Here is a 72,089-nt window from a genome sequence, read left to right as displayed (position 1 = left end):
ATTGAGTTTGTCCTGAAACTTGCTCCTTGGTTTTGCACAGAAACAAGGGTTTTCGTTCGCTGTTCGAGACGTAACAAAGCCAAAAAATCAGGAAGCTGTAGGCAAAATAGCGAATAATGCAAGGAAAGAAATTCACGCAAGTTCCGCTACTTACGCAGCTGGGAGCCGATGGTTTTCGTGATTATGTAGGAATGGATCAATAGTGTGTTTCGGACCTGCTGAAATCAAATCATTCTTAACGAAAACGGGTAGTCATGAAAGGCTGTTGCCTACATTGATTTCTGCCCCATAGCAGGCGTTACAGGATCTCAAATTCAGTGCTGTTGTATCCCCGCAATTATTACTTACAATGATTCGTGAAACAGGCAGCGTGACTTCGTTTGCTAGAGAAATAAATCATGGTAATGCAAAATTTGATTTATGTAACAAACTGACAAGTAAGTTCAAAAAACTCTAAATTCGAAGACAGTCTAAACGTGGCGGTTGCGCACACTGCGTAATAAATGCCACAGGTACATAAGAAATGAACCATTTAGCAACTGTTAGAACAGTAAACAATCACACTTCGCTTTTCTTATGTAAAATCTGAGAAGGTGCTATGGCATGGAAGGTAACTAGGAGCCGAATATGATCTTAGCGCTGAATTTATGAAGTTTCAATGACATAAGCTGCTGATAGTGAGTGCTTGGATTTTTCTTGCAACTAACAAATTTGTGGAAAATTGTCACCTTACGTGCCGTTATGTTAGATTACTTGAAATTCTAAGAAATTTAAACATTTCTATGATTGTAGTCTTACCAGTAAATCAGTCTGGACATGGCTTTCATGTACTGCTTGGGAGTTAGCTCATCAAAATAAAGATAACGTAAGTTGTTACTGATTCACTCTTAAATACTGTGATATTTAATTTCGGTGCGAATGTTTACCTCACACTGAAACAAATAGCTTAAATAGCGTTCATAGCTAGGTGCTGTGATTTTACGGTCTAAGATCTGTTGCTTAACCTGACTTGCGTGCCGGCAGCATTTCCACAATCACCGTTTCCAGGCTGTTACCATTAGAACTTGCTTTAAGCGCAAAGCCATAGATGTGCTTTTTATGAAAATGGTGGGAATCAACTTCACAGCTACGTATTTACCATTACAGTTCAGTTTGTCACTATCGCGACTTCGAAAAAGTTACTGTAGCGCAGGTGAGATGATTTGCCTTTATTCTCGCATTGTGTATATTAACGGAAGCGCCAATGAAATCTGTAGAATGTAGAAAATAAAACCTTAATTTGATGATACGTTAGCCCCTGAAGTTTGAGAAATTGTATTAAACTATCTTAGGAAGAATTATTCTAATCAACCTAAATGTTTCAGACAACAGCCAAAAAACTTCACGCGTGCTAGAGAATAGATTTTTCTCTGAAATCGAACGAGTAGGTGCTGTTGGTGCGTTGTATTTTATAGTAACCGAAAAAGTGCAGTGTTTTGCCAAAGGAGGAAATGCGTTACTATATGTCTAACGACTTCGACATTACTTACCTCCCATGTTCACTAACGTGCCGTACAGCGTGAGAGGAAATGCAGCCACCATTTCGTTTCTCTCGTAAACATACTCTTTTGGTGCGAAACATATTACCAAATTTAGGTGGGATGTGGGTCTGTATGGTATGCATGCACTTCATCTATAGAGGTTGTGAGAAACAGTCGTAATAGGTTGTAAGGGGTGTGCCACGGTAGGTTGTGTTGAAAAGACAAGAAAAATAACATACCTTGCACTGTTTCTGAGTTAATTAACATTAAAGTTAAGTCAGGCTGTTGAGTGCGCAAATTAAAGTGCCCTCCACATACGACTGTTATCATAGCGTAGATGATGGCGCACCAGGTTGCTCAGTGTTTGGCTCGGGTTCGATCCCTACTACCATCACTCTCCAAACCTTTTAATCTCCTGTTTGATTTTAGGAAAAACCGAAGGACACGTTTGGTGAGTCTCTTTCCGACAGTTGAATTTCCGCGCAGATCGAGCTGATAGGCTGACGTTAATGCTAATTAACTCGGAAACTCCGAAACTTATCGAATTGTTTCCTTACAGTGAATCGTCAGTACAACTTACCGTGCAACACCCTCAAACGCCTTTCACACTGTTTTTAACCACCCTGTACGTCAGTCTGACAAAGTAATGACATAGACGTGCTTTTTATGAAAATTTTCAACATAATCTTTGATTTCGCAATACGATATGTGACTTCCACTGAGGGCTGCTACTTACGCATCAATATGTCGTTCAACCGACCAATTTCGTGGCAGCCGAAACACGTCCCGACCTTACCTACAGTTCATTGTTTGTCCTAAGATACCGATTTGTTTCACACGCAAACACAGGGTTTGCATAAACTGACTTAGAGGTAATAAGGCCAAAAAGCTGAGAGCTATGTACTAGTGACTATTGCGAGCAAAGAAATTCACCCACGTTCTGTTAAGTAGCTGGGCCTGACAATTTTCATAATTACGTGGTAAGGGGCGAATTATTCGTTTCAGAGTTGCTGAAAATCAAACCATTCTTAGCGAAAAAGAATGACTGTCAAACTTCATGATTTGTAGCGACTGGCAGAAGTCAGGAATACCTCAAATTCAGTGCTGTTGTATCCCACGGTTATCGGTTAATATAATTCGTGAAACGCGCAACCTCATATATAGTTGCGAGGTAATAAATCACGATAAAGCAAAAAAGGTTTACATAAACATTATGTACGTAGCATAAAATGACTTCAAAATTTAAGAAACTTATTTTAAATCCGAACACGAAAGACACGTGCTGATGTACATCTTCGTAGCAGAACTTTGGATATAGGCTGGACTTTAAACGTTTATTGCCATGAAGCTATTCAAAAAGGAAACTTCAATCCAACTCCAGTGTTCCTGGAAAGAGAAAAATTCAGATTTCAATGTCTTAAAGGAGAGCACAATGTGTTACACGACAAATCCCAGAATTTCGTGCCACACACGAAGTGGCTGGTGTCTCATTATCTAACTCACAGCTTGAACAACGCACGCGATGTCTGACTCTTCAAAGAGTGTCAGGCATTGGGGGGTGGGGGTGGGGGGGGGGAGATTGATGCGGTCCTTTACGTGATCCCACAGTAAGTCGAGAGTCTGAAGACTTGGGAGGAGCTTTATCGCAGGTGGCCTTCCAGGTTTCAAGACGTCACATATTATGACTTACTTTTGGGTTATGTAAAATGCGGTGTTTTCATCCCTCCACCATGCCTCACACTCATCGTATTGTTCAACCTGTGAGTAAGACGACGACACACCAGCTACTTCGTGTCTGGCACGAAGTGAGCCACCGTCCTGGTATTTGTTGACACATAGGGCTCACGTTAAATGCATAAAAATTTGAACTGTTCTCTTCCCAGGAACGCTGGAATTGTTTTTGTAGGATGGAAGCAATAAATGTTGAAAATCTGTTCCATCTTGATGAGCGCTGTATATCTTACGAATTAACGGCCACTATACATCGATATTCCAGTTTTTATATTAAATTTCCCATAAGTATTGAAAACAAGATCTAAAAACAGAAATTCGACGGACTTTGAGCCACGCGAAACCCTTACGCATTACTAAAAGTAGTGCTTCATTTTGTGCATATATGTTGCTATATTCGCATGACGTGTCCCAAGAAGATTTGAAGTTTATTCAATTTCTCCAGTGTCCTTCAGGTATCGACAGCCTCGCACGCTGTGTGTATTGAATCCCGCGCACAGTGACAAGACCAACTCTCCTCGGAAGGTTAGCACGACAGCGCTACACACGGCATAGTTTGTTGGGTGATGTGCGGCCTGCTCGTCAGACATCCGAACAAGGAGTGTTTGTCGGTCGGTCGGTCAAAACGCCTACATACATAGTTTGTCGGTCCGTCAGCCGATAGCTCGGTTGGGTAGGGCCCGTAAAACGTGCAACTCACTGAAGCCAACTGCGGGCAGTGTGAAATTGTATACAAACTAAGAATACTTTTGTCAGACAATTGACAATATGTGAAAGGCCTTGAACTTCCGTCAGAGGAGTTTCGTTCGTATGGTAGCGAGTCAAATAGTATCATTGATGAAACAGGGTAAGCGCGCTGCTGGTTGCAGTTCGTCCCTGTGCTGCCTACCTTGGCTTCTTTCATTCGTTACCATGGCTGTAGAGATGTTTGGGGGTTGTAACCATCGGAGAACATCCTTCGCAACTTTCAGAACTGATTAGTTGTGAGAAACACTACGACGCAGCACGCTGATAATCAGAGCCCGTGTCAGTTATGGGCAGCAATAAGTACACCCAGGAAGCGGCCACTAAAACCGTGGCTGAAACTTATGTTTCATGAGCGGAAGTAATTTAGAATATGACGCGCTACTAAACCCATAAAGCTTTCGTAACATACTGGATGTGGAGCTCTGGGCGATTATAACTTGACTACCTTTACCAAAAAATCAATTTTGATACAAATACGGAAATGCTGCCACACAATTGCAGTGTTTAAATCAAGAAGTTCTAAATTTTTCTGCTGTCTCTGTACTGGTACTATACTTTCAGATTTATAAAAAATTTTTGTTCAGCCGGACAGTTACCATTTTCACTTTTTTCTCTTGTGGGAGTGGACATATAATTTTCCGATGATAATAGGTTACCTTGTTTCATGGCTTCTCATTACACAATAGGTTCAAACTCGGCTGCAATAGTTTAGCAGACACTGTACGAAGCTATGTGATTATTCAACGGAATTCTTCTGAAAACGACTCACCGATTCTACAGAAAGTGGTACGAAAATTCCGAGCTCGTTATTGTGGAACCACCAGGTAGGCCTTCCCTGCCGTGTGGCAGCACAGGTGGTGAGCTGTTCTCGCGTCCGTCGGCCGTCGTAATTATATATATATATATATATATATATATATATATATATTGTTTTTATTATTTGATTGTTGCCGACTTACGTGGTGGGCCTTAATAAAAATATTTCATTAATTTTGATTTTACGTTTAATTGCTTTCCTGAAGTTCTCCATTTTAGCAATATTAATCATAAATTATTTGTTACGTTAATGAATGTTAGACCCGCTGAATCTTAAAACATGAGCATATAAGTTGTACAATGTAATAAACATTTCATATTAATTTCCTCGGCTAGTCAGTTCACTTTAAAGCATAAGATCTTTAGTTATTAATTAAAATTGCGGCCCACACACGCGCGAGAGTATTTTTCTTACCTCCGTTAACCATTGTATTGTAGTCGGAGTCCTGGCTCTGGCTCTCGGCTATGGTACTGAAAATAAGAATCTTAAAGCTAAGTATTTTCTGCAACGTCGGGCGGCTGTGGAGAAAAATTAATATTATGTTAATAGCGGGCGAGTTTTCCGCTTCCGCTAATTTTTCATAAGTTAATATCGCCACGTAATGGCGTCGTTGGCTGCATCGGCCGCTGCGATTGTTGAACTGTAAATTACTTGAATGCAGGTTAATTCAAGGAAGGCGGACATGAAATCGGGATCACCTCTTACAAATTAAAAGTGCACAATAATATTAAATCAGTATATTATATGCTTAATTCATACAAATATGCTTACATTTGCGAGCACTCGCAAGATGTCCCTCTATACACATTCAAGACAAAAGAGGAAGTAGTGAAGTAGACTAAAAAAAATTAACAAAAGAACGTATCTTGTCGTCTCTTTAGATCATTTTGTCATAAATTATTTCTTTGCATTTGAAACTTGGACAGAGATTACTTTACGGCTACATGATAAAAATATATTATTCAATTTATAAATACTGTTTTTAAGTCTTTTCGTAATATAGCACTGGGGACACTATACTGTGCACACGTCACTACGGTTGGAATTGCGCTGACGTTCGCTTGGTGACGGAGAACGCGTGCGGAGTGAACCATGGTTGCATCTGAAGCCGAGTCAAAAAGGGAACTGTTTCCAGCGATAGTTTGGTTGAGTAGTGAGATACTTGGCGAACCACAGCCACCGGCTATCAGTTACATTATCAGATTACGTAGCAGGCAATCTGTGCAACACTTCTCTAGGTCACAGATCGGCGCTGACAGTTTCGGGTGGACCCACTTACGGTTATATGTAACCAAAACGTAACAGAGTATGAAAAACTCAACGTGATTAGATACTTGAACCACTAAAAATGTTGGCAATCCTTTGAAGACCATAGCTGAAACTTGGAAACTAAGAGCGTGATGCCTCGAACTAGAAGTAATACATGTGTATAGCTTCTCATATTTCCTGCTACTGTAAATACTTAACCTTTATTGTACTGGAACAAAGATAAATGAGCGCACTGCATGTGTAGACAAACAGACCCTTGACTCTGTGTTTAATCTGTGGTTGACTTTAGTTTTTCAGCTCTGAGACATTGAGGCATAGTGGGGTGCAGCCCTTTCCTTAAAGAATGAGATCTATTTTCCGTGTATTTGGGAGATGTGTAGAATACATTATGGAGACAAAAACTGAGGGATAATACTTTCCTATTCTTATGTTGATTTTCAGGAATTTCGAAGGTATGTTTCCAATGAGACAATTTTGATTGTTAGCCTTCTGTTCTGCTGTCCTTTTGTCAGTTTGATTTATCAGTAACGACTGTCTGTAAAGTAAAACCCACATCCTATTTTAGTAAAGCTCTGAATTTTGTAGTATGTCCAATGCACCTTATGCTGCACGAAGCAACAGATTTTCTGACAATAAGAATTTAGAGTAAATCATTTGTTGTTAGCTTCTGCATCTCTTGATTTGTATTTGATTTGGAGAACGTGAGTACTGCAGACACAAAAAACAGCTTGCTGAGAGGTAAGTCAATTTTATTTCAAGGTGCACCTTGCATTGCGTCCTTGCGCAAGCAGTGTGTAGTCAGGATTGTGAGGTGTCTTGCTTGTCGTGTCAGCAAGCGAACTTTCAGTAAACACTGTTCATAATTTCTAATATTTTCTTCAGAGTAGAGCAGTAATTCGGTTTTGTGGACCTTCTTAGTCTAACACGCATCGTTCATATTTTGCTTTGGTACTGAATGTGTTTCCATTGAGTACACATTTCATTTGGCTTTTAATGGGTTCAATTTTCTCTCTAATTTTGCGTTTGAAATCTAAAAGTTTATTTCAGAACACGGTTCACATGCTCAACATAGGGCCAACAACCAGTCAGTTCGGCTCAGCAGTTGAATGTTACCTAATGTAAATGTTACATGATAGCAATGTTTTCGAAATCAGTGTCAAGTTTTCTGTTTCATAGAAAGCTTACCCACTGCTAAACCGTGTGTGCTAGTTGAGCGTCTGTGGTTGCCTCTGGTTACCACAGGAAATTCACAATTTATTCGTACTTGCTACTGCTGTTTCATTCTAGTACTGGTTATAATCACATTTTTGGTAGAAGTATAATATGATGCTAGTACGTAACATTGTTGCACATTTGTCATTAAAGAAACCTCAAAATACGTAACATTTATAACAGATGACTTCTACCTGAATCGGAATTTGACAAACCAGTTGCGGAATAGAATGATCAGTCGTTGGTGGGCAATGTTTATACACACGTACTCCTCAGCAACCGTGTAGCACCAATCTTACAGAAGGACTAACTGGTGTTTAGATGCGTGTGGTGCACACACAAAGCGGATTTCGTTAACACCTTTATTCAAATAACGTGTCAAATAAGCAAAATCCATTATCAAAAGTAGAAAATCTTTAAGACAGTTAAGTGCTCATCTTCCGTTGGCAATATATTCCTAGTTGGATTCGCATAGCAGGAAAGCTTCAACGTGCATGTGAAAGTAGTTAGTATGGCAGCATTAACTTCAAAATCTCAGTTGTACGAGCAGATGACCATTTCGTTCGACATTGGCTTCCAGTGTTCCAAGTCTTGTTCACCTGTTCAGTCGTTTAAACCGCTGAGGCAGTTCTGATGCATTGAAAGCTGGAGCTGGTTGACAGGTGAGGCAGTGGAGACGAGACGAACCAATCCCTTTACTTCAGGGGGTCAGATTACCACCTCCCACTCAATGAAATAGTAGAGATTTTTCACGACTCACCATTCACTTAATAAAGTAAATGAAAGGCGTCGCCTTCAGCTTGTAATTCGAGCTAATTGTAACTGTTAGTTGACGTATTTTAACATCTACTAAAAATCAAAATTAGGGCTTCCCGCAATGGAATTAGCAATTTTACAACCTGTCCATTTCCTCTGTCTGAAAACTGAAATACTAAAATGAATATTTTTTTATAATTGTTAAAAATTGAAACAGAAATCATCTACTTCCAGAAATTGCCAACGGTTGCCCTTAAAATCAACGTGACAGTGTCCTGATAGGCAATTGCTGCAGGACCTGCCTGGATCATGGTTGATATCATCCAGCACCTTCAAAACTGACCAATTCTCGCCCATTATGGAGGTAACTTCTCGATTAGTCCTTTTTTAAAATGCCTTGTCTTAGAGTGTACACCGTTTCTGAAACCACCACCTCACTTTTCAGCTGATTCTTGTACTTCACACTGCGTAAAGAATTTTAAAGAATAAAAGATTTGACACGCGCAAGGCACACAAGCATAGCAGACTTTAATTTTTCTACATTGCTCTTCATTATGGCAGTGATACTAAATTTCGTATTGTATTTGGTGTTAGCAACACTTGCTCAGTTAGAAGTATTACCTGCAATGTGCTTCAGATGGGAATCAATCTAGAACGTACTTCTCTGAATCGTGAGCAAAACCGAAATTTAAGGTTACACCTATGTTTCGACCCATGGCATGAAGACGGCCGACACGCATATTTCCAGCATATGCAATACGGTTATCGCAACTCCACGAAACGGGCCCAAGAACAAAAATAAACACCAAATACTCCACTAGTTATAAAATGAAAGCGGATGGGGAAAGTACAGGATGTATTGGCTTCAGAGTGGAGACAAGCTGAAACGTAACACCAATAACACCATACCAGAACTAAAATAACCAGTCACACAAAATGGCAAAACATTCAACAACACTACAAAAGATAGCCATAGGAATCGAAATCTTAATTTGACCTATGGCCCAAACGAGGCCCTGGATAACAATGAATTCCACGTACCACTCGAAAACCCGAAACCTCAATTTTCACTTAAAAACACACGAAGAACTAAAATGCTAAAGCCAAACCATACTTAATGGATTAAAAACAAACCAAGAAGGAATATACCAACCAGTCACCGACAAACATAACTAATTTGGCGCACGCGCACAGTGAAAAGTCACCTGCAGTCAACCTAACCAACTGCAGGGACATGATAGGAAGAAAATTTCCTAAAAAATTTCCGCTGTTAGCGTGTTAATTTTTGGTTTATTGCACACAATTGATTTAGGCTATGTAGCCATTCTAAAGTGCATTTTGAAATGGCAAAATGTCTGACCTGTCCATGAAAGAAAGATCATGATTGTAAGCACCAATTCACCCATTGCATCGGCGCATGAGCTTCTCACAGACTTAAAATCAATTACAAAGAAAAAGGAAGACTTTCAAACCACAAGAAACACATGCCTCGAATAATACGACGCAAGAACAAATTCATAACCAACAATTTGCAAAATGAAAGTAACTCCCAGCGAACCTCGCCCACTCAGATAGCGTCGTCAAATGACTCGCAACCCCCCAGGGATCCACAACTCTTTTGTGGACACGTGTGTAGCGAGCACGGGACCCCGAGCTAATGTGGCCTTCCTTCCTTTCCGGGCTGCATACCTTCCCTTTCCGTATCCTTCCCCATCCCCCATCTTCGCCCCCCCCTCACCTCTGGCTCTTTCCTTCCCTTTCTCCCCCTCTGGGAGTATGGTTTGTGCCTACGTCCGGAGACGGACGCTTGTAAATGTACCGCACTCTTCGCCTTCCTTGCTTGTATGTCTTCCTCTTTCTTCGTCCTTCTCTTTTCCTTACCTCTTCTCTTTACCTCTTCTCTTTACCCTTTTCTCCGCTGCGGCGTTTGAGACCTCTCTTCTTTCCTTTCCCTGTCTTTCCTCCACCCTGTGCGTGTCTGAAGGCCGACCCACGCACTTCCATGCGTAGCTGGTGAAGGGGTATGCGTAATTCCACGCCCCGGGTAGACAGGTAGGACACGTACGTACCCCCTGGTAACGGCCAGGCCCAGGGAGGGGTGATTACCCGAGCTGATACCTTCCGAAAGTGCCGATTGGTCCCTCCGTCCGTTTGTCGGGAGGTGTGACCTGAGGTGTGAACAATCACCTAAGGCGGGTGTGCCCTTGGTGAGGGCCCCCACAAGGGAGGAGCGCGCCATCGGAGACGCCGGTAATCATGGGGGATTCTTCCGCAATGGTTTTCTCACCTTCCACTATGTCTGCTCACAAACGTAAGTTCACTGAGTCTCAGCCACAGACGGTTCTTCCATCGTTGCCACAGTTCCGTGTTGTTTCTCGGTCTGACGAAGGTCACGACTTTTCCACGGTCAACCCTTTCATTATTCAGAAAGGTGCCGACGCAGTTGCGGGTCCTGTAAAGTCTTGTTCCAGATTACGGAATGGCACCCTGTTGTTAGAAACACAGTGCCCTCCAGGCTCAAAAATTGCTGCGTACTCCTCTGCTCCACACCTTCACTGTCCGGGTGGAACCGCACCGTACCTTAAATTCCTCGTGTGGAGTCGTTTATACACGCTCTCTCGATGGATTGTCTGACGAAGAAATTCAGCACTACCTGTCTGACCAGGGCGTCACGGCTGTTCATCGGGTTATGAAAAGGGTTGACTCGAACATCATTCCAACCCGCACTGTCTTCTTGACATTTGACAAAGTTCAACTCCCATCAAAAATCAAAGCAGGCTATGAGATAATTTCCGTTCGCCCTTATGTCCCAAACCCTACGCGTTGCTATCGATGTCAGCGGTTCAATCACACCAGTCAGTCCTGTTCCAATCCGGCCAAATGTGTTACGTGTGGCAAGGATGCCCATAAGGGTGCTTGTCCACCTCCATCCCCTCACTGCATCAACTGTATGGGTGACCACGCTGCTTCCTCTAGAGATTGCCCTGTTTTTAAGGACGAAAAACTCATCTAGGAAATAAGAGTGAAGGAAAAGGTGTCGACCTTTGCTGCTCGAAAGTTACTCGCCAGTCGACAGCCCACTGTGCCTCAGAAAGGAAAATACAGCACTGTCCTTGCTTCTCCTCGGCCAACAAAGGAGGCGGCCACGCAGACTTGCGACCTCACCTTTAGTACCACGGTCGTCAGATGGGCCAGCGCAAAGATCGCCCGTTCAACCTCACCACTTTCGCCTGCCCACTCTATGGCTCACCCGTCGTCGGGTTCTGCTAAATCTCGAGCCCAAAAGTCAGACGCCAAGTCTTCGAAAAAAGAGCATTCTCGTGAAGAGTTTTTACGTACCGCAACTTCACAACCATCGGTTCCTCCATCTAAACATCATACTTCCAAGAAGGCTACGAAGAAACACAGTTCCTCTCCTTCTCCGCCAAGGCGTGTCCCATCTACAGCACCACCTGGCGGAAATCGCCCTCGGCCGTCTTCTGTGCCGCCGAGGCGCACTGCTGGTGGCCGGTCAACTGGCCGATCGTTGGTGGCTGGAGCTGCTCCTGACCAATCTATGGATCAGGATCTTCTGCCTTCGACTGAATGCCATTCCATGCTGTCGGTCGCAAGCTCTGAGCAGTCGTTGACACCACCCTTGGTCACGTTCCTCCATTTTCTGTTCACCCTATGTCCATTATGCACTGGAATATCCGCGGCATTCGAGCCAATCGGGATGAATTGTCGATCCTCTTACGATCCTACTCGCCGGTCATCTTCTGTCTTCAGGAAACAAAGCTGCGTCCCCATGACCGCTTTGTTCTCCCTCATTTTCAGTCCGTCCGATATGACCTCCCCTCTGTTGAAGGCACTCCAGCCCATGGAGGACTCATGATTCTTCTCCATGATACTCTCCATTATCACCCAATCCCCTTACACAGTTCCTTCCAAGCTGTCGCCGTCCGTCTTTCCCTTTCTGGATACACGTTCTCTCTTTGTACGGTATACATTCCATCGTCCACACCAATGGCACGAGCTGATCTCCTTCATCTTCTTGATCAGCTTCCACCCCCCTATTTGCTGGTTGGGGACTTCAATGCCCACCACCCGCTTTGGGGATCTCCACATCCTTGTCCACGTGGCTCACTATTGCTAGACGTCTTCCACCAAGCGGATCTAGTCTGCCTCAACACTGGGGTCCCCGCATTTTTGTATGCCTCCACGACAAATTTCTCATTTGGACCTTGCGGTCGGTACTGTTCCGCTAGCTCGGCGCTTCGAATGGTTCGCCCTTGATGATACACACTCGAGTGACCACTTTCCATGTGTTCTTAGACTGCAGCCTCAACTGCCATATATGCGCTCGCGACGCTGGAAGTTTGCCCAAGCCGATTGGACACTTTTTTCGTCTCTAGCGACATTCGATGACCGTCGCTTTTCCAGCGTCGACGATGAGGTCACACATGTTACCGACGTTATTCTCACAGCTGCGGAACGTTCAATACCACGCACCTCCGAATTGCCCCGGCGCCCCCCAGTTCCTTGGTGGAACGAGGCATGCCGTGACGCAATACGTGAGCGGCGACGTGCTCTTCGCATTTTCCGTCACCATCCAACTTTGGCCAACTGTATCCGATATAAGCAGCTCTGTGCGCGATGCCGTCGCGTCATCCGCGATAGCAAGAAGGCAAGCTGGAAATTCTTTATTAGCTCATTTAACACCTTCACTCCCTCCTCGGAAGTTTGGAGTCGGCTTCGACGGTTCTCCGGCGCGCCTAGTTTCTCCCCGGTCTCTGGGCTCACTGTCGCGCATGATACCTTAGTGGACCCCGTCGCAATTTCTAACTCATTGGGTCAGCACTTTGCTGAGATTTCGAGCGCTTCAAATTACCCGCCAGCATTTCTCCCGAAGAAACGTGCAGCGGAAGTGCGACGTCTTGCTTTCTCCTCTCAAAATCACGAAAGCTACAATATTGTTTTCTCCATGCGGGAACTCAAACATGCACTCTCTTCTTCTCGCTCCTCCGCCCCAGGACCGGATGGTATCCATGTCCAAATGTTGCTGCATTTATCAACCCGTAGCCTGTGTTACCTCCTTCGCCTTTATAATCGAATTTGGACCGACAGTACCTTTCCCAGGCGATGGCGGGAAGCTATTGTCGTTCCCGTTCCGAAACCTGGAAAGGACAAACATCTCCCCTCTAGCTATCGCCCCATTTCTCTCACGAGTAGTATCTGTAAGGTTTTGGAGCGTATGGTGAATTACCGTTTAGCTTGGTGGCTGGAATCCCGCAGTCTTTCAACACCAGCCCAATGCGGATTCCGAAAGCATCGTTCTGCAGTTGACCATCTTGTTGCTCTCTCCACTTATATCATGAACAATTTTCTCCGGAAACGCCAAACGGTAGCAATATTTTTTGATCTGGAGAGAGCATACGATACCTGTTGGAGGACAGGCATCCTCCGCACACTGTTCTCTTGGGGCTTTCGAGGCCGGCTGCCCCTTTTGCTTCACGAATTTATGGCAGGGCGCACATTTAGGGTGCGGGTGAACACTACTCTCTCCCGTACTTTCTCCCAAGAAAACGGGGTACCCCAAGGCTCCGTGCTGAGTGTTGTACTGTTTGCCATCGCCATTAATCCAATTATGGATTCTCCTTCCTGATGTCTCGGGCTCCCTCTTTGTGGACGATTTTGCGATCTACTACAGCTCTCAACGGACCAGCCTGCTTGAAAGACATCTTCAAGGATGTCTCGATCGCCTCCACTCGTGGAGCATCGAAACCGGCTTCCGTTTCTCACCCAGTAAGACCGTTTGTGTTAATTTTTGGCGACGTAAGGAGTTTCTTCCGCCCTCCTTACATCTAGGTCCTGTCAACCTTCCGTTTTCCGACGTCGCTAAATTCTTGGGTCTTATGTTTGACAGAAAACTGTGCTGGTCCTCCCACGTTTCCTATCTTTCGGCTCGCTGTCTGCGTTCCCTTAACACCCTCCGTGTCCTGAATGGTACCTCCTGGGGAGCGGACCGAGTGGTCCTTCTCCGCCTCTACCTCTATCGCGCCTTGGTGCGCTCGAAATTGGATTATGGAAGCATAGTCTACTCCTCTGCTCAGCCGTCTATTCTTCGGCGTTTCGACTCTATCCACCACCGTGGATTACGTTTAGTGTCTGGGGCTTTTTACACCAGCCCTGTGGAAAGCCTTTATGCTGAGACTGCTGAACCTCCGCTGTCCAATCGGCGGGCAGTCCTGAGTCGTTCTGCTAGCCATCTGTCTTCCATGCCTGCTAATCCAGCCCATGACCTTTTCTTCGACGCCTCCTTTGATGTCGGGTATGCAGGCCGCTCCTCCTCCCTACTACCCCCGGGAGTCCGCTTCCGTCAACTGCTCCATTCTCTCTCCTTCCGCTTTCCTAAAACCTTCTTGACAACTTAGGGTACAGCACCGCCTTGGCTCCGTCCCCGGATCGACTTGCTCAGAGACCTATGTAAATTTCCCAAGGATGGTACCCCTACATTTGTCTACCGTCGGGCATTTGCTGCTCTATGTGCACAAATGACGGAAGCCACATTTATTTACACCGACGGCTCGAAAACATCGTTAGGTGTAGGGAGTGCCTATATTGTTGGCGACACCCCAAATCACTTTCGGCTTCCCGACCAGTGTTCGGTTTATACTGCGGAGCTTTACGCTGTTCTCCAGGCTGTCCACTACATCCGCCGCCATCAGCGGATACAGTACGTAATCTGCTCAGATTCTCTCAGCTCTCTCCTAAGTCTCCAAGCTCTTTACCCTGTGCACCCTCTGGTCCACCGGATTCAGGACTGTCTGCGCTTGCTGCACCTGGGGGGCGTCTCAGTGGCGTTCCTCTGGCTCCCGGGACACGCTGGTATCTGTGGGAATGAGGCGGCCGATATAGCGGCCAAGGCTGCAGTCTCTCTTCCTCGGCCAGCTATTCAGTCTCTTCCGTTTACCGATCTACGGAGCGGTTTATGTCGCCAAGTTGCTCATTTACGGCATGCGCATTGGTCAACACTCCCCCATAATAAATTGCGGGAAGAGAAAGGCCTTCCTTGCGCTTGGACCTCTTCCTCCCGAACGCGTCGTCGGGAGGAGGTAATTTTAGCTAGACTCCGGATAGGGCACTGTCTTTTTAGCCATCGACATCCTTTAAGCGGTGATCCTCCCCCACTCTGTCCCCACTGCTCTCAGCTGTGGACGGTCAGACACCTTTTAATTGAATGCCCCTATTTTAATCCGTTACGCTCCCGTCTACAGCTATCGCCTGATCTATCGTCGATTTTAGCAGATGACACGCGCTCAGCTGACCGCGTTCTACAGTTTATTAGTGACAGTGAAATGACGTCAGTCATTTGATTTTTTTGGGGACAACCAACCCTTTTCTATAGTGGATTTTTAAGCATTCCTTCTGCCTTTAGTTTCTCAAATTTTATGACTTTGTTCCCATTGCTGCTGATCTTAAATTTCGTTTTTTTTCCTGTTTCCTACGTCACGGGCTGGGCGCTAATGACCAGAGACGTTTTGCGCCCTAAAACCACAAAAAAAACCACACAGGGATCGTACTGCCGATACCTGAGCTGCACCCTCCCCACGTCGGCCAAGGAGTAGATGCCCGTCTCCTTGGGGCATCAGGACTCCTGGCAATGGTCATCCTGCCAGGTGGCCCTTGCTGCGGCTGGGTGGCGCCTGTGGGGAGAGCCCCTGGTCGGAGTGGGTGGTATCGGGGCGAACGTTTCGCAGATGAAACGTCAACACGTATCAGGTCGCTCTGCGGCCGAGTCTTTCAAAAGAAAAGGTACCGTTTCTAGTCCTGGTTCTCCTGCCCTTTCCCCCTTGGCCACTCCATGGGAGGAAGGACAGGCCCGCCGGCTTGGGGCGAAGTACTTCCCCCGCTATTTGGTCTGTTCTAGAACCGTTGGGGGGACATTCGCCACCTCCAAGCCCATGTTCTTTGTTCAGCACATCGTGGACTTAATCGGGGAAATTGAGGCTCTTCGTAAAATGCGTTCGGGGTCCGTTCTTATAAAGACCACCTCCGCCACACAGTAGGCGGCGCACCAGGCGTGCGACCGCCTAGGGGACATCCCAGTGTCCATTGTCCCACATCTGGCACTGAATAGGACACAGGGGGGTTATTTTTCATCGGGATCTCCTGCTGCAGAGCTCAGGGCCAACCTGGAGCGCCGAGGCGTGCATTTCGTCAGGCGAGTCCAGTGCAGCCCCAAAGACCGTCGCATCGGCACCGGGGCCTTTATCCTCGCCTCCGAGAGGGACGTTGTCCTGGAGAAGGTAAAGGTGATGTGCTACCGGTGCGACGTGCGACCTTACGTCCTGCCTCCTATGCGCTGTTTTTGGTGTTTGCGCTTTGGGCACATGTCTTCACGGTGTGAGGCTGAGCCCCTTTGTGGCGATTGTGGACGTCCTCTTCGTGAGGAACACATGCACCCCACCACCCCGGTGCATTAATTGTCCTGGCGTCCACTCGCCTAGATCCTTAGACTGCCTCGCGTATCAGAAGGAGAAGAAGATTCAAGGACTCAAAACTTAGGATTGTCTCTCTTATTCTGAGGCCAGGAAGAAGTATCACCGCCTCCATCCTGTGACGTTGACCACTTCGTTTGCCTCAGTCGTGCCCACTCCTTCCACAGTATCCTCACCCCTATCCTGTCACCCCTCCACCTCCTCCCCCTATCCGGGGTCTATGCCTCCGCCTCCCAAATCCCTCCCTTCCAAATCCTCCTCCCCCGTGGCCCCCGCCCCCTCTGCATCAGGGGCCACCCTTCCTCCTCCTCCCCCCCGCCGCCTGAGAAGCGATTCTCTTCTCAGGCGTCCATCGGGGAAACGTTCCGGACCCCAGCTTCCGAGGTCCGGTGTTGCAAAACGGACCCCACGCATGAGGATCTTCTTTGGGTCCAGCCCACCATCCCTGTGCCTCCTCGGACTTCCAAGAAGGCCTCCAAGAAGAAATCTCTATCCCCCTCTCTACCACGGCGCGTTTTGTGTGACGGTCCATCCGTGAGTCGCTGCTCCTGGCCGTCCTCAGTTTCGCCGGGACGCTCTGCTGCCAGGCGCTCCGCCGGCCTTTCGTCGGCAAATGATGCTGCCCTCCTACACAACCCGGGACAGTGGCCGCAGCTGGCGACGACTCGATGGAACAAGATCCGCCTCCCGCCGTTGGTAGCGTTGTTCCCTCGAAACCTGGCCCTCCGCGGCCGTTTAGGTGACTAGCTCTTACCCCGTCTCGTTCCCCCTCTTTTTTGACTAGCGGTGGCCTTGTTACATTGGAACACGAGGTATTCGATCTAATCGGGAGGAATTAAAACTGCTCCTCCGCCTGCACTGTCCACTTGTCCTTGGTCTCCAGAAAACCAAGTTGCACCCAACTGACCATATTGCCTTTACCCACTATACCTCGGAGCGGTATGACCTCACCCCTGTGGACGGTATCCCAGCTCATGGTGGGGTCATGTTGCTCGTTTGGAACGATGTCTATTACCATCCCATCCCATTGACCACCCCACTCCAAGCAATAGCTGTCTGTATTACTCTCTGCTTTTACTTTTTCAGTTTGTACCATCTACACTCCATCATCATCCGCAGTTAGTCGGGCTGACATGATGCACCTGATTGTTCAGCTTCCTCCGCCGTTTTAATTGTTTGGCGACTTCTATGCCCATCATCCCCTTTGGGGCTCTACTGCATCCTGTCAAAGAGGCTCACTCTTGGCGGATGTCTTCAACCATCTCAATCTGTCTGCCTCAATACTGGCGCCCCGACTATCCTCTCGGACTCTACTCATACCTACTCCCACTTGGATCTTCTGATCTGTTCTACCACTCTTGCCTGTCGGTTCGAGTGGTATGTCCTTTCTGACACCTATTCGAGCGACCACTTCCCCTGTGTCGTTCGTCTCCTGCAGCACACCCCATCCCCATGACCTTCGAGCTGGAACATACAGAAAGCTGACTGGGGACTTTACTCCTCCCTGGCGACCTTTCCGGACCACGATTTTCTCAGTTGTGACAGTCAGGTCGAATACCTCACAGCTGTTGTCAATGCTGCCGAACGTTCCATTCCTCATACTACCTCTTCACGTCGCGTTTCCGTCCCCTGGTGGAATGAGGCTTCTAGAGACACTATCCGTGCTCGACGACGTGCTTTACACACCTTTCACCTCCATCCTACGTTGGCGAATTGTATTGGATACAAACGACTCCGAGCGCAATGCCGTAGATTCATCAATGACAGCAAAAAGCTTGTTGGGCCGCTTTCTCCAGCTCCTTTAACAGTTTTACTCCCTCTTCCGTCGTTTGGGGTGGCCTGCGCCGGCTGTCGGGCATTAAGGCCCACTCCTCGGTACCTGGCCTGACCTCCTGTGGCTGTCTCCAACGCCTTCAGCCGGTTTTTCACGGAGGTTTCAAGCTCCGCCCATTACCACCCTGCCTTCCTTCCCAGGAAGAGGCAGAAGAGGCTCGGCGACCTTCCTTCCACTCGCTGAATCTGGAAACTTACAATGCCCCTTTACGATGTGGGAACTCGAACGTGCGCTTGCACTGTCCCGGTCCTCTGCTCCGGGGCCAGATGCCATTCACGTTCAGATGCTGGCACACCTTTCTCCGGGAGGCAAAAGCTTCCTTCTTCGTACCTACAATCGCGCCTGGACCGAAGGTCAGGTCCCCATGCATTGGCGTGACGCCGTCGTTGCTCCAATAACCAAACCCGGGAAGGATGGACACCTTCCTTCTAGTTACTGCCCCATTTCTCTTACAAGCTGTGTCTGTAAGGTGATGGAGCGCATGGTTAATGCTCGGTTAGTTTGGAGTCTTGAAACTCGACGGCTACTTACCAATGTTCAATGTGGCTTTCGTCGCCGCCGCTCCGCTGTTGACCACTTTGTGACCTTGTCGACATTCATCGTGAACAACTTTTTGCGAAGGCGCCAAACGGTAGCCGTGTTCTTCGATTTGGAGAACGCTAATGATGCCTGTTGGAGAGGAGGTATCCTCCGCACTATGCACAGGTGGGGCCTACGAGGTCACCAGCCCCTTTTTATTGATTCTTTTTTAACGGATCGAAAGTTTAGGGTACGTGTGGGTTCCGTATTGTCGGACATGTTCCTCCAGGAGAACGGAGTGCCTCAGGGCTCAGTCTTCAGCGTAGCCCTTTTTGCCATCACGATCAATCCAATTATGGATTGCATTCCACCTAATGTCTGATGCTCTCTTTGTCGATGACTTCGCGATCTACTGCAGTGCCCAGAGAACATGCCTCCTGGAGCGCTGCCTTCAGTGTTGTCTAGACAGCCTCTACTCATGGAGCGTGGCAAATGGCTTCTGGTTCTCTGAAGAGAAGACGGTTTGTATCAACTTTTGGCGATATAAAGCGTTCCTTCCGCCATTCTTACATCTCGGTCCCGTTGTTCTCCCATTCGTGGAAACAACTAAGTTTCCCCCAGGGGGTCCACAACTCTTTCGTGGATACGTGCGTGGCGAGCACGGGGCTCCGAGCCATTGCAGCCTTCTTTCTCTCCTGGGCTGAATTTCCTTTCCCTTCCCCTCCTTTCCCCTCCATACCCCTTTCCCCTCGCCCTCTCCTCTCCCTCTATTGGTGTCCTTGCTTATGTTGGCCCCCGCTATCCTCCTGGTTCTGTTGGTTTTACACTCTGGCTTTGTTGCGTAATCATCTCCTCCTTTTGGCATTCCTTGGTCCCCCTCTGGGGTTTGACCTCCATTCCAAAATTTCTCTTCCGTAGTGTGAGCCATTTGGGGAAGAGCACCTTACCTAGTGTCTCCGACGTGTGCCCTCCTAGTATATTCCACCTTTTCTTCTACGTCGTTGTCTGATGCTAGGGTGCATAGCCAGCACGGTAGCCAGCCCGTGTGGTGGGGTCGCTATGTACCCTTTTGGTTGAGCCCCCTGAACACACAGGGATCACACTTCTGATACCTGAGCTGTGACCACCTCATGCATGCCTTGGAGTGGTTGCTCGTCATCCTGGAGCATCGGAACTCCCGGCAATGGCCGCCGTGCCAGACGGCCCTTGCTGTGGCTGGGTGGCGCCCGTGAGGAGAGCCCCTGATCGGAGTGGGTGGTATCAGGGCGGACGCTATGCAGATGAAACGCATAAGGGTCCAAACCTCTGGCCGCTCTTCTGCGGCCGTCTCTCTGCGTGGTACTGATTCCTCAAGTGCTGCTTCTCTTGCCCCTTCGGCCTTCCCTTCCGTGGCTACCCCCTGGGAGGAGGGTCAGGCCCGTCGTCTAGGGGCAAAACCTTTCCCCCGTTATCTAGTTTGCACCAGGACTGATGGAGATACTTTCACCAGTGTCAAACCTTTATTCTTTGTGGAACACATTGAAGACAAGTTCGGCGAAGTGGACTCCCTGAGCAAGATGCGGTCGGGTTCGTTACTGATAAAAACTGCTTCGGCTGCCCAATCTGCGGCCCTTCGTGCCTGTACCCATCTTGGCACAATTCCCGTGTCCATTACCCCTCACCAGTCTCTAAATATGGTACAAGGTGTGATTTTTCACAGAGACCTCATCTTTCAAACTGATGAGGAACTTCGGGACAATCTCGGACGGCGGGGTGTTCACTTTGTTCGGCGTGTACAGAAGGGTCCTAAAGATAATCGTATTGATACTGGTGCCTTTATCCTGGCCTTTGAAGGGGATACCCTTCCTGAGAAAGTTAAGATTAAGGTCTATCGCTTTGATGTGAAGCCGTACATCCCACCTCCTATGCGGTGTTTTAAGTGCTTGCGTTTTGGCCACATGTCTTCGCGCTGTACCCAGGACCCTCTCTGTGGTGACTGTGGACGTCCACTCCATGAGGGGAGTCCCTGTGTTCCCCCTCCTGTATGTGTAAATTGTCATGGTAGTCATTCTCCACGTTCAGCAGATTGCCCAGTCTATAAGAAAGAAAAAAAGATACAGGAGTATAAGTCTCTTGATCGTTTAAGCTACACAGAGGCCCGTAAGAAATATGCACGATTGCACCCTGTGTCCATGACATCTAGTTACGCCTTGGTTACATCTTCATCCCTTCCTCCCCCTTCCTTACCCCCGTCCCGGACCCCTCTCCTTCCCCCCTCCCCTGCGGCTCCCACACCTTCTCCCCTGGGCGCCGCTCCCCCTCCCCAGCCGGAGAAGTGTCCCACTCCTTCGGCGTCTGCCGGTCAAGGGCGCCTCTCCCGGGATGCCCCTTCCCGGCACCTTCCAGGTCAAAGGTCTGCTGCAGCGCGGCGACCGCGAGAGCCGCGGTCTATCGGCCCCCAGGTCGCCCGGTCTCTTTCTGTTCCTGATCTTGCTGCAGCTGGATCCATTATGCCACACAGCCCTCCTCGATCTCAGCCTGAAAAGAAGAAGAAACATAAGTCCCGGGACAAAGAGCCTCTGGTGTCACCGGAGGTCCCTTCCACGGCTTCACAACCGGATTCTGACCTGTCGTTTATGGATGTCGCCCCCTCCTTGTCGGTGACGGATGGGGACCCGGCGGTATGACTGGATTTAGCGTGTTCAGCCCTCATTTAAACCATCGTTCTGTGGTTCTCCAATGGAATTGTAATGGCTACTATCGTCACCTTCCGGAATTGAAATCCCTTCTTTCGTCCTACTCAGCAGCTTGTGTGGTTCTCCAGGAATCTCATTTTACTGACGCTCACTCACCGACCCTCCGTGGGTTCCGTGTTTTCTGTCGAAATCGGGTCGGACCCTTGCGGGCTTCTGGTGGCGTTTGTACGTTGGTCCGTACAGACATTGCTAGCACGTGGATTCCTCTCCAAACTACATTGGAAGCAGTTGCTGTTAGGGTCCACTTACTCTGCAGTCACAGTATGCAATCTTTATCTCCCTCCTGACAGGACTCTTACACCTGCTGCCTTAACCACCCTTCTTCAGCAACTTCCTCCTCCCTTCCTCCTCCTTGGGGATTTTAATGCTCATCATCCTTTGTGGGGCAGTGCCTTTCCATCTAGACGAGGTCTTCTTATCGACCAATTTATTGCAGACCACGACCTGTGCCTTCTTAATGATGGCTCCCCTACTCATTTCAGTGCTGGTCATGGTACCTTTTCTGCCATTGATCTTTCTCTTTCTTCTCCCTCTCTCCTCCCTTCATTACACTGGTCGCCACACGACGACCTTTGTGATAGTGACCATTTCCCGTTGATTATCACGCTCCCTTCCCGCTCCCCGATGGAGAGGTTACCTCGTTGGTCTTTCCACCGCGCCGATTGGCCTCTATATACTGCACAGGTCGAGTTTTCTCCCTCTTTGTCGGGTTGTATTGATGACGTCCTACGTGACGTGTCTGACGCGATTGTTCGCGCTGCTAACCTTGCTGTCCCGCGCTCATCTGGACAATTTCGTCGTCGGCAAGTCCCGTGGTGGAGTACGGCCATTGCCATTGCCATCCGTGATCGCCGTCGAGCTTTGCAACACTTTAAGAGGCACCCATCTGTAGCCAGCCTTTCTACCTTTAAGCGCCTTCGCGCTAAAGCCCGTTATTTAATCAAACAGAGCAAGCGGATATGTTGGGAACGATTCGTTTCTTCCCTTGGTTCCACTGTCCCTCTGTCACGGGTATGGGCTACACTTCGCTCTCTCCAAGGTTGCCATCGGCAGTCCACCCTCCCAGGCCTTCACCTCCCAGATGGCATTTGTACGGACCCATTAGTTCTTGCAGAACATCTTGCGACCCATTTTGCAGTGGCATCAGCGTCGGCCTCCTATCCAGCTGCTTTCCTTCATCAAAAACAGCAGGCTGAAGCTGTCACCTTATGTTTCACCACTTGCGAGTCAGAATCTTACAACGAACCTTTCACTGAATGGGAATTTCTTTCTGCTCTATCTGCTTCTCATGATACGGCTCCTGGCCCAGATTCCATTCATAACCAGCTGCTTCAACATCTCAGTGCTCCACAACGGCACCATATTCTTCGGGTGTTTAACCGTATCTGGCTCCAGGGTGACTTCCCTTCTCAGTGGAGGGATAGCATTGTGGTTCCTGTCCTTAAGCCTGGTCAGAACCCCCTATCTGTTGACAGCTATCGGCCAATTAGTTTGACCAATGTTGGTTGTAAGTTACTTGAACGGCTGGTAGCCCGTCGGCTCACTTGGGTCCTCGATTCTCGGGATCTATTGTCCCCTTACCAGTGTGGCTTTCGAGAGGGACGAACTCCAATCGATCATTTGCTTCGCTTGGAATCCGCAGTTCGGCAGGCTTTTTCCCAGCGCCGCCATTTGGTTGCAGTGTTTTTTGACCTTCGCAAGGCCTATGACACGGCCTGGCGCCATCACATCTTACTAACCCTTCATCAGTGGGGTCTTCGGGGCCCACTCCCGATTTTTATCCGCCAGTTCCTGATCCATCGGTCATTCAGAGTTCGAGTTGGTACTGCTTTTAGTTCTCCACGGACCCAGGAGACGGGCATCCCACAGGGTTCTGTCTTGAGTGTCCTTTTCCTCATTGCTATCGATGGACTTGTGGCCTCTGTCGGTCCCTTGGTCGCCCCTGCCCTGTATGTGGATGATTTCTGCATTTGGGTTAGTTCCTCCTCGATGCCATCTGCAGAACGGCAGCTCCAGGTGGCTATACGGCGTGCCTCTGCATGGACCCTCTCACACGGGTTTCAATTCTCTCCTTTAAAATCGCGGGTGGTCCACTTCTGTCGCCGTACTACGGTCCACCCTGATCCAGAGCTCTATCTTGCTGCACAAAGATTGCCTGTGGTTCCACAGTTTCGTTTCCTAGGTCTTCTTTTCGACAACAAGCTCACTTGGCTGCCCCATATCAGACTCCTGAAGGTAGGATGTTTCCGTAAACTCAATGTCCTTCGCTTCCTTGCCCACTCTTCCTGGGGTGCGGACCGTTCCCTCCTCCTCCGTCTTTATCGTGCTCTAGTTCTGTCACGTTTGGACTATGGTTGTCAAGTTTATGGTTCAGCTGCTCCTTCCACGCTGCACGTGCTGGATCCAGTCCACCATCGTGGTATCCGTTTGGCCACCGGTGCCTTCCCTACTAGCCCTGTTGATAGTCTCCTGGTTGAAGCTGGGATCCCCCCCCTTTCTGTTCGGCGGTCCCAGCTTCTGGTGTCTTATGCCCTTACTATCCGTTCTTCTCCCGCTCATCCTTCCTATTCTATCCTATTCCCAGACCATGGACGTCGCCCGCCTGACTCCCGCCCTCGGGCGGGTTTACCGGTTGGGCTGCGCCTTGCGTCTCTTACCCGTGATTTTCGGCTTCCTTCTTTGTCCTGTCTTCCTCGCTCCCTCCCCTCCACCCCTCCTTGGTTAGTTCCTCGGCCTCGACTTCGGATGGATCTCCGCCGCGGACCGAAAGATTCCATCCCCCCGGTGGTGTTCCGTACCTTTTTCCGCCAAATTTTATGGGAGTTTCGGGATGCTGTTATTTTTTACACTGATGGCTCTAAATCTGCTGATCATGTTGGGTATGCCTTCACGTCCTCTGTTGGAACGGAAAATCATCTGCTGCCACCTACATGTGGGGTGTTTACTGCGGAATTGATGGCAATTTCCCGGGCCCTTACCTTTATTAAACAATCCCAACACAACCGCGTTTTGTTATGTACGGACTCGATGAGTGGCCTTCTTGCTATTGACCGGTGTTTTTCGCGCCATCCCTTGGTCTCTGCCATCCATGACCATCTCGCTGATCTTCACCGTGCTGCTTGTTCCATTGACTTCTTATGGGTCCTGGGCCATGTGGGTATCCCGGGTAATGAGCTCGCTGATCGTTTGGCTGGGGGAGCAGTTACTTACCCCCCGTTTTCCGTAACCCCTCCTGCAGCGGATTTACGGCTTCACATCAAATCCCACTTTGCACAGTCATGGGCCAATTCTTGGGAGGCTACTCCACTGTCTAATAAACTTCGTGCCATTAAGGTGAATACAGGCCCATGGCGTTCTTCCTTTAGCCTCTCCCGCAAGGACTCGACCACACTGTGTCGTCTCCGCATTGGCCATACCAGGCTGACCCATGGTTTCCTTTTGCGTGATGAGCCACCCCCGCTATGTGGTTGTGGAGCCTTCCAGTCAGTGGCTCACGTTTTGGTTGAATGCCCCCTTCTTTTGGCTCTGCGTGCTAAGTACAGACTCCCCCACACTTTACCTTTGATGTTGGCTGACGATTCCCGGATGGTCTCTCTGGTTCTAGGTTTCCTCCGGGAGAGTGGTTTTTATTCTCAGTTTTAAAGTTTTTAATCTCCCTCTGGTGTTGGGGCAGGGCGGTGAGTGTTTGGGTGTCTCCCACTGTAGGCAGTGTTCAGAGATTCCCGATTCACCTCCCTGACCGGAATCCTCTTTTCTTTCCCTTTTACTCTGTTTTTACCCCTTCTTTTTAAGGCTTGGTTAGTTTTTCTATTCCCATACGTACTTTCTGCATTATAGCAGTTGTACCTTTTAAGTCACAGGTGGTCTTGCCTATGCTGTTTCAGCATAGTGTTGGGTTCGTTCTCTTGCCAACTTCCCTCATTTGTTTTTACTAATGACAACGTGACTGCCCTTTTACGTTTCCCCTTTATCCGTTTTATTTTTCTGACTATACTGAGATGTCTCGTTAGCAGAATGGAGTCTATTTGAAACAAGGGACTGATGACCTTGCTGTTTGGTCCCTTTAACCTCAGACAACCAACCAACCAACTGGTTCCAACAATGAAGTGCACAGAAGGCACTGTTACAGCATGCAATTTCTCATCATTAATTTGTTCTCCCCTTATTACGCTTTAGGAAATGTCACACATAAGAGTAAGTATATATTTGACAGTACTGCGTACTATATTCAGTATAACAATTAAGAAGAAATGAAGCATTGAATCAGCTGAACAATGCCACCTGTCACGACAAAGCATTATGAGGTGATGGTTTATGGAAGATGGCACTCCTGAAGTGAGGTTTCCTGCCCCATGTTCCATCCTGATTGGAATGTTGGGATGAGTTAGAAAGGTGACTTCACACCAAACCCAGCACGAGACATCTGTATCGTCTCTTGTTTCAGCTCTCAAGAAAAAATGAGCTGCTATTCCTTCTACGAGACAGACATCCCACTAAAAGCATCTCCAGAAGAGTTAAAGCTATTGTAAAGGGGAAGGGTGGACACACCACCTTAATGTCCACTAAAAGGTGTCCAGGTAAATTTGATTCACTAGTATAGAGCAGGAACGCAAGCCTCCAAGTGTGGGGTCTTTCAGTTACCCCGTACATCTGTAGCTGCCCCCACTCCAGCCACAGTACTGCTTCGAGCATCTTCTGAGGTAAGCTGCTGTAGTATGGAGTACATTTTGATTGGTTGTGGATGAACACAAGTCTACTATGTACATATGCTGCTTTGCATTGTTTCCGGTCAGGAACCACACACTTAAAGCCACATATTTGCTAGAAAACTGACAATGACACAGCTGTTTCAGGGATACTGGCAATAAGAACTCTATGTACTGCTTTATTGACATGCTCCTCCTACTATTGCCAAACGGTTGCAATGACAGCTATGTACCTTATTTTAACATACAGTGCTGTACTGAGCCTCTGTCAGAAGCCATTACTAAGAAACAGAAATCAACATCAAGCCAAGTGGATGAACACAGCAAGTGTACTACGTACATATACGGCTTTGTATTATTGTTTCCTGTCAGGAAGCACACACTCAAAGCAACATAGTTGCTAGAAAACTGACTATTGTTTAACAGGGAAATGTGTTGCAACGTGTTAGAGATGCTAGTCCTCGTAATAGCATTTCTGGTGAAGATTTCAAAGAATTTCACCAATGATTAATAGATCTAGTTGCACATTACAGAAAAATCAGCGTTGTGGATGTCGTGCTGCATGCCGTCTCTCGTGAATAGGGTTTTCTTTAGAAATAAACTTCTGGATGTTAGGAAGATGGCGGTAAATATTATAAATATCGGAGGCAAGGAATACTGTTTCATTTTACTGGACATGATACATAATTTTCTTCTAGTTTCCAAACAGGGTCCCAAAATTACATTACCTTTGGAGAATCACACAAGGGTTTCTTGCATTGTTCTTACTTCTGTGTTACTAGTTCTAATTCAAAATTAATCACTGAGTACAATAAGGTTCTCATTATTTTACATTTATTAGCCTTTAAAGTAAGCAAAGTGTTCCATCAAAGTAGACTGCTCTATCATAGTAGTTTTGGAACCCCTGCCGTAAAAAATAAAATACGGAACAGGAAAGAGCGTTAAGTTTTCCTCTCCTCCTAGAACATGGAAAGTTTATTAAAACTACCATAGACAGCTCTCCACTACAATGACGCCATATCCTTCCCCATTCCCCCTGTTGCACTGAACTTGCAGATAATTTGTTTCAAGACTTCATGTTAGCAAGTAACATCAAACAAAATGATCATGTACACTGAATATCAGATAATGTTATTCACCTGTGGAGTGTACCATCGTGTACATGGGGACGAAAGACTGCATCACGATGGAGCAGTTGCTGCAGCATTTTTTCTCGACTTCTTTATTTCGCTTTCATTGTTATCGATGGTGTTAAGTCTGCACCAGCAGTCATTGCAGACTACTCCATTGTGATTTATCTGTATGTCCAAAATTTCATCTATAAGTGACTCCAACTTCCTATACAGTTTTGTGTTGCTAGTTTGTGTCCGTGACGAGAGGGGTGATCTAGTCGATCCGCCTCTTTGCCCGCACACGAAGCACAAAGCAGACAAAGGCGATGACTGTTCTAACGGCAACAACGAGCAAATAAATACCTGTAATAAGTGCTCATAAATATTCACTTACGCTAGACTTGGTTAAGATAATGTATATTCTAGAAGGAGCAACTTCTATTGCTACCAGTTTGAAGTAGTACAAAATATGATAAAATGAACCCTCCCACACTATTTGTGGCTGACAACCATTACTTTCAACACTCTCTAGCTCATCAATCTTTATTTTAACACACACTTCAGTAAGCTGAACCAAACATTGATTTTCTTCAGTTTCTATTTCATCACGCTATAAAACAAATCTCATTTTTGAATATCATTTAATTGGATCATGTGGAACTGCACAGTCTCTCAGAAATTATAGGGGATCACAAACAGAAATAACTTAAGAAAACAGGAAGCAACTGATACAAATGTTTATACTTCCACTAGAGTAGAGAAATCCAGCCACAATGTCATCTCCTTACAGTACACAGCTAAATCAGTTAACTGTGTGTTTAAGAGTAGGATTCTATTTGGTGCTGTCAGAGTACACAAACATAGAACAAAAGCAACTCTGATGAATGGCATCGTTGTCTTTCACCAAATGGACTACAATGAATGTTCATTGGCAATGGGAAGGCAGTCAGTTCATGTATACTAACATTGGAAGTACCTCCACTCTAAAGTCTAAACCTGAACAAACGTGATTTTGAACCCTAGTCTGAATCTGTGCTACCACCTGTCAAGATAATTTAGCTGTAAAGCTCAGAATTTGTGTAGTTTAATTTTGACAGGCATGACACTAACTACCGAAATAAGTCAGTGAAGAAACGTAGCACATAGTAAGTAAAAAGTACCAGAAGATTCAAGAGTTACAGACGTGGTACTATTTGGCAAAAAGCTAAACATCTGTATGAATAATACATGCTCACTGATTCATTATATATGTAGTACTATTTCCCAAAAGAAATGTTTGTGTTACCTTATGTTCTTCAAATCTTCAGCATTCAAATGTAAGTGTGGTGTTCCAGGGAAGTAATTAAAGTACAGTAGAACTTAACAGTATGCACACTTGGTGGGCACAACTTGTGACCATGCTACATAATTTTAGGTGTATCTGCAACACGGTATTCAAATATCGAAAGCCACAGTGAACTACTTATCCAGTTCTTTAGCATCAGCTCTTGTATCCTACTGTTTTAATCACTCCATTGAAGCTCTGCATTTGGGAAGGCACAACAGTCCTCCTCAAAGGTTACACTGGAGTACCAGGTGATTTCATCCTTCACCATGGCAAAATTCAACTATACGCATTTCACATGGCAATTTAGCACATCGTCTGTTAGCTTAAGAACCAATATGACTTGCAAAAAAGAAAGTTTTACCTGTTGCTGGAAGGTGTGTTTCAGTTGATAGTGTTCCTCACGCACTAACCACACTGAGAACAGCATTAAAAAAAACTCCCTCCCACTTTACAGGTCAGTAAGGGAACAGCACAAACCACTCTCTCCGGCTAGGCTGAACCATTATATTTAAGTAAAATACTGGCGCCATCTTTAAAAACAGTCAATGCCAGTGATTAATTCAGAAAGGAACTGCAAAGCTATCAGAACAAGAAGCCAGGAGACAGACATATGGACAATTAGAAGTAGTAAAGGAAGAAACTACAGAATGTGCAATCTGACATGAAGCAATACCTAAACCTTGTCAATCATACTGATTTTATATGATGGCACTTGCTGTCTTTCAGTGCACAACATTGGATTGATGCAGCTCTCCACACCAGTCGATCTAATGCAAATTTCCACATGTGACACAGCCAGGGAATTTCATGTCCCAACTCAATATTTTTTGGAAAATAATTTCAATTTTATGAGTCTTAGTTTTTTAAAAATTACACCACTGAATGGATATATCCAAGCTTAACAAAGTACACACACTGAAAGCACTTGTGCAGCAAGGATTAATGGTTCGTGGCACCAAATAAAATAATCCTACATGGTTCATTAAAAATAAAATATTACACATTAATATGGATTGCATTGGTATGAGTGGTGAGGGACTGTAGGCATGAATCCGCCTGGTTTTGCTGTAAATTCGTAGGGGTTGTGGCTAGGAGGCAGACGGCAAACAATCCAATGCCATTCAACAATCACAGTACTATGTTGATAAAATGACCTTTCGTTGGTTGGCTGTTTTAGAGGCAGGAGAAGGGATCAAACTAAGAGGTCATTGGTCCCTTAGTCCTAATAAAACAATGCCACAAGTGCAGAATAAAACGGATGAAGGGGAGGAACAAAAGAGGACAAGAAAACACTCTAGAAACAGAAGAGAATAAACCATGAAAGCAGATAAAAGTGGCTGGCCAACCACAAGAATAAAAAGGGGAAAGCCAACCACTCTGCAATTCATTAAAATTCCACCCTAAAAGCACTAGGCTGGAGGAAAGAGAAAGACAACGGACATCCGCTAAAACCTAGATACAAGTATAAGACCCACTCCCACAGATAAAATGTAAAACTAAAGCTGCTGTGGAGGCACTGTCGTCCAACACCGAAGGCAGGGTGCTGGGAAAGTTAAAAGCCTGCCTCAGAGCAGCTAAAAGTGGGCAGTCCAGCAAGAGGTGGACGACTGTCATTTGGGAGCCACAGTTACACTGAGGTGGGTCCTCACGGCAGAGTAGGTAATCATGTGTTAGCCATGTATAGCCAATGCGGAAACTAGGTTCACACCCCAGTATTTCATTTGTTAAAATTCAAATCACCCTCATTTCTTTTCTACTCACGCCATCAGTCATTTGAGCCCCACTGTTCGACAAAGCCTCCCCCCAGACTTCTGGTATTCCAGTCTAGAGCTACAGGCATGTCCACTTCCCATCTCTCATCAGATTATCACCTCCATTTTTCTCCTCTCCACCTCTATAGAATGTAATTCTCACCCCATCTGCCACCCATTCCCCTGACTACATGCCCACCTACCTCCACTCCCTTCCCCCATCTCTCGATCTAAAGTCTGTCCTGTGACCATTTTCTGTTTCCCTGTCTCTACAAATAATTCTCAGCGTGCTTGTAAGTCGGTATCTACCTGCCCCACATCAATCCTCTCAATACTCAAACATAATTCTAATAAAATATATTCTAATTTGTGGATTCTCATTCGAGTATGGCCAAATGACTACACTATCTGATCGCAGTACCTGGACACCATTATGTAATGCAGAATTGACTACTAAACTTCCCAAGGAGTGGATCTAACATTACAGAAGGTGGCAGGTGGTACTGCTTTATCAGCAGAGAAGTAATGTCAGAATGGGCCAGTCAGGAGAGCTCAACACATTTAACACGGTCTTGTATTTGTTGTCTCCTGAATCTCCTGAATATTTAAGACTTTGGCAAATTTAGGAGGGTTGAAATGCCAAAGTCAGCTGTCAGTGATGTGACAGTAAAATTGAAATATTAAGGAACAACCAAAGGTATGACGTCCACAGAGCCCTAATGTGCTGATGGACAGGGCATCTAGCATTGTGGTGGGTAGTGGTAAAATACAGCTGCTGTTGCCTCTCCTTCAGTTTTGATGTGCTGCTGGTAGTCGTAAAGAAATGTCTGTGCACAGGGAGTTATAAGACTGTTTAGAATGGCTGAGCAACTTCTCAAAACCACACATTCTGTTCGCAACATGAAGCCATGCTACAGGTAGTGAAAGAGCGATGACCACAGTACAGTGGACGTTTGGAAACAAAGGACTTGGAGTGATGAATCACACTATACCCCACAGCAGTACAACGGAAGAATTTGGGTTTAATGAATCCCATGTGAACATTACATGCTATCATCTCTGGTTCCAACAATGAAGTGCACAGAAGGCACTGTTACAGCTTGCAATTTCTCTTCATTAATTTGCTCTCCCCTTATTCTTATGCATTTGACATTTCCTAAAGCGTAATAAGTACATATTTGACAGTACTGTGTACTATGTTCAGCAGAACAATAATTCAGGGGCAATGATTCATGCCATCAGCTGAACAATGCCACCTGTCATCACACAACCTTGTGAGGTGATAGTTTATGGACGATGGTACTCCTGAAGTGAGCTTTTCTGCCACATGTTCTCATCCTGAATGGAATGTTGGGATGAGGTAGAAAGGTGTTTCCACTCCAAACCCAGCACCCGACATATGTACCGTCTCTGGTTTCAGCTCTCAAGAAGAAATGAGCTGTCATTCCTTCTAAGAGATTAAGATCTCACTAAAAGCATCCTAAGAATTCAAGCCATTGGAAAGGGGAAGTTTGGACACACACTAATACGTGTCCAGGTACATTTGATACACTAGTGTAGAGTAGGAATGCAAGCATCCTACTGGGGGCTCTTAGTTACCCAGTACATCTGTAGCTGCCCCCACTCTGTGTGTGTGTGTGTGTGTGTGTGTGTGTGTGTGTGTGTGTGTGTGTGTGTGTGTACGTACACACACACACACACACACACACACACACACACACACACACACACACAGAAAAAGCTTTATTGACATGCTCCTCCTACTATTCCCAAATGGTTGCAATGACAGCTGTGTACCTTATTTTAACATAGTGCTGTACTGAGCCTCTGTCAGAAGCCATTACAAGAAACAGAAATCAACATCACGCCAAGTGGATGAACACAGCAAGTGTACTATGTACATATACTGCTTTGTATTATTGTTTCCTGTCAGGAAGCACACACTCAAAGCAACATATTTGCTATAAAACTGACTATTGTTTAACAGGGAAATCTGTTGCAACGTGTCACAGATGCGAGTCCTCGTAATGCCATTTCTGGTGAAGATTTCAAAGAATTGCACCAATGATTATGTCTAGTTGCACATTATGAAAAATGAGCATTTTGGATATCATGCTGCATGCTCTCTCTCGTGAATAGGGTTCTCTTTAAAACAGTATTCCTTACCTCCGATATTTATATTTACTGCCATCTTCCTAACATCCAGAAATTTAGTTACAAACATTTTACTGGTAAGGCTACATAATTTTGTTCTAGTCTCCAAACAGGGTCTCAATATAATAAAACCTTTGGAAAATCACACAAGGGTGTCTTGCATTGTTCTTATTTCAGTGTTACTACTTCCAATTTAAAACTAATCACTGAATAAAATAAGGTTCTCATTCCTTTACATTTATTAACCTTTAAACTAAGCAAAGTGTTCCATCAAAGTAGCGAAATTATCAGTGCTCTAACAGAGCAGTTTTGGAACCCCTGTCGTAACAAAATAAAATAAGGTACAGGAAAGAGAGCATTAGAAGTTTCCCTCTCCAACTATAACATGGAAAGTTCATTACAATAGCCACAAACAGCTTTCCACTAGAATGATCACACCATATCCTCCCCCCATTCCCCGTGTTGCCCTGAGCTCTCAGAAAACTAGTTTCAAGACTTCATGTTAGCAAGTAACATAAATTAAATGATCCTATACACTCAAAATCAGATAATGTTACTCACCTGCAGAGTGTGTGCCATCATCCACATGGGGACGAAAGACCGCATCACGATGGAGCAGTTGCCGCAGTATTTTCTTTCGTGTACTTCATTTCGCTTTCATGGTTGCCAATGATGTTCAGTATGCAGGAGCAGTCATTGCAGACTACTCCATCGTGATTTATCTCTAATATGTCCTCTGTAAGAAGTAGGAGACGCTTATACAGTTTTATTTTTCTTGTTTCTGTTCGTGATGACTGTGGTGATGCATTTGATGTAGCTGCTTTCCCACACACGAAGCACAATGCACCCAAGCGTGATGACGGTTGTAACTGCAAATACGAGCAAATAAATATCTGTAATGAAGTGCTCATTAATATTCACTTAGACTGGGTTACAACTACTATTACCACAGGTCAGAAGCACTACAAAATGATACAATGACCTCTCCCACACTATTTGTGGCTGACAACCATTACTTTAAACACTCACTGTAGCTCCTCAATCTTTATTTTAGCACACGCTTTAGTATTCTGAACCAAACTTTGATTTTATTAAGTTTCTATTGTATTAAGCTGTAAAACAAATATTTCATTTTTGAATACGAATTAATTGGAACATGTGCAACTGCACAGTCTGTCAGAAATTACAGGGGATCACAAACAGAATTAACTTAGGAAAACAGAGAGCAACTGATACAAATGTTTTTACTAAGGCAGTTAACTGTGTTTGAGTTAGATTCTATTTGGTGCTGGGAGAGGACACACAAGTGGAACAAATAGCAACTCTGACGAATGGCATCAATATGTCTTTCACCAAATGGACAATGAATGTTCATTGGCAACAGGAAGGCAATCAGTTAATGTATACTAACATAGGAAGTACCTCCACTCTAAAGTCTAAACCTGAATGAATGTGATTTTAAACACTAGTCTGCACCTGTCAAGATCATTTAGCTGTAAAACTCAGAATTTGTCTAATTTGTTTGACAGGCATGACTAGAACTACAGAAGTTGTTGTTGAAGAAACACAGCACATAGCAAGTAATTAGTACCAGAAGATTCAAGAGTTTTAGACGTGGTACTATTTGGCAAGAAGCTAAACATCTGTATGAATAATACATGCTCACTGATTCATTATATATGTAGTGGTTTTTCCCAAAACAAATGTCTGTGTTGTCCTGTGTTCTTCCAATATTCAGCATTAAAATGTAAGTATGGCGTTTCAAGGAAGGATTTAAAATGCAGTAGAACGCAACCAGTATGCACACTTCGTGAGAACAACTTGTGGGCATGCTACATAATTTTAGGTGTATCTGCAACACGGTATTCAAATATCGAAAGCCATAGTGAACTACTTACCCAGTTCTTCCCCCCTGCGGGTCCGGGGTAAGAATAGGCCCGAGGTATTCCTGCCTGTTGTAAGAGGCGACTAAAAGGAGTTTCAACCGTTTCGGCCTTCCATGTGGTGGTCCCCCTTGGGGTTTGACCTCCATTTTTCAAAATACTACAGAAGTACGAGCCTTTTGGGGAAGGACACCTTACGTGGTGTACCACTGGTCCTAAGTGCACTAAGACCTTGGCACTCAGTATTGTACCGGCGTTGTAACCATACCCACTATTCCTCAAATTGCGCCTAAACGCCTGATGGGTTGTCCAAGTTACGCCCATAGTGCATCTCCATCTGCCCCAGCGATCATGATGGACTTTCCATGGCACCAGAAATCCAGCACGGTAGCCAGCCCGTTGTGGTGGGGTCGTCATGTACCCTCTAGGTTGTAGCCCCTGACAACACAGGGATCGTACTGCCGATACCTGAGCTGCACCCTCCCCATGTCGGCCAAGGAGTAGATGCCCGTCTCCTTGGGGCATCAGGACTCCTGGCAATGGTCATCCTGCCAGGTGGCCCTTGCTGCGGCTGGGTGGCGTCCGTGGGGAGAGCCCCTGGTCGGAGTGGGTGGTATTGGGGCGAACGTTTCGCAGATGAAACGTCAACACGTATCAGGTCGCTCCGCGGCCGAGTCTTTCAAAAGAAAAGGTACCGTTTCTAGTCCTGGTTCTCCTGCCCTTTCACCCTTGGCCACTCCATGGGAGGAGGGACAGGCCCGCCGGCTTGGGGCGAAGTACTTCCCCCGCTATTTGGTCTGTTCTCGAACCGTTGGGGGGACATTCGCCACCTCCAAGCCCATGTTCTTTGTTCAGCACATTGAGGACATCTTCGGGGAAATCGAGGCTCTCAGCAAGATGCGTTCAGGGTCCGTACTTATCAAGACCACCTCCGCCACACAGTCGGCGGCGCTCCAGGCGTGCGACCGCCTAGGGGACATCCCAGTATCCATTGTCCCACATCTGGCATTAAATAGGACGCAGGGGGTTATTTTTCATCGTGACCTCCTGCTACAATCTGATGAGCTCAGGGCCAACCTGGAGCGCCGAGGCGTGCATTTCGTCCGGCGAGTCCAGCGCGGCCCCAAAGACCATCGCATCGACACCGGGGCCTTCATCCTTGCCTTAGAGGGGGACGTTCTCCCGGAGAAGGTAAAGGTGATGTGCTACCGGTGTGACGTGCGACCTTACGTCCCGCCTCCTATGCGCTGTTTTAGGTGTTTGCGCTTTGGGCACATGTCGTCATGGTGTGAGGCTGAGCCCTTTTGTAGCGATTGTGGACGTCCTCTTCGTGAGGAACATACATGCACCCCACCACCTCGGTGCATTAATTGTCCTGGCGTCCACTCGCCTAGATTCTCAGACTGCCCCGCCTATCACAAGGAGAAGAAGATACAAGAAATCAAAACTTTGGATCGGCTCTCTTATTCTGAGGCCAGGAAGAAGTATGACCGCCTCTGCCCCAGGGGCCACCCTTCCTCCTCCCCCCACGCCACCTGAGAAGCGATCCTCTTCTCAGGTGTCAATCGGGGAAACATTCCGGACCCCAGCTTCAGAGGTCCGGCGTTCCAAAACAGACCCCGCGCGTGAGGACTTTCTTCGGGTCCAGCCCACCATCCCTGTGCCTCCTGAGCCTCCCAAGAAGGCCTCCAAGAAGAAGTCTCTATCCCCCTCTCCACCCCGGCGCGTTTCGTCTGACGCTTCATATGCGAGTCGCTGCTCCCGGCTGTCCTCAGTTTCGCCGGGACGCTCTGCTGCCAGGCGCTCCGCCGGCCTTTCGTCGGCCAATGATGCGGCCCCTCCTACACAACCAGGGACAGTGGCTGCAGCTGGCGACGAGTCGATGGAACCGGATACGCCTCCCGCCGGTTGTAGCGTTGTTCCCTCGCAACCTGGCCCTCCGCGGCCGTCGAGGTGACCAGCTCTTCCCACGTCTCGTTCCCCCAACTTTTTGACTAGCGATGGCGTTGTTTCATTGGAACACAAGAGGTATTCGATCTAATCGGGAGGAATTACAACTGCTCCTCCGCCTGCACTGTCCGCTCGTCCTTGATCTCCAGGAAACCAAGTTGCGCCCCACTGATCGTATTGCCTTTACCCACTATATCTTGGAGCAGTATGACCTCACCCCTGTGGACGGTGTCCCAGCTCATGGTGGGGTCATGTTGCTCGTTCGGGACGCTATTACCATCCAATCCCATTGACCACCCCACTCCAAGCAATAGCTGTCCGCATTACTCTTTCTGCTTTTACTTTTTCAGTTTGTACCGTCTACACTCCACCGTCATCTGCCGTTAGTCGGGCTGACATGATGCACCTGATCGATCAGCTTCCCCCGCCGTTCTTATTGTTCGGCGACTTCAATGCCCATCATCCCCTTTGGGGCTCTCCTGCATCCTGTCAAAGAGGCTCACTCTTGGCGGATGTCTTCAACCATCTCAATCTTGTCTGCCTCAATACCGGCGCCCCGACTTTCCTCTCGGACTCTACTCATACCTACTCCCACTTGGACCTCTCGATCTGTTCTACCACTCTTGCCCGTCGGTTCGAGTGGTATGTCCTTTCTGACACCTATTCGAGCGACCACTTCCCCTGTGTCGTTCGTCTCCTGCACCACACCCCATCCCCACGTCCTTCGAGCTGGAACATACTGAAAGCTGACTGGGGACTTTACTCCTCCCTGGCGACCTTTCCGGACCACGATTTTCCCAGTTGCGACAGTCAGGTCGAATACCTCACGGCTGTTATCATCAATGCTGCCGAAGGTTCCATTCCTCGTACTACTTCTTCACGTCGCGTTTCCGTCTCCTGGTGGAACGTGGCTTGTAGGGACGCTATCTGTGCTCGACGACGTGCTTTACGCACCTTTCGCCGCCATCCTACGTTGGCGAATTGTATTGAATACAAACGACTCCGAGCGCAATGCCGTAGAATCATCAAAGACAGCAAAAAAGCTTGTTGGGCCGCTTTCTCCAGCTCCTTTAACAGTTTTACTCCCTCTTCCGTCGTTTGGGGTAGCCTGCGCCGGCTGTCGGGCATTAAGGCCCACTCCTCGGTCCCTGGCCTGACCTCAGGTAATGAGGTCCTTCTTGATCCTGTGGCTGTCTCCAACGCCTTTAGCCGCTTTTTCGCGGAGGTTTCAAGCTCCGCCCATTACCACCCTGCCTTCCTTCCCAGGAAAGAGGCAGAAAAGGCTCGGCAACCTTCCTTCCACTTGCTGAATCTGGAAACTTATAATGCCCCCTTTACTATGCGGGAACTCGAACGTGCGCTTGCACTGTCCCGGTCCTCTGCTCCGGGGCCAGATGCCATTCACGTTAAGATGCTGGCACACCTTTCTCCGGCGGGCAAAAGCTTCCTTCTTCGTACCTATAATCGCGTCTGGACCGAAGGTCAAGTCCCCAGGCGTTGGCGTGACGCCGTTGTTGTTCCTATACCCAAACCCAGGAAGGATAGACACCTTCCTTCTAGTTACCGCCCCATTTCTCTTAAAGCTGTCTGTAAGGTGATGGAGCGCATGGTTAATGCTCGGTTAGTCTGGATTCTTGAATCTCGACGACTACTTACTAATGTCCAATGCGGCTTTCGTCGCCGCCGCTCCGCTGTTGACCACCTTGTGACCTTGTCGACATTCATCATGAACAACTTTTTGCGAAGGCGCCAAACGGTAGCCGTGTTCTTCGACTTGGAGAAGGCTTATGATAACTGTTGGAGAGGAGGTATCCTCCGCACTATGCACAGGTGGGGCCTACGCGGTCGCCTGCCCCTTTTTATTGATTCCTTTTTAATGGATCGAAAGTTTAGGGTACGTGTGGGTTCCGTATTGTCCGACGTGTTCCTCCAGAAGAACGGAGTGCCTCAGGGCTCCGTCTTGAGCGTAGCCCTATTTGCCATGGCGATCAATCCAATTATGGATTGCATTCTACCTAATGTCTCAGGCTCTCTTAGTCGATGACTTCGCGATCTACTGCAGTGCCCAGCGAACATGCCTCCTGGAGCGCTGCCTTCAGCGTTGTCTAGACAGCCTCTACTCATGGAGCGTGGCAAATGGCTTCTGATTCTCTGAAGAGAAGACGGTTTGTATCAACTTTTGGCGATATAAAGCGTTCCTTCCGCCATTCTTACATCTCGGTCCCGTTGTTCTCCCATTCGTGGACACAACTAAGTTTCTAGGGCTCACGTTGGACAGGAAACTTCGTTGGCCTCCGCATGTCTCTTATTTGGCGGTCCGTTGTACACATTCCCTTAATGTCCTCAGAGTTCTTAGTGGTTCATCTTGGGGAGTGGATCGCACTGTCCTGCTTAACTTGTATCGGTCCATAGTCCGAGCAAAGCTGGATTATGGGAGCTTCGTCTACTCGTCCGCTCGGCCATCCCTCTTACGCCGGCTCAACTCCATCCACCATCGGGGGATACGTCTTGCGACCGGAGCCTTCTACACTAGTCCTGTCGAGTCTTTATGCTGAAGCTGCAGAGTTACCATTGACCTACCGGCGCGACGTACTGCTGTCCGTATGCCTGCCGGCTGTTGTCTATGCCCCACCACCCCTCTTACCAGTCCTCCTTCGCCGATTCTCTCGACCGTCAGTACGGGTTGTATGTGCCTGCCCTGCTGCCCCCCGGAGTCCGCTTCCGTCGCCTGCTTCGACAATTGGATTTTGCCCTCCCTACCACCTTCAGAGAGGGTGAGAGCCTGACACCACCTTGGCTCCAGGCTCCGGTTCATATTTATCTCGACCTTAGCTCACTCCCGAAGGAGGGTACTCCGGCTGCAGTGTATTGCTCACGGTTTGTCGAACTTCGTGCTCGCCTTGCCGGTCACACCTTTATTTACACCGATGGCTCCAAAACTGACGATGGTGTCGGCTGTGCCTTTGTCGTCGGGGCCGCCACCTTTAAATACCGGCTCCTCGACCAATGTTCCAGCTTTACCGCCGAGCTTTTTGCTCTCCGTCAGGCCGTTCAGTATGCCCGCCGCCACCGACATTCATCGTACGTACTCTGCTCTGACACACTCAGTGCTCTCCAGAGCCTTGGAGCTCCCTATCCGGTCCATCCCTTGATTCAACGGATACAGCTGTCCCTCCATTCTTTCGCTGATAATGGTGGTTCTGTTAGCTTTCTGTGGGTTCCCGGACATGGAGTGCCTGGGAATGAGGCTGCGGATGCTGCAGACAAGGCTGCAGTCCTCCTGCCTCGGCCAGCCTCCCATTGTGTCCCGTCATCTGACGTTCGTGGTGTTGTTTGTAAGAGGCTTGTGTCGTTGTGGTGGGATGCTTGGTCATCCCTCCAAGGAAACAAGCTGCAGGCAGTAAAACCGCTCCCAACTGCTTGGACAACATCCTCCCGACCATCTCGGCGCGAGGAGGTCCTTCTGACCAGGTTGCGGATTGGGCATTGCCGGTTTAGCCACCGCTACCTGCTCTCCGGTGACCCAGCCCCGCAGTGCCCTTGTGGTCAGGCATTAACAGTGCGCCATATTTTATTGTCGTGTCCCCATTTTAGTCAATTTCGTGTTGTCCTGTCCCTGCCATCTACTTTACCGGATGTTTTAGCTGATGACGCTCGAGCAGCTGCTCGTATTCTGCGTTTTATAACTTTACCTGGCTTGTCCAGACATTTAACCTTTTTACTTATTTTATCTGCATCTTTGTCAGGTGCTTCTGGTGTCCCCCATCCCCTTGAGTTGTAACAGATTCCATGTGCTCTAACAACAGTAACTGGGCGCTAATGACCTCAGCAGTTGAGCACCCTTAAACCCAACCGAAAAAAAAAATTACCCAGTTCTTTCACGGGAGCTCTTACATCCTGCCGTGTTATGTCTTCCTAAATGCAGAGCTTGAAACAGTCATTCTCAAAGGTTACACTGGAGCACCAGGTGACTTCATTCTTAAGCATGACAAAATTCAACTATACGCATTTCACATGGCAATTTATCACAGTCTGTTAGCTTAAACACCAATATGACTTGCAGGAAAGAGCAAGTTTTACCTGCTGCTGGAAGATGTGTTTCAGTTCATAGTGTTCATCCTCACACACTAACCACAGTGAGAACAGCCTCTTCAAAGAAGCACTCCGTTCCACTTCAGAGGTCAGTAATGGAACAGTACAACACTGCACTCTCCAACTAGGCTGAATCACTATATTTAAATAAAATACTAGCGCCATCTTTAAAAATACAGTCAATGCCTGTGATGAACTAAGACAGGCACTACAAAGCTATCTGAACAAGAAGCCAGGAAACAGACATAAGGCCAATTGGAGTAGTAAAGGAAGAAACTATAGAATGTGCAATCTGACATGAAACAATACCTAAACCCTGTCAATCATACTGATTTTATATGATGGCACTTGCTCCCTTTCAGTGTACAGCAACTCAAATTACAAATGTTCTCCTCTTGTCAGAACATTGGATTGATGTAGAACTTCACACCAATATATCCAATGCAAATCTCCATATGACATAGCCAGGGAATTACCTGTCCCCACTCCCCTCTCCCCACTCAATATTTTTTGGAAAATAATTTCAATTTTTCGAGACCTAGTTTTCTAAAAATTACACCACTGAACGAATATATCCAAGCTTAACAAACTTCACATACTGAAAGCACTTGTGCAGCGAGGATTAATGGTCCGTGGCACCAAATAAAATAATCTTACATGGTTCATTAAAAATACAATATTACATTAAAATGGATTGCATTGATAAAAGTGGTGAGGGACTGTAAGCATGAATCTGCCTGGTTTCGCTATAAATTTGTAGGTGGCGTGGCTAGGAGGCAGACGGCAAACAATCCAATGCCATTCAACAATCACAGTACTATGTTCATAAAATGACCTTTCGTTGGTTGGCTGTTTTGGAGGCAGGAGAAGGGATCAAACTAAGAGGTCGTTGGTCCCTTGGCCCTAATAAAACAATGCCACAAGTTTCAGAATAAATCGGATGAAACATACAACACAAAACGCAAAGAAAGCAGAATCCACAAGAATGAAGGGAAGGCAACGAACACTAATAGGAACAAAAGGCGACAAGAAAAGACGCTAGAAACAGAAGAGAGTAAACCATGAAAGCAGGTTAAAGTGGCTGGCTAACCACAAGAATAAAAAGGGGAAAGCCAACCAATTTTTAATTCATTGAAATCTCCACCCTAAAAGCACTATGCTGGAGGAAAGAGAAAGACAACGGACATGCGCTAAAACCTAGATAGAAGTATAAGACCCACTCCCACAGATAAAACGTAAAAGTAAATCTGCTGTTGAGGCATTGTCGCCCAACACCGAAGGCAGGGTGCTAGGAGAGTTAAAAGCCTGCCGTAGAGCGACTAAAAGTGGGAAGTCCAACAAGAGGTGGAAGACTGTCATTTGGGACCCACAGTGACACTGAGGTGGGTCCTCACAACGGAGTAGGTCACCATGTGTTAGCCACGTATAGCCAATGTGGAGTCAGCAGAGGACAACTGATTACCTGCGAGAGGCCTACATAGAAGTCTTCACACAGCTCACTTTCGGAGACGCCTATCTCCTGAAGCAGTTTCCACTTCGCCTCTTTGGCCAGCCTGTCGGCAAGTTCGTTGCCGGGGATTCTGACGTGTCCTAGAGTCCACACAAACACGGAATGGCGGGACTGTTCCAGGAGATAAATGGACTCCGGAATGGACGCTACCAGAGGGTGGTGAGGTTACAGTGGTCGATAGCTTGTAGGCTACCTAATGAGTCAGTACACAGGATAAGTGACTTGCCAGGGCATGAGCGGATGTACTCAATAGCACGAGATATGGCTGCCAGCTCAGCAGTGAAAACAGTGCTGCCAACTGGCAAGGAGTGCTGCTCAATATGTCCTCCATGAACATATGCGAAGCCTACATGACCATCAGTCATTGAGCCGTCGGTGGATACCACTTGAGAGCCCTGGAACACGTCAAGAATCTAGAGGAAGTGACAGCGGAGAGCGGCGGAGTTAATGGAGTTCTTTGGGCCGTGCAAAGGTCCAGACAAAACTGCAGCCAGGGCGTACACCATGGAGGGGTATGTGAACGAACGAAGTAGAGGTGGGAAGGACTACAGTTTGGAGAGAAGGGACCACACGCGAACCGCAATCGTTAGCCCCGATCTGTGTCACTGATGTGGGAGACGGACTGCCGCAGGCTGGAAAAGGAGACGGTAATTCGGTTGTTCAGGGGATCTATGAATGTGTGCTGTGTAACTGGCGAGCAGTTGTGCACGTACGATCTGCAGTAGAGGGACACCAACCTCCACCAGTACGCTGGTAACCGGACTCGTCCGAAATGCCCCTGTCACTAATGAAACCCCACAGTGGAGCAAAGAGACGAGTAAATGCAATGCTGAAAGCGCTGCTGAACGATGAACCACACTCCCATAGTCAGTTCGGAATTGGACAAGGGCTCTGTAGAGCTGCAGCAGCGTAGAGCTATCTGCACCCTAATTGGTGTTGCTCAGGCAATGGAGGGCTTTGAGGTGCTGCCAGCACTTTTGCTGAAGCTGACTAAGAGCAGGAAGCAAAGTCAATCGAGCGTCGAAAATCAGTTCTAAGAGTTGATGATGATCCACTCACTGTTGTGGAGACTTAAGGTAGTGTGGATTCCGGATGAATGGTACGACGCCGACAGAAGTGAATGACACAAGACTTTGCGGCTGAAAACTGGAAGCTGTAGCTCCCTGGAGGCGCCGCTCAGCAACAGTACTGGAGCAGCAGTACGAAATGCAGAAGTGGTCTGCATGCAGAGGTGAGACAGAGGGCCAGATACTTGCTGCGAGACCGTTTGACAGTTAAAAACAGACTCGATACAGAGCCCTGCAGGACTACATTCTCCTGGATATGGGTGGAACTATGGGAGACATCAACTTGGACACAGAAAGTACGGAGCGACAGGAAGTTTCGGATAAAAATCGGTAGTAGTCCCCGGAGACCACACTCATACTATGTGGCAAGGATATGATGTTGCCAAGTCGTGTCGTATGCTATACACAAGTCAAAAAAGATGGAAATCAAGTGTTGCCATCTGGAAAAAGCTTTTCGGATGGAAGACTCGATGGACACACGATTATCCCTCGTAGAGACCCTGGCGGAAGCCGCCCTGACATGGAGCCAGCAAGCCACGAGACTCCTGAACCCAACCCAACCGCCGACATACCATACGTTCCAGCAGCTTACAAAGAATGTTGGTGAGGCTGATGGGCCGATAGCTATTCACATCAAGCGGGTTTTTACCGAGTTTGAACACCAGAATAATGGTGTGCTACCGCCACTGCAATGGAAAGACGCCATCGCACCAGATCTGGTAGATGATGACGGGAAGATGTCGCTTGTCAGATGAGATGTTTAATCATCTGGCTTTGGATGCGATCAGACGGAGGAGCTGTGTCCGGGCAACATGCTAGAGCACTGAGGAGCTCCCACTCTGTAAATGGGGCGTTGTAGGATTCACTGCAACGTGTAGTGAATGAGAGGACGTTCCCTTCCAGCCACTGTGAGTGTGCAAAAGCCTAGAAGGGGGGGAGATTCACCGACGCAGAGGCTCGGGCAAAGTGGTCGCGTCGGTACATAGCTTGCCATTTATAGTAACACTGTGTATAGCTGTTGGGACCTAGTACCCGAAAAGACGTTTCATCTTTGCCCAGACTTGCGAAGGCGACATACAGCACCAAATGGTCTCAACATCTCTCCCATAACTCCTGCTTCCATCGTTCGATAAGTTGGCAAACGCGGGCACGGAGCTGTTCAAACGCTAGGAGGTGCTACAAGGAAGGGTGCCACTTATGTCGCTGTAGAGCTCGTCGACGCTCCTTAATTGCTTCAGCGACTTCAGGCGACCACCAAGGGACTACCTTACGCCTCGGTCACCCTAAAGAGCGAGGGATCGCATTTTTTGCCACAGAAACAATTGTGCTAGTCACCTGCTCAACCATCACATCAATGTTACCGTGTGGGGGAAATTCAGCGGTGGCAGGAGAGGCGAACGTTGCCCAGTCTCCCTTCTTCAAAACCAATCTGAGCAGATGTCCGTGTGCTTGACGCTGGGGCAGTGACAGGAAGATGGGGAAGTGGTCACTACCACACAGGTCATGTGCTCTCCAGTGGATAGGTGGAAGTCCAGGACTGCAAATTGATAAATCAATGGCAGAGTAACTACCATGAGCCACACTGCCTCTTGAGTACTGGGACTGCCAAACATTTCAGAGGTTGAATTGCGACAGTGAAGTTTCAACATCTATGCCCTGGCCAGTAAGTTTGGTACTACCCCACAAGGGGGTTATGGGCATTAAAATCTCCCAGAAGTAGGAAAGGTTTAGGGAGTTGATCAATCAGAGCAGCAAATACATTCAGGGGTACTGCACCGTCTAGAGGAAGATTTACATTGCGGACAGATATTTCTTGCGTTGTACCTACCGACAGTCACAGCTTCAAGAGGGGTTTGAAGGAGCACATGTCCATTATGGACTAGTTTAGGACACAAACGCAAACCCCCCCAGGGGGTCCACAACTCTTTCGTGGATACGTGCGTGGCGAGCACGGGGCCCCGAGCCATTGCAGCCTTCTTTCTCTCCCGGGCTGCATTTCCTTTCCCTTCCCCTCCTTTCCCCTCCATACCCCTTTCCCCTCGCCCTCTCCTCCCCCTCTATTGGTGTCCTTGCTTATGTTGGCCCCCGCTATCCTCCTGGTTCTGTTGGTTTTACACTCTGGCTTTGTTGCGTAATCATCTCCTCCTTTTGGCATTCCTTGGTCCCCCTCTGGGGTTTGACCTCCATTCCAAAATTTCTCTTCCGTAGTGTGAGCCATTTGGGGAAGAGCACCTTACCTAGTGTCTCCGACGTGTGCCCTCCTAGTATATTCCACCTTTCTTCTACGTCGTTGTCTGATGCTAGGGTGCATAGCCAGCACGGTAGCCAGCCCGTGTGGTGGGGTCGCTATGTACCCTTTTGGTTGAGCCCCCTGAACACACAGGGATCACACTTCTGATACCTGAGCTGTGACCTCCTCATGCATGCCTTGGAGTGGTTGCTCGTCATCCTGGAGCATCGGAACTCCCGGCAATGGCCGCCGTGCCAGACGGCCCTTGCTGTGGCTGGGTGGCGCCCGTGAGGAGAGCCCCTGATCGGAGTGGGTGGTATCAGGGCGGACGCTATGCAGATGAAACGCATAAGGGTCCAAACCTCTGGCCGCTCTTCTGCGGCCGTCTCTCTGCGTGGTACTGATTCCTCAAGTGCTGCTTCTCTTGCCCCTTCGGCCTTCCCTTCCGTGGCTACCCCCTGGGAGGAGGGTCAGGCCCGTCGTCTAGGGGCAAAACCTTTCCCCCGTTATCTAGTTTGCACCAGGACTGATGGAGATACTTTCACCAGTGTCAAACCTTTATTCTTTGTGGAACACATTGAAGACAAGTTCGGCGAAGTGGACTCCCTGAGCAAGATGCGGTCGGGTTCGTTACTGATAAAAACTGCTTCGGCTGCCCAATCTGCGGCCCTTCGTGCCTGTACACATCTTGGCACAATTCCCGTGTCCATTACCCCTCACCAGTCTCTAAATATGGTACAAGGTGTGATTTTTCACAGAGACCTCATCCTTCAAACTGATGAGGAACTTCGGGAAAATCTCGGACGGCGGGGTGTTCACTTTGTTCGGCGTGTTCAGAAGGGTCCTAAAGATAATCGTATTGATACTGGTGCCTTTATCCTGGCCTTTGAAGGGGATACCCTCCCTGAGAAAGTTAAGATTATGGTCTATCGCTGTGATGTGAAGCCGTACATCCCACCTCCTATGCGGTGTTTTAAGTGCTTGCGTTTTGGCCACATGTCTTCTCGCTGTACCCAGGACCCTCTCTGTGGTGACTGTGGACGTCCACTCCATGAGGGGAGTCCCTGTGTTCCCCCTCCTGTATGTGTAAATTGTCATGGTAGTCATTCTCCACGTTCAGCAGATTGCCCAGTCTATAAGAAAGAAAAAAAGATACAGGAGTATAAGTCTCTTGATCGTTTAAGCTACACAGAGGCCCGTAAGAAATATGCACGATTGCACCCTGTGTCCATGACATCTAGTTACGCCTTGGTTACATCTTCATCCCTTCCTCCCCCTTCCTTACCCCCATCCCGGACCCCTCTCCTTCCCCCCTCCCCTGCGGCTCCCACACCTTCTCCCCTGGGCGCTGCTCCCCCTCCCCAGCCGGAGAAGTGTCCCACTCCTTCGGCGTCTGCCGGTCAAGGGCGCCTCTCCCGGGATGCCCCTTCCCGGCACCTTCCAGGTCAAAGGTCTGCTGCAGCGCGGCGACCGCGAGAGCCGCGGTCTATCGGCCCCCAGGTCGCCCGGTCACTTTCTGTTCCTGATCTTGCTGCAGCTGGCTCCATTATGCCACACAGCCCTCCTCGAACTCAGCCTGAAAAGAAGAAGAAACATAAGTCCCGGGACAAAGAGCCTCTGGTGTCACCGGAGGTCCCTTCCCCGGCTTCACAACCGGATTCTGACCTGTCGTTTATGGATGTCGCCCCCTCCTTGTCGGTGACGGGTGGGGACCCGGCGGTATGACTGGATTTAGCGTGTTCAGCCCTCATTTAAACCATCGTTCTGTGGTTCTCCAATGGAATTGTAATGGCTACTATCGTCACCTTCCGGAATTGAAATCCCTTCTTTCGTCCTACTCAGCAGCTTGTGTGGTTCTCCAGGAATCTCATTTTACTGATGCTCACTCACCGACCCTCCGTGGGTTCCGTGTTTTCTGTCGAAATCGGGTCGGACCCTTGCGGGCTTCTGGTGGCGTTTGTACGTTGGTCCGTACAGACATTGCTAGCACGTGGATTCCTCTCCAAACTACATTGGAAGCAGTTGCTGTTAGGGTCCACTTACTCTTCAGTCACAGTATGCAATCTTTATCTCCCTCCTGACAGGACTCTTACACCTGCTGCCTTAACCACCCTTCTTCAGCAACTTCCTCCTCCCTTCCTCCTCCTTGGGGATTTTAATGCTCATCATCCTTTGTGGGGCAGTGCCTTTCCATCTAGACGAGGTCTTCTTATCGACCAATTTATTGCAGACCACGACCTGTGCCTTCTTAATGATGGCTCCCCTACTCATTTCAGTGCTGGTCATGGTACCTTTTCTGCCATTGATCTTTCTCTTTCTTCTCCCTCTCTCCTCCCTTCATTACACTGGTCGCCACACGACGACCTTTGTGATAGTGACCATTTCCCGTTGATTATCACGCTCCCTTCCCGCTCCCCGATGGAGAGGTTACCTCGTTGGTCTTTCCACCGCGCCGATTGGCCTCTATATACTGCACAGGTCGAGTTTTCTCCCTCTTTGTCGGGTTGTATTGATGACGTCCTACGTGACGTGTCTGACGCGATTGTTCGCGCTGCTAACCTTGCTGTCCCGCGCTCATCTGGACAATTTCGTCGTCGGCAAGTCCCGTGGTGGAGTACGGCCATTGCCATTGCCATCCGTGATCGCCGTCGAGCTTTGCAACACTTTAAGAGGCACCCATCTGTAGCCAGCCTTTCTACCTTTAAGCGCCTTCGCGCTAAAGCCCGTCATTTAATCAAACAGAGCAAGCGGATATGTTGGGAACGATTCGTTTCTTCCCTTGGTTCCACTGTCCCTCTGTCACGGGTATGGGCTACACTTCGCTCTCTCCAAGGTTGCCATCGGCAGTCCACCCTCCCAGGCCTTCACCTCCCAGATGGCATTTCTACGGACCCATTAGTTCTTGCAGAACATCTTGCGACCCATTTTGCAGTGGCATCAGCGTCGGCCTCCTATCCAGCTGCTTTCCTTCATCAAAAACAGCAGGCTGAAGCTGTCACCTTATGTTTCACCACTTGTGAGTCAGAATCTTACAACGAACCTTTCACTGAATGGGAATTTCTTTCTGCTCTATCTGCTTCTCATGATACGGCTCCTGGCCCAGATTCCATTCATAACCAGCTGCTTCAACATCTCAGTGCTCCACAACGGCACCATCTTCTTCGGGTGTTTAACCGTATCTGGCTCCAGGGTGACTTCCCTTCTCAGTGGAGGGATAGCATTGTGGTTCCTGTCCTTAAGCCTGGTCAGAACCCCCTATCTGTTGACAGCTATCGGCCAATTAGTTTGACCAATGTTGGTTGTAAGTTACTTGAACGGCTGGTAGCCCGTCGGCTCACTTGGGTCCTCGAATCTCGGGATCTATTGTCCCCTTACCAGTGTGGCTTTCGAGAGGGACGATCTCCAATCGATCATTTGCTTCGCTTGGAATCCGCAGTTCGGCAGGCTTTTTCCCAGCGCCGCCATTTGGTTGCAGTGTTTTTTGACCTTCGCAAGGCCTATGACACGGCCTGGCGCCATCACATCTTACTAACCCTTCATCAGTGGGGTCTTCAGGGCCCACTCCCGATTTTTATCCGCCAGTTCCTGATCCATCGGTCATTCAGAGTTCGAGTTGGTACTGCTTTTAGTTCTCCACGGACCCAGGAGACGGGCATCCCACAGGGTTCTGTCTTGAGTGTCCTTCTTTTCCTCATTGCTATCGATGGACTTGTGGCCTCTGTCGGTCCCTTGGTCGCCCCTGCCCTGTATGTGGATGATTTCTGCATTTGGGTTAGTTCCTCCTCGATGCCATCTGCAGAACGGCAGCTCCAGGTGGCTATACGGCGTGCCTCTGCATGGACCCTCTCACACGGGTTTCAATTCTCTCCTTTAAAATCGCGGGTGGTCCACTTCTGTCGCCGTACTACGGTCCACCCTGATCCAGAGCTCTATCTCGCTGCACAAAGATTGCCTGTGGTTCCACAGTTTCGTTTCCTAGGTCTTCTTTTCGACAACAAGCTCACTTGGCTGCCCCATATCAGACTCCTGAAGGTAGGATGTTTCCGTAAACTCAATGTCCTTCGCTTCCTTGCCCACTCCTCCTGGGGTGCGGACCGTTCCCTCCTCCTCCGTCTTTATCGTGCTCTAGTTCTGTCACGTTTGGACTATGGTTGTCAAGTTTATGGTTCAGCTGCTCCTTCCACGCTGCACGTGCTGGATCCAGTCCACCATCGTGGTATCCGTTTGGCCACCGGTGCCTTCCCTACTAGCCCTGTTGATAGTCTCCTGGTTGAAGCTGGGATCCCCCCCCTTTCTGTTCGGCGGTCCCAGCTTCTGGTGTCTTATGCCCTTACTATCCGTTCTTCTCCCGCTCATCCTTCCTATTCTATCCTATTCCCAGACCATGGACGTCGCCCGCCTGACTCCCGCCCTCGGGCGGGTTTACCGGTTGGGCTGCGCCTTGCGTCTCTTACCCGTGATTTTCGGCTTCCTTCTTTGTCCTGTCTTCCTCGCTCCCTCCCCTCCACCCCTCCTTGGTTAGTTCCTCGGCCTCGACTTCGGATGGATCTCCGCCGCGGACCGAAAGATTCCATCCCCCCGGTGGTGTTCCGTACCTTTTTCCGCCAAATTTTATGGGAGTTTCGGGATGCTGTTATTTTTTACACTGATGGCTCTAAATCTGCTGATCATGTTGGGTATGCCTTCACGTCCTCTGTTGGAACGGAAAATCATCTGCTGCCACCTACATGTGGGGTGTTTACTGCGGAATTGATGGCAATTTCCCGGGCCCTTACCTTTATTAAACAATCCCAACACAACCGCGTTTTGTTATGTACGGACTCGATGAGTGGCCTTCTTGCTATTGACCGGTGTTTCTCGCGCCATCCCTTGGTCTCTGCCATCCATGACCATCTCGCTGATCTTCACCGTGCTGCTTGTTCCATTGACTTCTTATGGGTCCCGGGCCATGTGGGTATCCCGGGTAATGAGCTCGCTGATCGTTTGGCTGGGGGAGCAGTTACGTACCCCCCGTTTTCCGTAACCCCTCCTGCAGCGGATTTACGGCTTCACATCAAATCCCACTTTGCACAGTCATGGGCCAATTCTTGGGAGGCTACTCCACTGTCTAATAAACTTCGTGCCATTAAGGTGAATACAGGCCCATGGCGTTCTTCCTTTAGCCTCTCCCGCAAGGACTCGACCACACTGTGTCGTCTCCGCATTGGCCATACCAGGCTGACCCATGGTTTCCTTTTGCGTGATGAGCCACCCCCGCTATGTGGTTGTGGAGCCTTCCAGTCAGTGGCCCACATTTTGGTTGAATGCCCCCTTCTTTTGGCTCTGCGTGCTAAGTACAGACTCCCCCACACTTTACCTTTGATGTTGGCTGACGATTCCCGGATGGTCTCTCTGGTTCTAGGTTTCCTCCGGGAGAGTGGTTTTTATTCTCAGTTTTAAAGTTTTTAATCTCCCTCTGGTGTTGGGGCAGGGCGGTGAGTGTTTGGGTGTCTCCCACTGTAGGCAGTGTTCAGAGATTCCCGATTCACCTCCCTGACCGGAATCCTCTTTTCTTTCCCTTTTACTCTGTTTTTACCCCTTCTTTTTAAGGCTTGGTTAGTTTTTCTATTCCCATACGTACTTTCTGCATTATAGCAGTTGTACCTTTTAAGTCACAGGTGGTCTTGCCTATGCTGTTTCAGCATAGTGTTGGGTTCGTTCTCTTGCCAACTTCCCTCATTTGTTTTTACTAATGACATCGTGACTGCCCTTTTACGTTTCCCCTTTATCCGTTTTATTTTTCTGACTATACTGAGATGTCCCGTTAGCAGAATGGAGTCTATTTGAAACAAGGGACTGATGACCTTGCTGTTTGGTCCCTTTAACCTCAAACAACCAACCAACCAACCAACAAACGCAAACTTCACCTGACACTAGATTATAGTGTATATATGGTTCCTGTAATATCACTTGCAGCTGTGGAGGGCAGGGGTCGGCGTTGCTGGGAACCAGGTTTCCTGGAGGGCAAAGCAGATAGCAGGTGTAAAGCATAACATTTGTCTTAGCTCTACCAGGTTGTGGAAGAAACCACTGCACCTCCACCGGAGGATGACATGAGATTGGGAAGGCATGGAACATTCTATGAGGCAGTTCACGTCTGTCACCTGCTGCCACTGATTCATTGCCTGAGCAGTCTATATCCATTGTGTCTGAGGATCTGGCGAGATCAGGTAAACTAGAATCCCCACCCCATCCTCAGCCACAGAGCTTCAAGGTAGCGGTGATGTGGGTGCCACAGCAATTTCCTTGGTCTTAGGGTTTTCTTTCTGGCTTTATCTCGCTTCCCATTGGGTTTCCCTGGCTGGGAAGCTTCCTTGGCTCAGTCTCCAAGGATGAGTGAAGCCCTACGACCAGCTGCTTTTGGGCTCTTCAGCCACTGGCGAGTTTCATCTTTCCCACTAGAAGAAACCTGGGAAGGGAGTGACCAAGGGACCCCTTCCTAGCGAGAGAAGCTGAGGATGACCTACGCTTTTCTGGCTTAGAAGCCCCCACCATCAAAGGGGCATGTGTCGTCTTCTGGCTCGGAAAGGTGACATGGGTTGGCGGAGCTGATGGTGCCAGAACTGTAGAGGCGGCGTAAGGCGATGTCATACGTACAGGGTGCAGGCGTTCAAATTTTCTTAGTCTCAGTGTAGGTCAGTTTGCCCAGAGTTTTTCACTCCATAATTTTCCTTTCTTTCTGAAGAATCCCACAGTCAAGCAAGCAAGGCGAATGGTGCTCTGTGTAGTTGACACAGATGGGAGGCGGGGCACGTGGAGTTTCGGGATGTGATGATGGCCGTCCACAATCTCTATATGTGACGCTGGAAGTACAGCAGGAAAACATACGGCTGATTTCAGCCACTTAAAGCACCATATCAGCAAAGGCCACCTGGCAGGATAGCCATTGCTGGGAGTACCGATGCTCCAGCGGGATGGGCATTTAACCCTTGGCATACGTGGGTAGTAAACGGTGCAGGAATCAGCAGAGCAATTCCTGTGTGGTCAGGGGGCTACTACCATCGGGGTACATGGCCCCACCACAACAGGTTGGCTACCACGCTCTGTATCAGGTGCAAAGTAGTTCAGTCATAGTCAGCGCAAAAATACACTGAATAGTTCTTGGTGGAAAATGCGCCTAGGAAGGTGTCCTTGCCCAAGAGCAGGACTGCAGTGCAACGACGAGGAAGTGGGCTAAGGATATCAGTGCACGATGGACACGATGCACCTAGTAAAGTGCCCTTCCCCATTTGGCTTGCTCTTCGATAAAATTTTGAAGAATGGAGGTCAAACCCTACAGGGGACCATGACATTAGGGCCAAAATGTGTGAAACTCCTTTTAGTCGCCTTGTACGACAGGCACGAATACCTCAGACCTAATCTCCAGACCTGCATGGGGGTAATGACATATTTGTTAGTGCATGTGTCAAGAGGAATTGCTGTGAAAATAGTCGGTTCAGCAATATAGTCTGTTGTCAAAAGGGGAAGGTATGATGAATATTTATTGCAAAATGTATTCTAGTTTGCCAAATTTTAACTCCACGATGCAATGCAACCAATACTTGATAGGAATTATCAATTGCTTTCTAAAATAAAGTATGTTGTATAAGATATTTTTTCATGTATTTTTCGTTTATTCGCCCCTAAAAATGGGTTACAATAAATAGAGGATTTTTAGCAACAAATTATGGCCACAAACGGACAAGGTCCTAAAAATACATACCAAAAGTTGGTGACTAAATTACTTAATTTGATTTTAAATTTAATTAAGATGATTAAAGGATTCTGCTATATTGGATTACACACACAATTTTAATATTTTTCATGTTACGTCTGACACTTACAGCTCAATAGTTCCTTATATATGGCGAATCCCTGCCAATAGTCCATTTCTTGTCAGTACCCATAAAGGTAGTCCAGTAAAAGTTGTGAAGAGCTGTACATCTGTAAGGTTCTTCAAACTCAATTTGAATTGTTTTTGCCAAATCCCCAAAAGATATTCTTAATACTAATTGTTTTGTTCTGTGGCACAAAATCTAATAACGTCATATATGCCCATGTAAGAACCTTAGAACAGAAAGACGGAGGAGTTAAAAATGACCACACATTAAGTCAAATTGACCAAAACAGACGTCTAAAACTGACTTCCCCACTTAGAAACGTCCATAAAATACTCCACAGAGGATGGAGGTCCTGAACTGAAGGTCACCATATTGCTACGATGGATAAGTGAAACGCAGTTGACGATCTGCACGTCGTTTGCTATGTGAGTTACTGGCCGTTTTAGCGAACATAAATTGTACTAGGTGGTTAAAAATGGGCGTTTGGTCAGGAAATGGTGAAGACAATGAACACAAAATGGTAAGGGATTACCACTTAACAAATGATATGGCTAAAATTACAGTGGCCAATATGCGACCTAGGGTGAAAGGGTCGAGAGGAGGTTGGCCAAACAGCTGAGAGGTTTAATTCCCATGAAAGGAAGATCAGTGGTGTTGCCAAAGGGATGCAATCTGCTGACAGATGGCAACACAGAGATTGGAAGCAATGGGAGACAGTGGGCTGTGGTAGGATTGCAACAATGGCAACAGTATTGTTTCAGATCAGACCAATGTGATGAGGGACACACAAGCGTCATAGTGGCTCAATCGAGAGTGAGGAAGAGGAGCTTTCTGACACATTTCACTAAAGGATGGATGGTGTGTAGCACAGGGAGGCTTGGAAAGGCACCGATTCGATGAGTCAATTAAAAAGCCTGTCACACTAGATGTACTGCAAAGCCTGATACAGGTCGGAGCAGTGCTGTAAATACTACGCAGTGTAAAATACCAAAAATCATGATGGTGTTAGGTATGCTTTCGTCATTGGCACCAGTCTGAGAGACACCGGTGTACAGAAAGTTACTGTCGCTAAGTTCGGTGTGAAGATCGAGAAATTTACAGCGATAGATAGAATCTGAATTAGTATCCTTAGGAAGTGAATTAAGTCAAAGGTGAACATGGGCTGCTTGCACGAAGCCAAGTTGGTTAAGGGTTCACACCCATTAGGAATGTGGCAGGTAGTGACACACTGAAACTGTAAAGTGAATCCAGGAAGTAACAGATGAATGACACATCCCATACTGGCAATCGAGGGAGTCATCAAAGGAGGCGGCACAGGATAGGGTCCAGGCATTGCAGACAAATGGCATGTCCATCTGCTGAGGAGAGCATCACATCAGTATGACGGGGGTAGTTTGACCGCTTCTGTACACAGACTGGACTAGTGTAATATGCATAAGTGTTGAAACAGGTACTACGATGGTGGAGTGTGTTTAGGTGGCATAAAATGGAGACATGCAGAGGAATAAATAAAACACCACTCTCATCTGTTTGTATCAATCCCTTCTCTGTTTGAAAATACACTGTGGGTGTGATCCACTCCTTACAAAGTATCGCAGAGCACACACAGGACATTAAGTGACCTGGTACTGCATGTGGCCAGGTAAGACACATGGGAAGATTAAGAAAGTTTTGTCAAACATGAGCCCCAGTAATTTCGTAGTTTCGGCAAACTGAAGAGCAGCAGGCCAAAGAGGTGAAGACTGTTTGTGGAAGAGACCCAATGAGCTGCCAGAAATTCATAGTTTTATCAGTGGAAAAGCAAAAGCCAATGTCAATGCTCCATGAGTGAAGACAATTGAGACAATGCTGAAGATGCTGATCAAGGAGCAAAGTCTGTGGAGAACTGAAATAGGTTGCAGAATCATGCACAAAAAGAGCTGGAGATGGAAAGCATGAGACAAGCCATAGTAGGGTTAACGGCGATAACAAAGATGATGACGCTCAGGACGGAACTGAGGCACACTGTTTTCCTGGATTAAGCTGACTGACAGGGAAGAACCCACACATACTTCAAAACTCTGTATTTAAGAAATTCTTGAAGGAAACGGGGCAATCGGCCTCGGAGGCTCGACGTGTAGTGAGTACAGAGGATACCAGCCCCCAGAAAGTGTCATCGGTTTTCTCCAATCTCACCATAGTCTTTCATTTCCACAAAAATCGTTTACATAATTGACTGAAGTCACAAGATGGTCAACTGCAGACCAGCATGCTCTAAATCCACTTAGATTTATGCCTTTCTGCTGTGGTGGCTTTAGTCTCACAATCTACTAACCACTGTACAAACTTTCCATCACCTTGTGAACACAGCTAGTGAGAGAAACGGAGATAGCTTATCAGGCTTATATATGGGTATGACAGTGGCTTCACGCCAGTGTCTGGTAAATGTCCCATCTGTCCAGATGCGATTGTACATATGATGGAGAAAGTCTTGACCACAAAAGAAAGGTTCTGCAACATCTGAATGTGAACTTAATCCGGCCCAATGTGAAAAACGAGGATGAGATGAGAGCATAATCTACCTTTCTCTACATAAAAGCAGCATTATAGCAGTCACGATTCTGAGAGAAGGGATTCACCAGGGCCTACTCCACTTGTTTCTGACAGAAGGAAGGGTGATAGTGGGAGTAGCTTGGGATCTCCGCAAAATAGCGGCCCCAGGTACTGGAGACAGCGAGAGTCCACAATTATGTACTATGTTCTGGCTGGAAATAGGAGTGGACCTAGGTCCCAGAGAGCTATTTGAGGTTTGCCCACACGATGGAAGAGGGAGTGGAACTGTTGAAGGACATAATAAATAAAATCCAGCTAGCTTCTTTGCTATCTCTAAAAATGTGATGGCACTGCAGACACAACTATTTACAGCAAGTAGAGTTCGCTATAGTAGGATGACAGTTAAAAATGTGGAGAGCACATTTCTGGATACGAATTGCATTGTACTATCTCAGTCCATGAAGGGACCAGGACATGGCACAGTAAAGGTGACGTGTGAGGAATGGAATTCAATGTTCTGTGGCAGTAAGGATAACGTTTGTAAGGTATTTTATCTGGTCAGCACAACTGAGGAAATTGTTCATTGGACGTCACCAGGGAGGATTAAAGGCTCCCTAGCTGCCTTGTTCGCCACGCTCCCCCTGCCACTCCTCCTCTTGGGGGACTTTAATGCCCACCACCCTTTATGGGATGGGACCCGTATCTCGGACCAGGGTAGGAACGTTGAGGCTATCTTGGCACAGCAGGACATTTGCCTTCTTAACACTGGTGCTCCCACGTTTTAGCTTGACTCATGGCACATGCTCAGCCATTGACCTCTCTTAGTAGCCCAGGTCTTCTTCCATACCGCAGTTGGAGGGTCCACGATGACCTCTGTGGTAGCGAATACTTTCCTATCCTCGTTTCTCTTCTTCAATCCCAACACGCTGATGAGCTGCTACGATGGTCCCTTCATGGAGGTGATTAGGCAGCCTGCAACTCACCTACTATTGCCATTACTCTGATTGCTGGTGGCATTGAGTTGGCAGTGGACAAGGTCACTATGGCCATTGTTTCTGCTGCTGAGGCAACTGTCCCCTGCTCTTAAAGTACCACACGGCGTAAGTCAGTCCCTTGGTGGACACCAGATATTGCAGGAGCTATCCAGGACCGCCGGCGAGCCCTGCAACAACACCGGCGTCATCCTTCCCTACAGAATCTGGTTGCCTTTAAACGGCTGCTGGCCCGGGCTCGGCGGTTAATCTGGCGGAACAAGGAGGCCTACTGGGAACGATATGTTGCCACCATAGGTTCTCACACCTACCCATCACAGGTGTGGTCGCGGGTATAGCAGATTGTTGGCTTTCGCCCTCATGCGTCTGTCCCTTGCCTTTCTCATCGGGGTGCACTTTGTACTGACCCAATCGCCATCGCCGAACATCTGGCAGAGTACTTCGCTCGAAGTTCCACGACAGCAGGCTACAGCACAGAATTCAGAGCCATTATAGAGCAGGCTGAGCGTACGCAGTTGTCACTTCGCACGCGCCGTTGGAAACTATACAACGCCCAGTTTCATGAATGGGAGTTCCAAAGTGTCCTTACAGCTTCCCCAATACCTCTCGAAGTCCAGACCGAATTAACAACCAGTTTCTTCGCCATCTCTCGGCGCACTGTCAGGGTGAATTACTAGCCCTGTTTAACCACTTCTGGATGGAGGACGTTTTCCCAACTCTTAGGCAGGATAGCGTTACCATCCCAGTGCTGAATGCTGCTGCAGACCCGCTGGTGGTTGATAGCTATCGCCCTAGCAGCCTTACCAACGTTACGTGCGAACTCCTGGAACGGATGGTGAGTCGGCATGTCATCTGGATACTCGAAGATTAGGGCCTCCTAACCCAGCAACAAGGGGGCTTCCGTCAGGGCTGCTGAGCGATCGACAATTTAGTCTCGCTAGAGTCGGCTATTCGTACAGCTTTTACTCGGCGAGAACATCTAGTTGCTGTTTCTTTTGATCTTCGGAAGGCGTACGATACCACCTGGCGCCATCATATCCTTGGCACGCTGCACAAATTTGGCTTAGTCGACTACAGACTTTTCTATGGAATTCTCTCTCCAATCGCTCCTTTCGAGTTAGTTGGTACTTACTTTAGCTCTGCACATATTCAGGAGAACGGTGTCCCGCAGGGCTCAGTTCTCAGTGCTCCTCTTTTTTTGGGCAATTAATGGTGTTGCGGCTGCAGTGGGCTCATCGGTCTGTTCCTCTCTATATGCCAGTGACTTCTGTCTTTATTACAGTTCCCCAAGCATCAGTGTCGCTGAACGGCGGCTGCAGGGAGCTATCTGTAAGGAACATTTTTGGGCATCCAACCATGGTTTTCAGTTCTCAGCCTCTAAGACCAGAGTGATGCATATCTGTCGTCGAATGGTCCACCTCAATCCAGAGCTCGACATTGCCAATGAACTCCTTCGTATTGAGGAGAGGCATCACTTCTTTGGCATGCTGTTTGATGCTCAGCTCACTTGGACACCTTATCTTCGCGAGCTTAAACAACGGTGCTGGCGGCACCTCATCATTCGCTGACTCAGCCAAGTAGTTTGGGGGCTCCAAGAACAACCCTCCTACAGCTCTATATGGCCTTGCTGCAGTCCAGTCCAGTCCTGTCTCGACTACGGAACTGTAGTGTAAGCAGCACCTTAAACTATGCAGATCCTCCACCCAATTCTCCATTGTGGCGTCACTGGCGACAGGTGCCTTCCACATTAGTCCGGTCACTAGCCTCCTTCTAGAAGCTGGAATCCCTCCACTAAGATTCCGCCGACAACAGTTGCTTGTGTCATACGTCGCCCGGATCCATGCCTCACCCGACCACCCAAACTGCAGGCTCCTTTTTCCTTCTTTTGCACTCCCCTCCCCACGACGGCGGCCTAGGTCGGATCTCCCAATCGCGGTCCGCGTTCGTTCCCTTCTCTCGTCACTCGAGTCCTTTCCCCTTCTTCCATCCTTCCGGCCGCCTTATTCTACCCCTCCTTGGTCCCTCCCTCGCTTGCAGCTTTGCTTGGATTTGTCGTGCCACTCAGTCCTCCGTTCCACCTGCCAGTCTTCAACAATTCCTGGCTTTTTGCCTCGTTTCGCGATGTAGATGTAGTCTACACCGATGGTTCTGTGGTCGATGGACGCACTGGGTTTGCTTTCATCCATGGCGTGTACGTTGAGCAGCATTTCCTGCCTTGTGGGAGCAGTGTTTTCTCTGTGGAGCTGGTTGCTCTTTATCGTGCACTCGCTCACCTTTCCTCCTGCTGTGGGGAGTTATTTGTCATATGCAGTGACTCAGAGTGCTTTGCAAGCACTCAACTAGCGTTTTTCTCGGGACCCTTTCGTGCGCGGTATACAAGATGGTGTTTTTGCTCTCGCCGAGTGTGGTCGTTCAGCGAAGTTTGTGTGGTCCCCAGGCCACATCGGCGTTCCAGGAAACGAACGTGTCGATCGGTTGGCCAAGCAGGCCACCACTTCGCCACCCCTGGAGCTTGGTCTGGTGGAAAGAGACCTCCGGTCAGCCCTACATCGCAAGGTCCGCGATGTCTGGAGCTCTGGATGGTCTGTCTTGAACACGCCAAATAAGCTCCCCACGGTCAAGTCGTCCACGGCCGTATGGAACTCATCCTTGAGGGGCACGCGTAGGGACTCAGTTCTGTCGTCTCTGAATTGGACACATGCGGTTGACCCACAGGTCTCCCCTTCGCCGTGAGAACCTGCCCAAGTGTCGCTGTGATGCAGGGCTGACAGTGCTCAATCTTCTGATGGATTGCCCCATTTAGCCCCCTTGCAGCAGTCCTTTAATTTACCAGCTGCACTTCATTTAATTCTAGGTGACGATGCCACTATAGCTGACTCAGTTTTACGTTTTATCTGTGCAGCTGGGTTTTATCACTCGCTCTAGTGTGGGCGCTCTAGCTTGGTTTCTCAGGCTACACCCACTCCAGCGACTTCTTATTGTTACATGGATACCAAAATAGTGCCTTTTATGTTAACAAGTTGTGTTAGTACCTCTATCAACGCTTTCCAGCTAGAGGTTCTTCGTTTGTAGTTGAGTGGTTGACCTTTTACCTGATGCACCAACCACTTAGTCTGTTTTACTCTAGTCAACTATTTGCTCTGCTCCTTTTCAGTGTCCTCTATTTTGTGTTATTGCGGTGTTCATTTTAGCTCTGTACCCCTTGGTGTTCTCCCCCTCTGGGTGCAGAGGTTACGCTTTTACTATATAGGCCTTTTACAAGTATGTCTGTTTCAAACAGGGGACTGATGACCTCGATGTTTAACCTCCATCAAACCCCAAAACCAACCAACTACTTAATGGTGTGCGCTCCACCTCACACCGGCCTTTGTTTGATGGGCCATGACCCGCCATAAACTGCAGCTACAAACGGTTGCTCACAAGCCTGACCCGCTATGTATGCACATGCGTAAGACAAGGGAAGTTACTTAACTGCGCATGCGCATGCGCATACGAATACGAGAAAGTTTATACATGGGTCGGGGCTAAATAGCCCATATATTCCCAACCGCGGATCAACGTATATCAAAAAATGAAATGCATAGAACAAGAGACGAGCTAAATAGGAGATGAAACCTAAAAATAACAGCACACGGTTTCTTATGCTAGTAAAGAAACTTAGATATGAAGCTACCTATGACAACAGGAGGAACTCTTAAAAACTCTACCTAAAGCCAGTAGTTAGCGTGGAGGGGGGGGGGGGGGCGTGAGGTGTTCAACGGGCTAAAATCACCTTCATCGTAAAAGAAAAATGAGGATAAAAGGAAAGATGAACAGCTTGACCAACCGCGCTCGCCAATCGGCGCGTGCGTGTTATAACCCCCAGATCATCAGATTTACATCTATGAGGAACAAAGTAAAGGCGCGAAACCTTCAAAAATTTTCTATTTCTTAGTAGGAGTTGTTAATTGAGGATATTGTCCTTAACATGTTGCAGATGCTTAAAGATCTGTATGTCTTCCAAAACATCCAGTTTTAAGCCCTTAACTTCGGCATGAAGTAACTCGATATTAACAGGACGGTTCGGCGCATGAATCGTTTGCACAAGGTGTTCGGCTTAAGTAGAGCCCTTAGTACCGTCACCGCTTCTAGGAGGAGTATTCTCTTTATACCTGAGACCAAGAGCTCGCCCCGTTTACCCGATGTAACATTCTGGATAATCCACGCACGTTATTTTATATACTCCTGATTGGGAAAGTTTATCGCTCTTACTATGCAAGGAGTGAATTAAATTCCTATGTAAACTATTATTAGTAGAATAGGCGACTCTGAAATTATGGGCTCTCAGTAAACGCCTCAATTTGTAACTTATATTGCCTATGTAAGGGATAGATACCGTTGCCACCTGTTTGTCATCTATCGCATCCCCTAGGTTGGAAGACTTGTTGTTGTTGATATTTTCTTGTTATACATCTCTTATCAACTGAGGCCTATAGCCATTATTTATAGCAGTATTCTCAAGTGTGGCCAGTTCTGTTTCTACCGCATCTGGTGTAAGAGGGACAACTGTAACTCGATGGATATTAGAGTGAAAAAGGCCATCTTATGGGCGTACGGATGGGCCGAGTCTGCACGTATATTATCGGAAAACGCGTTTTTCCGAAAAATATTAAATTCAGTGCGGTTGTAAACTACAGTTAGAGGTCCAAAAAATTTAAGGGCCTAGTATCGGATTCTCACTCAATTGTAAAACTGATATTATGGTGAAGCTCATTGAAAATCGAAAAAATATGGTCTACATTATTTTGAGAACCGTCAGTGGCTAACAGAATGTCAACGTATCTTTTGTAAAATTTTATTCTCCTAAGAATCTATCACTGGCAAAAAATAACTCTAAGCAGTTCATAAAAATTTCTGATAAAATCCCAGCTAGGGTGCTTCCCATAGACAAATCTGCTGGTTGTAAGTAAAGTCTCCCATTAAATGTAAAGTAGTTGTTTTAAAACGATCCGTAACAGCAACAACTCATTGACCTCTTTATCCAAAAGTTTTTTATGGTGACGTAAATTGCACTCTAGTATTTGTAGTGTTCGGTCGACCGGTACATTAGTATATAAACTTATTACGTCAAACGGTACTAGTTTAGAATCTTCAGAACAAGATACCCCGCGTAAGCTGGTAGCTAAATGAATGGAATTTTTAACGGAATAGTTTTTACTAAAGAAATTTTCTTTAATCCTAGTATGCAAGTATTTCGCCAGCTTATGATAGGCACTTCCCGTACTGTGAACTATATGGCGAAGTGGTTGATTTAACTTATGAACTTTAAACTGGCTTCTCAATTTAGGGGCTTGGGATTCATGTTTATCAACCACTTTTTTCGGAACTCTGTCAAATTTTTAGTATTTTGGATCCCAGTTCTAATTTCTTTTTGGAGAGTAATAGTGGATCTTTGTTAAGCATAACTATCCCGTTATTGGAAAAACCTTCGGTCTTGTCTACATATTCTTGCTTTGTGGATGTAACTACGAAGTTTCCCTCATCGGCTTCAGTGACAACAGTATCCTTTTGTATTAGTTTGCGGTTAATACTCCTTAAAACCTTATTTGTGTTATCCTCTTTATGTGCATTGTGTGCGGCCTTACTCATAACTTTGTAGGCCTCATAAGCCAATAGTGTTTGTTTCTAGTTAAGCATTTTGGCATAATCTAGACAGATTTTCAAGTCAACTATTGTCTTCTCGAACTTTCGGATTTGCTGTGCTAGGCTCGAAATTAAACTTTAATGCTTTGGAGAAGAGAGACTCCTCTTAGACACAAAATTGAATTTGTCTTAATGACCCTGTCCAAGAATTTTCTAGGTTCAGCTGTAAAATTAGTGTAATTTTGTTAGCACGTTCGTAACTAAGTTAGCAACTTTTTTGTCATGTCTGTTGGCAAACTCTTTTATTTGTAGAGCGAACCACTCATTTGCCCTAAACCAAAAAGCATTTATTTGAAAGTTAAAGCGAACAGAATAAAACTTCGAACTTTCTAAATACAACATATGCTCTTTCATTCAAAATCTTTCTTGGCATATAAATCGGAGATTTTAGCATTAAATATTTGGTAACGCAGCTTCTTTCTAAAGACTGGCATTTTAAGGCAGGATTTACCTATGAAACCATTAACAAAACTTTGAGAGGTTGAGCACTCTACACTGTTTAATAAAATCAGTAGCCATGCTTGCCTTAGCCCTTTTCAGAATAACATCTAAGTATCTACTTGCTGCTTCAGACACCTCGGCTGGTACGAATTTAAGAAACTTCAACATCTTTTAATCTGCCACCAAGATCGGAAATGGCGCGCACTCTGCGTTAAAGCTCAGAGCTAGACGAATGCTCTATTAGTTAACAACACAGTTTCTCACCAACACGCAGTCGTTCTACATGGATCCGTCGTACCACTGTTATGTTCTTCCCTGCTGTCCAACCATTCCTGGAGTTCGAGGTACATGTCCATTGCTTCAAGATAAATACGTACACTTCCCTTGAACATGTGATCAAAAATGATTTATACAACAAAACGTACTCAGAAACACACCTGAACGTATTGTCACTTTTGCTATTTCTCGTGTTAGTGTTCCACGATTATGACAAGGATGCATATGACCTTAGTTTTCGCGCCCTAAAACATAAGACAAATCACGTAGCAGGACCTCCTACATAGTTTCGAAAAGCGAGTTTATCGTATGGCCCAAGGTAATCCAAATTTCTTACAAACTGTTGTTGGGGCATCCAGTGTAAGGATAATGGGCAGTGGGACTAATATCGATCTTAGACGGAAGCAATTCCGGAGAAATTTCTGGCTGCTGATATTGTCCCATAATGACATGGTACCCTATATTTAGTCACGTTTTGAAGTTACAACTTTTGGGCTCAAATTACATTCATCAGTCTATAGAGAAGGCCCTGTCACCAGACATCGTGGGCTGGAAGTAAATCAGTGCAAGCCAAAGACGTTTCCATATTCTGAAAGCCCACTCCAATCCGTACTGCGAGGGCCAGGGTTTAAACAACACAGCTTCGTTCTGGGCGAATGCTGGCTTGTTCGACCAGTCCTGCTAAACAGTATCCGTTCCAGAAGTCGCTGCATCACAATAAGCAGCGAAATGTGACGAAAGGTTTGTGCAAGATCTGAAGCTTCAGTTGGATTTGGGTGAGCAGCTACCTTCGCTCGTTTAAGTTCTTTGGGGCACGTTTCTAGTATCCAGTAACGAGGTCACGAAATTTGCTAACCATGTCTGAATACATTTCCCGGACTAAATGACTCTGGGAGTAGCTCAACAGCCAGAAGCTTGACTAAGTTTGTCTCCATTATTGACGCTGTACTCTCTTCATAGGTGATGTCACAAAATTATTCAGTGTCGTATATGGCTGCTGCTTTTGTCTTGGAGCTCCTGTTTAATAAGTGTTACAGTCTCTCGGTGATACGCTTCTTCAGGGGTTTGGCAACGTGCAAAGCAATTTTGTGAAGTGTTAGAAAATGTTGCCAAGTCATATGGCTGGCTCCAGCTCCTAATTTTTGAAGCAGGATACTTAGAACTGCTGGATACTTAGAAATGGTTGGAGACTACTCAGATTATAAATTTATCCCTTCTTGCAGTATCCACGCTGTGCTTCAGTTAATCAGATAATCGTAACCGCCACTTCGAAATCCATTGTGGTGATCCTCACATTTCTTCTGCCAGCCTAGAATATCTTTCCCGATATTCTCAGGACATGGGCTCATTCGTCGATATGGTAACTGCTCGTACTAAAGTCTTGCAGATACCAGCAGACAAAAGAATCCAGTCGAGGTACTTATCGAGGAAGACGTTCCAATCAGCATTTTTGGTTCAGTCTGGATTGAGGAATTACAGTTTATTAGGTTGGTGCACAAGCTAATGGCGTTTGTTTATCATGTTGGTATTTCGGTTGCTAAGGATCGATGGATTACTTTTATTTGTAGTTCACATGGGTTTCCATAATGGTATTTTGTCATTGGAGGAATTGGAGCTGTGGAGCTAGAAAATGCAGTGCCATATGGACAATTTGCAATTTCGTCATGTCTTCCTGTTTGAGTTGAGTAGTGAAGTGACAGCCAGAAACTTGAGCGCTGTGTGTGGAGATGATGCCACTGGACAAAACACGACAAACGGTTTCCTAGTTGAAAGGAGAACCGTTCCGTCATTAGTGACAGTCTCCAGGTACAGGAAGACCTTTGGGGGATTAAAAATCTTTCACGCATTAATCCACACATGATTCACGTCAGTGTACTGGAGGGATCGTAAACGTGGTGAACTGTGATCATTCCACCATCGTGAGACATTAGCATGCAACGAGAAGGATTAAATGAGGGTTGTATAGGTACTGCATGCTCTAAGCCAAAATCAGGCGGTTGTCATATGTGCATCTGTATGCTCATGATAAATTTTGCTTGTGAAGGACACCGGAGATTCCTAATCTGTATCGTCAGTGGTCACGGGAAATCGTCTCTTCATGCTAACATGAGTAAAAGATGAATGGTTGAGTTCAAACAAGGAAGCACTCCGCTTACAAGGGCATGCGTGCTTCCATAAAAGGTAATTTATTCATCTGGTAGAACAGGGACGATGTGGTGTGCTACGAATTGCTTCCCCGAGGTCTCGCCATCACTGATATTTCGCAAAAACTGAGAAGTGTTGCAGACGCAAGCCAACGACGACAACAGACTGCCTGAAGTGATTATACTCCATAACGCCCGCCCACATGGTTAGACTGACAAAAAAACTCTATACAGGAATTGCGCTACGAAGTCATTGAACACTCACTTTATCTTCCATTCTTAGATCGTTGAGATTTTCCACTCTATCAAACTGCCTCCAAGAAATTTCCTTTCATGAGACTGTCTCCTTAACACCATGTTATTCGTACAGCTGCGGAATCGAAAAGTTACAGCCAGCGTTGGTAAACAGATTTAAATAGCAAAGGATAATATATTACGAATTATGTTTATTAAAGTTACACAAAAATGCTACAGACTTCAAGAGCAACCTAATAAATGAAATACTTGTGCTGATTTGTTCTAAAGCAAGATAGTATTAAGAGGGAAATCTGACAATGTTTCCAGTTGCAGCGACAAAGCTATGCTTTCCATCAGCAGTGATATAACGTAAGTCTGACTAGAAACCATTTTTCCAAGCTGCTGAACTGAAGGAATCGGAATATTCAGAATTGAAAGTAAAATGGATGTTCTTTCTATTTCCTCCTATTGAAGAGTTATTCTACACTAAAGGAAAAATAGCAACTGCAACAAGAAAGGGGTGTTAGAGATAAACAAAAGCTTGTAGTCGTGTATCCACATTGTGGTCTTTCAAAATAAACAAAATTCGACCTTAATATTGCAACTCTGAGTCTGACGGTAAGTAGTTAAGTTTTGGCTTGTTTCGTTGTGTAGGAGCTGTAATACCTAGTTGCCGCATTACAGGCCAAATACTGCTGAGTCTACCGTATACAATATGAATACACATGAATAGAATGGCCGAAGGTTCCTATTACTCGGCAATTGCGAATTTTGAATGTAACATAGAAAGTGAAAGGTGGCAATTAAAATCTGCAGGTACTATTTTCAAGACTTTAAATGATGAGTACGATAGCAAAAGTGCCTTGAAGAATGCAATTTATACATGCAAAACGACTTTTTGTGTCGATGGTCCAGCAATTAATTAAAATATTAGTTGAATAACAGGGAAACAACTGATTCCTGCTTCACGTAATCAGTTATGAACATAGCTCGCAAGATATTTACTATTAAACGCATACTACGTCTTCACTGCAGAAGCCACGGAAATCTCACAAGTTGGCACTACGAAATATTATCTTCCGCGACCATTCGCAATATGCTAAACACTCCAAGTATTTCCGGCACGTCCCTGTCCAGCACTCCGTGTCGTGTGCGACGCGATGCTGCTGCCCCACCTCCATTCAGTCTCTCCACTGACTTCGGTAGTCGCCTACCGTAGAAACGAGCGCTGTGATTGACTAGAGCGCTTCCGCAATGTCTCCAAGCCAACGAACACACAAACATATTGAAACACAAAATACTGGATTTACATTTAAATGACTTAAAAATAAATAAATATTCGTGTGGCTCGACCATAAACATACTGTAACACACATTATTAAATACATGAACAAATCACACACACGAGAAACGAATGGAAACAAAAGTAGGCCAGTAGCCTAATGTCTCTGCTTTCTAAAACTCTGTAAATATTTGATCAATTTCTTCGTGAATGGTATATATCGGATATAAACAAAGGCCTAGATGGATAAATATATTTTTTCGTGTAACCGTGTCCGCAGCTCATGGCCTTGCGGTCTCGTCCTCATTTCTCGAGCACAGGGTCCTAGTTTCGATTCCCGGCAGGGTCAGGGATTTTCACCTGCCTCGAGATGACTGAGTGTTCTTCTTGTCCTCATCATTTCATCATTCATGAAAGTGGTGAGATGGGACTGAGCAAAGGTTGGGAATTTGTATGGGCGCTGATAACTGCGCAGTTGCGCGCCGCACAAACCAATCACCGTGTAACGCGATTAATAGTGATCGGCCATTTTGACATCAATAATTCATGTTACATGCCTGTAATTCATACCAATTTAGGTTTACACCAATAGCTTTCTGAACACACATCGATCGAAAAAAATCGGACGAACGGTTTAGATTTTAGAAATTCGTTGCTGGCTGTTGTATAATTTGCAGTCAGATACTAAACCTTAATGTAATAGAGATATTGAAAATCTGATTACACCATCAGAATCGTCGTGCTAATAATGGTAATGTACATGCTTCTTTTTAAGGTATCATGATCCATCTGGCTATTAATTTCTACATGAACTGTGAAATGAAATGTCTGTCACTATGGTTTCACAAAGTGCACCATCTTTGTGTCTTAGGAGATTTGTATGCTGGGAGTGCCAAAGTCCATTCCTTGACACTGCGTCAACTTGGAATTCCCACGCGGTCGGCCTGGACCACGCAGTGTGGCTACCCCTGTTCCCGTGGCTACTGTTGGGCACCACGCAGCTGCTGACGAGCCCCTGCTTGCCGAGTGGGCCCGTGCGACCATGACAACTCTGAACTGTGAATATTTTCAGGGCGCCACAACTCGCCCATTGCATTACAACATCTGAAAGATACCTGTTCAGATATCGCTCCATTCGCGTAACAGCCACTAGTGGCTCCACTGTAAGGATACAAATCAGGTTTGCTTCAAATAGACGCTGTAACGGTCGTTAACTTTACTTTCGAGATTGGATGTGATACGCTGACGTTAGTAGAGAATGCCATTCAGGCGATGAAGACGAACTGAGTTTGAGGGAACACATGTAGTAGGGTTACAAGAAAACTGATATTCCTTTTGTGATATTGCAGAAAAACTTAAAAGGAATGCGACCACTGTCCATTATTGCTGGTGGAGGTGGTCATGGGGATCTATAGTCAGAAGACCATGCTTCGCACCACCATGTAGCGCTACCGAGAAGATGTACAGCTTTGCTGCATGGTAGTGCATCATGTGCAGCAGGAGTTGGAGCAGCTGTTGGCACCAGTGACACGAGGATCTGGCCCAAATTGATTACTTAGAGCTTCAGCGTGTGTTCCACTCATACCAAACCATCGCCGTCTGCAACTTCAGTGGTGTCAAGGGAGAGCTCATGGGGGTGGGGGGGGGGGGTGGGCAGTAGTTAAGTTCCCTGAAGAAATGTTCCTACCCTGGTGCCATGGTGGATGAGAGGTCAGTTTAGGGCAGGCGACGAGCCTGTCTGCGTGCTAGACACACTGGGCCCAAACCTGAGGTTTTCATTTAGGGTTAAACTTAGTATGATAGCAGTACGACTGCCCCACGTAGCCTGACACCAGATTTGTACATCAGTCTGAAGATTCTACCTGTTGACTACCATTCCCAAACACCACTATAGAGGGAGATTTCAAACAGAACAATGCTCGGCCACATGCCACTGTTGTAACCCAACATAATCTACGTAGTATAGATACATTGCCTTGCCCTGTGCAATCACCAGATCTATCTTCTATTGATTAAATACTGGACATCATCCGAAGACAGAGCCCCCCAGGGGGTCCACAACTCTTTTGTGGATACGTGCGTAGCGAGCACGGGACCCCGAGCTAATGTGGCCCTCCTTCCTTTCCGGGCTGCATACCTTCCTTTTCCGCATCCTTCCCTCTCCCCCAACTTCGCCCTTCCTCCCCTCACCTCTGGCTCTTTCCTTCCCTTTCTCCCCCTCTGGGAGTATGGTTTGTGCCTACGTCCGGAGACGGACGCTCGTAAATGTACAGCATTCTTCGCCTTCTCTGCTTGTATGTCTTCATCCTTCCTTTGTCCTTCTCTTTTCCTTACCCTTTTCTCCGCTGCGGCGTTTGAGACCTCTCCTCTTTCCTTTCTCCTTCTTTGTTTTTCCCTTTCTCTTTCTTCCTCCCTGTGCGTGTCTGAAGGCCGACCCACGCACTTCCATGTGTAGCCGGTGACGGGGTAACTCGTAATTCCCCGCCCCGGGTAGACAGGTAGGACACGTACGTACACCCTGGTAACGGCCAGGCCCAGGGAGGGGTGATTACCCGAGCTGATACCTTCCGAAAGTGCCGATTGGTCCCTCCGTCAGTTTGTCGGGAGGTGTGACCTGAGGTGTGAACAATCACCTAAGGCGGGAGTGCCCTCAGAGAGGACCCCCACAAGGGAGGAGCGCGCCATCGGAGACGCCGCTAATCATGGGGGATTCTTCTGCAATGGTTTCCTCACCTTCCACTATGTCTGCTCACAAACGTAAGTTCACTGAGTCTCAGCCACAGACAGTTCTTCCATCGCTGCCACAGTTCCTTGTTGTTTCTCGGTCTGACGAAGGTCACGACTTTTCCACGGTCAACCCTTTCATTATTCAGAAAGGTGTCGACGCAATTCCAGGTCCTGTAATGTCTTGTTCCAGATTACGGAATGGCACCCTGTTGTTAGAAACACACAGTGCCCTCCAGGCACAAAAATTGCTGCGTACCTCACTACTGCACACCTTCCCTGTCTGGGTGGAACCGCACCGTACTTTAAATTCCTCGCGTGGAGTCATTTATACACGCTCCCTCGATGGATTGTCTGACGAAGAAATTCAGCACTACCTGTCTGACCAGGGCGTCACCGCTGTTCATCGGGTTATGAAAAGGGTTGACTCGAACATCATTCCAACCCGCACTGTCTTCTTGACATTTGACAAAGTTCAACTCCCATCGAAAATCAAAGCAGGCTATGCGATAATTTCCGTTCGCCCTTACGTCCCAAACCCTACGCGTTGCTACCGGTGTCAGCGGTTCAATCACACCAGCCAGTCCTGTTCCAATCCGGCCAAATGTGTTGTGTGGCAAGGATGCCCATGAGGGTGCTTGTCCACCTCCATCCCTTCGCTGCATCAACTGTATAGGTGACCACGCTGCTTCCTCTCGAGATTGCCCCATTTTTAAGGACGAAAAGCTCATCCAGGAAATAAGAGTGAAGGAAAAGGTGTAGACCTTTGCTGCTCGAAAATTATTCGCCAATCGACAGCCCACCGTGCCTCAGACAGGAAAATACAACACTGTCCTTGCTTCTCCTCGGCCAACAAAGGAGGCGGCCATGCAGACTTGCGACCTCACCTTTAGTACCACGGTCGTCAGATCGGCCAGCGCAAAGATCGCCCATTCAACTTCACCCCTTCCGCCTGCCCAGTCTCTGGCTCACCCTTCGTTGGGTTCTGCTAAATCTCGAGCCCAGAAGTCAGACACCAAGACTTCGAAAAAAGAGCATACTCGTGAAGAGTTTTTACGTGCGGCAACTTCCCAACCATCGGTTCCTCCTCCATCTAAACATCATACTTCCAAGAAGGCTACAAAGAAACCCAGTTCCTCTCCTTCTCCGCCAAGGCGTGTCCCATCTACAGCACTACCTGGCGGAAATCGCCCTCGGCCGTCTTCTGTGTCGCCGAGGCGCACTGCTGGTGGCTGATCAACCGGCCGATCGCTGGTGGCAGGAGCTGCTCCTGACCAACCTATGGATCAGGATCTTCTGCCTTCGACTGAATGCCATTCCATGCTGTCGGTCGCAAGCTCAGAGCAGTCGTAGAGTTGACAGCGACTTGGTCACATTCCTCCATTTTCTGTTCACCCTATGTCCATTATCCACTGGAATATCCGCGGTATTCGAGCCAATCGGGGTGAATTGTCGCTCCTCTTACGATCCTACTCGCCGGTCATCTTCTGTCTTCAGGAAACAAAGCTGCGTCCCCATGACCGCTTTGTTCTCCCTCATTTTCAGTCCATCCGATATGATCTCCCCTCTGTTGAAGGCACTCCAGCCCACGGAGGACTCGCAATTCTTCTCCATGATTCCATTATCAGTCAATCCCCTTAAACACTGCCTTCCAAGCTGTTGCTGTCCGTCTTTCCCTTTCTGGATATACCTTTTCTCTTTGTACTGCATACTTTCCATTGTCCACACCAATGGCACGAGATGATCTCCTTCATCTTCTTGGTCAGCTTCCACCCCCCTATTTGCTGGTTGGGGACTTCAATGCCCACCACCCGCTTTGGGGATCTCCACATCCTTGTCCACGTGGCTCACTATTGCTAGACGTCTTCCACCAAGCGGATCTAGTTTGCCTCAACACTGGGGTCCCTACATTTTTGTCGGCCTCCACGACAAATTTATCTCATTTGGACCTTGTGGTCGGTACTGTTCCGCTAGCTCGGCGCTTCGAATGGATCGCCCTTGATGATACACACTCGAGTGACCACTTTCCAGGTGTCCTCAGACTGCAGCCTCAACTGCCATATATGCGCCCGCGACACTGGAAGTTTGCCCAAACTGATTGGAAACCTTTTTCGTCTCTAGCGACATTCGATGACCGTCACTTTCCCAGCGTCGACGATGAGGTAACACACATTACCGACGTTATTCTTACAGCTGCGGAACGTTCAATACCACGCACCTCCGAATTGCCGCGGCGCCCCCCAGTTCCTTGGTGGAACGAGGCATGCCGTGACGCATTACGTGAGTGGAGACGTGCTGTTCGCGTTTTCTGCCACCATCCTACTTTGGCCAACTGTATGCGCTATAAGCAGTTCCGAGCGCGATGCCGTCTTGTCATCCGCGATAGCACGAAGGCAAGCTGGAAATTCTTTATTAGCTCATTTAACACCTTCACTCCCTCCTCGGAAGTTTGGAGTCGGCTTCGACGGTTCTCAGGCGCGCCTAGTTTCTCCCCGGTCTCTGGGCTCACTGTCGCGCA

The sequence above is a fragment of the Schistocerca piceifrons genome, chromosome 4 (genome assembly GCF_021461385.2).
Source record: "Schistocerca piceifrons isolate TAMUIC-IGC-003096 chromosome 4, iqSchPice1.1, whole genome shotgun sequence".
NCBI lineage: Eukaryota > Metazoa > Arthropoda > Insecta > Orthoptera > Acrididae > Schistocerca > Schistocerca piceifrons.
Note: the sequence above shows the minus strand (reverse complement) of the source record.